The 60,948-nt window shown below is 42.3% G+C and overlaps 3 protein-coding genes across 5 annotated transcripts in view; 2 read left to right on the top strand and 1 right to left on the bottom strand.

Annotated features, from left to right (window-relative positions):
- Window positions 1-4,385: 4,385 nt before the first annotated feature.
- On the top strand, window positions 4,386-29,539 carry ubap1lb (ubiquitin associated protein 1-like b). Of its 2 annotated transcripts, XM_047362651.1 has the most exons (7): window positions 4,386-4,419; window positions 6,450-6,570; window positions 11,473-12,063; window positions 13,183-13,389; window positions 19,096-19,197; window positions 19,281-19,439; window positions 27,756-29,539. In XM_047362651.1, exons 1-6 carry the CDS (start codon window positions 4,412-4,414, stop codon window positions 19,413-19,415), a joined length of 1,164 nt encoding a protein of 387 aa, XP_047218607.1. In that variant the 5' UTR covers window positions 4,386-4,411; the 3' UTR covers window positions 19,416-19,439; window positions 27,756-29,539. The 2 variants fall into 2 exon arrangements, with proteins under 2 accessions (XP_047218607.1, XP_047218605.1); XM_047362649.1 differs by lacking the exon at window positions 27,756-29,539 and having other exon boundaries at window positions 19,281-19,753.
- Window positions 29,540-29,720: 181 nt separating this feature from the next.
- kbtbd13a (kelch repeat and BTB domain containing 13a) lies at window positions 29,721-31,581 on the bottom strand. Its single transcript, XM_047362648.1, has one exon. It carries the CDS (start codon window positions 31,524-31,526, stop codon window positions 30,060-30,062), a length of 1,467 nt encoding a protein of 488 aa, XP_047218604.1. The 5' UTR covers window positions 31,527-31,581; the 3' UTR covers window positions 29,721-30,059.
- Window positions 31,582-57,484: 25,903 nt separating this feature from the next.
- Window positions 57,485-60,948, top strand: part of rasl12 (RAS-like, family 12) — a 10,006-nt gene continuing 6,542 nt past the window's right edge. For both annotated transcript variants that reach the window (XM_047363718.1, XM_047363719.1), the window contains exons 1-2: window positions 57,485-57,747; window positions 58,554-58,610. In XM_047363718.1, coding sequence (XP_047219674.1) covers window positions 57,543-57,747; window positions 58,554-58,610 — 262 coding nt within the window. In that variant the 5' untranslated portion in view covers window positions 57,485-57,542. The remainder of the gene's footprint in view (window positions 57,748-58,553; window positions 58,611-60,948) is intronic.

Below are 60,948 nucleotides of genomic sequence, written 5' to 3'. Positions count from 1 at the left end.
ACTGATCAATCATTTCCTGGGGGATAAAATAAAAATTATATCTTGAAAATATTTGATAAATATTCAATCACTAAACTAAGATCCATGTATTTAACGTTCCCTATAGCGCCTAAAGCAAAAGAAACACACTTCAAAATTATGTCTGACATATACAGGTCCTTCTCAAAAAATTAGCATATTGTGATAAAGTTCATTATTTTCTATAATGTAATGATGAAAATTTAACATTCATATATTTTAGATTCATTGCACACTAACTGAAATATTTCAGGTCTTTTATTGTCTTAATACGGATGATTTTGGCATACAGCTCAAAACTCAAAATTCCTATCTCACAAAATTAGCATATTTCATCCGACCAATAAAAGAAAACTGTTTTTAATACAAAAAACGTCAACCTTCAAATAATCATGTACAGTTATGCACTCAATACTTGGTCGGGAATCCTTTTGCAGAAGTGACTGCTTCAATGCGGCGTGGCATGGAGGCAATCAGCCTGTGGCACTGCTGAGGTCTTATGGAGGCCCAGGATGCTTCGATAGCGGCCTTTAGCTCATCCAGAGTGTTGGGTCTTGAGTCTCTCAACGTTCTCTTCACAATATCCCACAGATTCTCTATGGGGTTCAGGTCAGGAGAGTTGGCAGGCCAATTGAGCACAGTGATACCATGGTCAGTAAACCATTTACCAGTGGTTTTAGCACTGTGAGCAGGTGCCAGGTCGTGCTGAAAAATGAAATCTTCATCTCCATAAAGCTTTTCAGCAGATGGAAGCATGAAGTGGTCCAAAATCTCCTGATAGCTAGCTGCATTGACCCTGCCCTTGATAAAACACAGTGGACCAACACCAGCAGCTGACACGGCACCCCAGACCATCACTGACTGTGGGTACTTGACACTGGACTTCTGGCATTTTGGCATTTCCTTCTCCCCAGTCTTCCTCCAGACTCTGGCACCTTGATTTCCGAATGACATGCAGAATTTGCTTTCATCTGAAAAAAGTACTTTGGACCACTGAGCAACAGTCCAGTGCTGCTTCTCTGTAGTCCAGGACCTGGGGAATGCGGCACCTTTAGCCCATTTCCTGCACACGCCTGTGCACGGTGGCTCTGGATGTTTCTACTCCAGACTCAGTCCACTGCTTCCGCAGGTCCCCCAAGGTCTGGAATCGGCCCTTCTCCACAATCTTCCTCAGGGTCCGGTCACCTCTTCTCGTTGTGCAGCGTTTTCTGCCACACTTTTTCCTTCCCACAGACTTCCCACTGAGGTGCCTTGATACAGCACTCTGGGAACAGCCTATTCGTTCAGAAATTTCTTTCTGTGTCTTACCCTCTTGCTTGAGGGTGTCAATAGTGGCCTTCTGGACAGCAGTCAGGTCGGCAGTCTTACCCATGATTGGGGTTTTGAGTGATGAACCAGGCTGGGAGTTTTAAAGGTCTCAGGAATCTTTTGCAAGTGTTTAGAGTTAACTCGTTGATTCAGATGATTAGGTTCATAGCTCGTTTAGAGACCCTTTTAATGATATGCTAATTTTGTGAGATAGGAATTTTGGGTTTTCATGAGCTGTATGACAAAATCATCCGTATGAAGACAATAAAAGACCTGAAATATTTCAGTTAGTGTGCAATGAATCTAAAATATATGAATGTTAAATTTTCATCATTACATTATAGAAAATAATGAACTTTATCACAATATGCTAATTTTTTGAGAAGGACCTGTATACATAATAGACGTTTTATTATAGATGACAACACTTGCACGTTTTGCGAAAATGATACTGAAACAACTGACAATCTATTCTTTTTTGTGCAATTTTTAAAAACATTTGGAGGGAATTACAGACATGGTCGATCAGTAAATTTCCAACATTACTAATTTCTTTTTCTAGGGATGACATAACCTTTGGACTGTTACTAAAAAACAAAGATGAAGAACTCTGTATTAATGTTGTCTTGTGTTTGTCTAAGTTTTTTATCCACAGGAACAAAATGCAGAAATGTCCCCCTAACGTCATTCATCTCAAAACACTTATTTCCCTTCTAAACAATGTTTTCCATGACTAATACTTGTAGTGCTTGCTCTCCTTGCAATGTTTTTGGGTTTCTATTCCTTTAGTTTATTGTTTATTTTCGTCCTGCTTGGCCTTAGGATGGCAGAACTAAAATTGTGTGATGAGACGTCTCTGTAGTTTCAATAAAAAAAACATGTTGAAACATGGAGAGTGAGCAGAACGCTGCTGGTAGGTTCACCATGGATAGATCTTTTGAGGTGGAGGATATTTTTTACACCCTCATCACAGGAGGTTAAGTGGGGCTTAACGGAGCCCAGTGGGCCTGAGTCTTATCAGTTCGAGCCGCTGCCACAAGGAGCTGACCGGGCAATGCCCCAAGTCAGCGCCGAGGCAGTGGAGCAATTCCAACTCAATTCAATTCAATTCAATTTTATTTATATAGCGCCAAATTCACAACACATGTCATCTCAAGGCCCTCAACAAAGTCAATCCAATCAAATCATACAGATTTCAAATCAGGTACATACATTCCAATTAATCCTAACTATCAAACAGTGCAGTCAGATTCAGTTTATTTTTCAAATTGGCTAATAAACCCAGCAGATTGCATTGAGTCAGTGACTTGCAGCAATCACTCCTCCTGGATGAGCATGTGGCGACAGTGGAGAGGACATGCTCGGGGGGTGGATGTCTGAGTGAGACGGTTTTATACCTGAACTTGGGGACTGTGATGTAAGCATGGACCAAGTTGTACCGTTTCAACCTATAGGAAAACAACTGTAGTAGCCACTGTTCAACCCAAAGAGGGCAGCACGAAGACAGTATGTTTATCTGCAAAACAAGTTAATTTGGGGATTAATTCCTATTTAAGTTCTTGCACTGGATATGTAAAAGAAATGATTGAGTAAATAAATTAAAAACCCAGGGAACACATGCCAGTGAATATTTATCTACTACAGCAACTTTCAGGGAAATAATCAATACCTACTGTAATAACTACTTCAGTGTTGGACATCGTTCCATTCTTATTAGATCTTATACTGTCAATACAGCCTGTATTACAGCTGCTGTGCTGTTGTTTTTAGTGGGGGGTCTCACATGAATGGTTTCCACCCATACCCCCACCCCAAATCCACCATGAGCAACTGCCTGTGCTGTTCACATCAAAAACAACCACTAGCTGCTTTGTGCTGGCAAAAATAGTGTCAGCGATCCTGTTTTCATGTGGTGGTCCCTTGGATGAGAAGCATCACCACACACGGATTGCATCAGGATAATTCTGTTGGCACCACACAGACATAGCTCTGACTTGTTTCTTCTGCAAATTCTCAAATAATCAGAATGAGGATTCACCAGAAAAAGTACCTTTGCCTTCCAGTCTTATGCTGTCTATCCACATACTTCATGCAGAATTTCAGTTCTTCAAGTTTTTCTTGGATAGAATTAGCTTCTTTGCTTCCTTTCTTGTCACAGGGTCTATTTCCAATAGCCTTCACCTCACTGTGGGTGCAGATGAATTTAACCCTAACTGTTGCCTTTTTAGCAAGCTTTACACTGGTGACAACCCCATTCTGCAGCATTCTGCTGAACATGTTTGGAAGTCCTGAGGCCTTCTTGACTGCAACTGAACCTCCTTGAAACCCTTGATGATCCAGAACACTATTCTCACAGCTGTAATGATTCAAACAGAAGTTTCTTGCGTTCAAGGCTATTCCATCACAACAGCCTCATATACAGGAACTGCAAGTTGGCATTTGTTTAGAATTCTCCATTTGTTGAGTTTTTTTTAACAGTTAAATGACTGATTTCATTTTTTTCAGACCTCTAAGTCTGTTAACAGAGTCATATGCTGTTACAATCTTCATTCTGAAGGCCTCAAACTGCTTTTTCAATCTACACCTACTTCAACAGTCAGGAGGTTTGCCGTTCAAATACGACAAACCTCTTTCCGAATGGTGAGAGATGGTGTTCTCATCATGTGCACCTAATGTGAGATGCCTTATGCCTAAGTGTAATTGAACCATTTTAAGATGGAATACATTTCTGGATGTGGAAAAGTATACATTGGACAAACAAAAAGAGCAGTATAATGTTACCATGAAGACCGACATAGCGTTCTCTGTTATTTTGCACATTGTTGGACTAAAGCAGGTAACCCTTTTATCCACAGTTCCTGTAGATAAAATGAATTGACCTCCTCGTTTCCTCAAGCTCTGACTTGACCAAAACATAAACAAAGCCTCACTCTGTTTACCCTGACTCTGTGTGTGGTTCCTTCATGTGCCAGCTAATGGGGTTAACTGAGGTTTATGGATTAGTGTTTCAGGTGGTTCTGTGACTACATCTGCTGAGGGAGACTTCAGTCACAGCTTCACACACCGTTTGACTGAGGCACAGGTAATGCACAGGTAGGTTCTCTTTTTCTAATTCCTTCATGCTGGTTTTAAATCATGTGTGACAGATACAAAACACAATATAATTATTTTTGAAGATCACTGATACCACGATTTGGTGTCTGCGCCTGCTTCATGGCAAGGAGCTTACAGGAACACAGGCAGTAGTTCTTCTATGTATGTAAGATGACATAAATGACAGCTGAATCTAGAAAACATTGTTGGGATTTTGCTGTTAGGTTTATATCTGAGCTAAAGTAAGCAGTCCCTCCACCAGTTCCTTCATCATTATTTATTTCCCTTTGGGATGAATTTATTTTTGAATTGAATTGAATCAAAGTCTGGTGTCTCTTGGAGCTCTCTGAGGAATTACATAGAAAAACACTGTGTTGCAAAAAGAAGTGTTGAGGGTTCATCAAGTCTGGCTCAATGTTTGTTGGGAGACCTAAAATTTTATTAGAACTTCAGCAGAATAAATAAATGTACACCAGTGAGTAACATCAAGATGGAAATATGTCTGCTGTTACTATACAGCGATATATAAAAGTGATTAGTATCCCTTTAAATGTACGTGGCTGTTAGTAAGATCTAGTTCTGGTTTAGCTTTACTGGAGCTTCTTTTTTAGCACCAGGATATGCAAAGACAGCTCAATAAGCTTAAGGAACATCTGTTTTCTCTGCTGCTGGAAGTCTTGCACCATCTGTCTGCTCTGGGTTTTATTCTCACAACAGCACATATCTGATTAACTTTCCGTGGACAGAAGGAGCAGAAGCTGAGCGTGCTGTTCTGACGTCACTGCACAAAATAACTTACGCTCTACATGTCTGACAAAGACCGTATGTCAAGGCTTCCTTTCTTTTCACTGATACAATGCCACAAACATTCACAGTGTCTAACATGAGAGCACATGGTATCATTGCTATGCCGCTCTGGTCCTTTTAGCTGCAGGTGATTATTATGTAACACTCAAAACTAATATAGAAAGGTTGGAGGAAAGTCAGGCAGGATTTCTGGGAAGGTAAACTGATTCAGACTTCAGCTTTTCTCAATATGTTGCAGCCAGTAAAGAGTACACTGCTTCTCTTAGCAATCTGTTATCATTGTCTCTGTGAACATCTCCGCTGGACTGAAGAACAACTTTTAAACACTTCTTTCAAGGACTTTAACACTTGTTTAAACTGTAAACATGTAGGTATTTCCTTAGTAGACAGACTTTAGAGAAGACATGTGTTCTTGGTCAGTAACAGATTGGACTTATCTGAATCCACTTTCTGTGTCCTGGCCTCCAGGATCTTGACAAAACAACAGAGTGCCATCTGCCTATTTAAAAAAACTATGGCCAAGCTACTTCAGTTTGTGATGTGAGAGCTTATGCAAATCCCACCCCCACCCTATAGAACCCCCCCACCCCACGGGAACTTTGGGGAAAATCTCTGTGGTCACTCATTTGTACAAGGAGCGCTCTGCTTTAACCTGAAGGTTAAAGTCTAAACAAGTTGTGTTCAGGATGTGTGGGGTCTGCAGGGATGTTAGCTGTGCCCATTTTCTGACCCTAGACCTGTATAAGGCCTGGATGGAGGGAAGGTCTGGCCAGATAAAGCTCTCTGCAGACCTAATTGTTTATTATAATTTGGACCTGTCCTGTTATGTGGATGAGCCAAACCACACAGTCATGGGCAAACACCAGACAAACTTACACAAAACTAATTTTAGTTTTGAGTATTGTGGTATTGTAGTATTTCAAAAAGTTAAACACTACATTACAAATGTTTTCAGACATTGTAGAAAACATAACTACCAGTAAATATGAAACAAGGGTGAAATACTGGAAGTTGTGCAAATGATGATCACAAGTGTGTATGGGGATTCAAGTATAAAACAATGTTGGTCATATCTATGTTGCAACTGGGATTACAAGTTGGGCATACTCTTTACAACACCTTGCTGGATGAAACCATATCAGTGGGTGCCCTCATGTACCATGCAGATTTTATGGAGGAGAGGATGCCAAAACTACAAAATTGTTATTCTGTTTGTGTCTCAGTGAACCGAGCAGGATGGAAGGTGTCCCACTGAAGATGCCCCAGGCTGTTACCTTACAAAAAGTCAAAGATGATGTCAAAGTGACTATACCTGATTACCTCACCATATTGCGGGAAACGGAGGTACGAATTCTTTCCTCACTCTGTGCATCTTTGTGTTTTAGTTGTGTGTTTGTTCAAAAATTACACTGACCTCAGACTTGCATGTATCAATGGCCAAGGTTAGTTTCAGAACCAAGAAAGTGCAGCAGTTGTAATATTTCCATTAATAAATGTAATTTTAACAGCGGAAACCTCAAAAGGGTCATCCTTCAATCAATCTTTCTTCATCCCTGACATTGACTTAATATCTTTGAATCACTTGTGGTACACTTTATTGCCGAAATGTCATTATGTTCGAAATAGCTCTGACCCACATACAGAGAACACTCAGGAGGAGGAAGTTAAATAAAGACTGCTTTATTGGTGATGTAATCAGGAACAAAACGGACAAAAATCTCACTGTAGGGAGAGAAGTGAAGAGAATGGATGAGTACAGGTAACGGAAGGTAAGACGAAACTAAGAACAAATAATTATCATGAATCTGAGATCAGCTTACTGGGTTATGGTGGTCAGGTCGCCAGGGGGAATGAAACTCAGGACCAGGTCTTAAGTAGGGATATCCGTAGAGAGTTCACTTGGTGCCGTTCTGTGTGAGCTCGGAACAAAGTAACAAGTTCGATGCGGTGGCTTACGTTGGAGGGTGGACAGGGTACGCCTGTGGCTTGGCTCAGGAGACAGAGAGGATAGGAAGCTGCCAGCTTAATATGAATCCAAACAAAGGCAGATGACAGGATAGGAATCCTCAGAACAAAGATAGGCTTGATCATCCAGAATAACTTCCAGAAACGAAGTTAGAAACTCAGTGATCCAAAGCATAGGCTTTCAAAATCTGCCGAAGAGCAAAAACAAAGTTAATCGAAGGTCGAAGAACGAAGCATAAACTTAGAGTGTGGCTCGGGTTTGTACCACTGGTGGCAAAACATTCTTGCATTGAAGTGCTGGCCGCCTCCTGCTTAAGTACTCCTCATGGTAATCAGTGGAACCAGTTGCACCTGTCACCCAGCGCACCTGAGAGCTCCAGCACAGTCTGAAACAAAACACATGTGGCAAGCACAACCCAGATACTGACATGAAAGTATTCCCTCTTCTGCCGTCTCATTTTTAAATTATAGGTTTTTTCACTGTCTTTAGGAGTTTATTTTAGGGAACTTTTGACCATTCTTCCAGAAGTGCATTTATGAGATCAGAAATTGATGTTGGATGGGAAGGTCTGGGTTGCAGTCTCCGCACTAATTAATCTCAAACATACTTTACCAAGTTGAGTTCAGGACTGTGCAGGTCAGAAATGTTCTTTCTTTGAGCCTAACACCTGACAAACAGCCCAACATAAAATTTCCCTCTGCACCAACTTTTACACTTGACACAATGAAGTCAACCAAGTGCTGTTCTCATGGCAACTGCCAAATCAAAACTCATTCCCTGGATTGCCAGACAACACGTATGATTCATCACTCCAGAGATTTTGCTTTTCACCACTACATCTGAAACTTTGCACTTGGTGATGTTTGGTTTGGATGCAGCTGCTCCGTCATGGAAACACATTCCATAAACCTTTCTATGCAGTGCTCTTTACTAATCTGAATACTAATTTGAGGTTTGCACACACTGCAGCAGGGATTTTGGACCACTCCTCCGTACAGATCTTCTTCAGATCCTTCAGGTTTCAGGGCTGTCGCTGGGCAACACGGACTTTCAGCTCCCCTCCAAAGATTTGATTGGGTTCAGGTCTGGAGACAGGCTAGGCCACTCCAGGACCTTGAGATGCTTTTTACAGAGCCACTCCTTAGTTGCCCTGTCTGCTTCGGGTCATTGCCATGCTGGAAGACCCAGCCACGACCCATCTTCAATGCCCTTATAGAGGGAAGGAGGTTGTTGGCTAAGATTTTCTGATACATGGCCCCATCTATCCTCCACTCAATATGGTGCAGTCCTCCAGCCCCCTTTGCAGAAAAGCATCTCCAAAGAATGATATTTCCACCTCCATGCTTCACGGTGGGGATGGTGTTCTTAGGGTTGAATCCTCCAAACACGGCGAGTGGAGTTTAAACCAAAAGCTCTATTTTTGTCTAATCAGACCACATAACCTTCTCCCATTCCTCCTCTGCATAATCCACCTTCTGAATCACACTTCAGACGGACCTGGACATGCACTTGTTTGAGCAGGGGGACCTTGCGTACGCTGCAAGATTTTAATCCATAGTGTGTTACTAATGGCCTTCTTTGAGACCGTGGTCCCAGCTCTCTTCAGGTCATTGACTAGGTCCTGTCGTGTAGTTCTGGCGTGATCCCCTACCTTCCTTATGATCACTGATGCCTCAAGAGGTGAGATCTTGCATGGAGCCCCAGACTAAGGGAAATTATCAGTCAACTTGAACTTCTTCCATTTTCTTATATTTGTGCCAACAGTTGTTGCCTTCTCACCAACCTGCTTGGTTATTTTCCTGTCTTTCTCCCATTACTTTTGCCATTTATTCTTTATTTTCTGTTTAATTAACATTTTTATTTTTGTTTTACTAAAATTAATACCTAAATCTACTAATACATTTCTAACAGTTTCCTTTGCTGCCCTATCTACTAATTCATTTTCTTTAACACCATAATGTGCTGGTATCCATAGAAAATGTATCATTAAACCCATCATATTTATTCTAAATAATTTCTGTTGAATTTCTATTAAAATATCTGGTCTGCTTTCTGAAGGATTATACTGTAAACTAACTAATGATGAACTAGAATCTGAACAAATTACTGATCTTCATGGTCTTATTTCTTCAACCCATTGAATGGCTAATAATATATAGCAATAATTTTTCCTGTATACACTGAAAGTCGATCATTTATTCTTTGCCTTAATTTAACAATGAACTCTGGTTCTATGAAAGCTACTCCAAGTACTCGTACTTGTCGTCTTCCGCTTTATCCGTGACCGGGTCGCGGGGTCAGCAGACTCAGCAGAGACACCCAGACGTCCCTCTCCCCAGACACCTCCTCCAGCTCCTCCGGGGGTACCCCATGCCTGGCTCCAGGGTGGGACCCCGGCTCCGCCGTACCGGGTGACGTCACGTGCCTCGATTTTTTAGTCGTCATGAGGGGTTCTTGACAGTGGAACTTCGAGCGCTCCACTGCACAATAATCAGTGTTTTCTCTCTTGATGTCCCTAACTTCCCATTTCCTCCCAGTCCTCTATTTATATGTTCCCATGAAATATCTTTCATACCAAAGAACTTCTCCTCTCCTTTTACTATTATTTTAATTTTCTCAGCTTTGTACTTAACTTGATCCACACAGTTAATCACATACACAAACAACATGATCTTCTCCACTGTGATTATAGGTTCAGTTCTGTCTTTTGACACTAATTGAGGTGTTGAGTTTTGTCGAACATTTATCTCCCTCCTTCCAGTCTATCCTTGCACCCTCTTCACAGCTTCAACATAGCTGATATTGTTGGTTGTCTTCATTTGTTCTACTTCAATGGCTTTCTTTCTGGCGTTCACATCCCCCACAAGTCACTCTATGTAGTCCCCCACAATTACAACATTTATCTTGAGCATTTTTATCACATTCCTCATATCTATGATCATCCCCACATTTTGGACACCTTTGTTTTCCTTTACACACTGCTGCAACGTGTCCATATCTTTGACACTTGTAACACCTGAGTGGGGGAGGGATATAGGGCCTAACTGGAAAGCTTATGAATCCTATCTTAACCCTCTCTGGCAGTACATTTTCTTGAAATTCTATCATTATTGATAGACTTTCAACTCTTTCCCCATTTATCGTTCTCAACAATCTTTTTATCTGATTCATCTCCACATCCTGAATGCTCTTTTTAAGTGTTTCTAGATCTTCATTCAAAGGTATTCCTGTTATCACTCCCCTCATCACTTTCTTTTCTCCTAAAATCCTGTTTTCTCTCAGATTTTCTACAAATACTTTCAATATTAAAGCTTTGTTTTTCTGTCCTTCTGTTTTACAAATGATTATTACACTCCCATCTCTACGTGTTTTTGCAAAACAAATATCTCCAATCTTCTTTTTAAGCTCTCTTGATAATGCAATCGGACCAATCTGAATGTTATCTTCTTCTTTAATTTTAAGAATTACTTTAAATTCCTCTAACAATCTTCTTTCGAATTACAGTGATTCCTTCATTTGAACTGTTTTCTTCCAAAGCTCTTTTACTAACTTGTGTCCCAAACAAACTTTCATTTCCTAATTCTCCCTCTTCCACTAACAACCTGAGACCAATCACTCAAATCCATCTCATCTTCATCGTCCTCTACCTAAGTCGCCATTCCAGTCCAAACCGCTCTTTCTTTTCGTCCAACACACTTTCCACAATGAAGCTCAGCTACTCATCAAGGCAATCAGTGAATCAAGGCGATCAACTGAATTTGACTGTATTCTATTTGGACTGGATGTAACTAGACTTGAGAGTGGAGTGGAATAAATTGGATTGATTTGAAGTTCGTTTGGACCAAACTGGGCATTTCTTTATATTTGGATATAGATCAGACCTGTTTGTCTTGAAAAAATTGTTTCTAAAGACCCATCCAATAAACATAGTTCTCTGTTAGTTTTAGACGTTTCCCTGCTTAAACACACAGAGGATATCTGTTCAATTGATCAGTACCCAAAGTTAGCTCTAAAATACAGAACAGGATTTTGTTTGGTCTTCATGGCCCATGTGATTAGGATGTCAACAAAGCATGAAGACATTATAGAGATAAATGGTTTATTAGTTAATAGGACACCTTTTCAGAATAAAAAGGTGTGGAATTTTGCAAAACAATAAAAATAAAGACATAAGCCAAAACCAGTCCCTTAATGGGATTACCAAAGAGTCTATCAATGTAAAAAGTTGTTACCTGCAGTAGAATAGGTTCTAACAGGTATACTGTTTCTTGATATTACAGCATGAGTTCAGCTTGGAGAACTGGGTGTTAACTGGGCTACAGAACGGCCCCACCAACCATCAGCGGCCACAGCCATTCACCTTTTCATCAGAACTTTTACCATCTTGTCCTCCATATTGGATGATCTTCAGCAGCCCACAGCAGAGTCGTCTGGCAAGCCGCCACAATTCCGATTTTTGGGAACCAAACCCTCGACAACGCTCCCACAGCCTCAACCCTGCTGTCCTTCGCACCCCTTTCACCATCTTAGACTCAGAGCAAGAAGGAGAGAATACTATGAAGGAAGCCAAGAAAAAGCAGACAGCAAAAGCTTTCTTTAAGGAAGCGTGTCCAAATGTTTTATGTCAGAGTGGTCAAAGAAAAGCACAGAGAGCCTTCACCCCAGACTTGCTGAATCCTCCATCCTGTCTTAGCAGCCTGCCACACAAACGCAGGAAGAACCTGCGGCAGTGTTCTGTCACGGTGATGGACACATCCAGAAAACAAGAATCCAACACAGACAGTCGGCCTTTGAGCACATCCTCAAACAAAGCTCCCAACACCAGGGCCAATATCGACAAAGCCACGGACAACCATAAAACAGCAGATATAGTAAGACAAATTGTTCATATTACATTTGGGCATAGTTAACATTTTGATATTTTGTGGAAAATAACCGTTTGTGGAAAATAACTGCCATTAGTCTTTTTTTCACACATATTCACTATGTGTGCCTGTGATATTTACTTAAGTCAAACAGAAATCTCTGTATATATTGAATTATCTCTAGTGCTGCAAATCATACAAATTCAAAGAGAGGAAAGGTTATTTGACTCTCCGTGCTTAAAATAGAAACTCATCTCAAGTCTTCCAAGCAGAAGGTACCCAGTTACAGCAAAACAAAATACTTTATTAATAAAACTAAACCAAAAGTGCCACAGAAGCTGCAGGAAAAGTACAAGGCAAAACCAATGCAAGGCAAGTTTGGGCTTTCAAAGTATATATCCACGGTAGGAAGATAGTCAACATGAACAACAAGTAATCTGGTTTTAAAAGAAAATCTGTCTTTTTTTCATGTTGAAAAGCTACTGGTTAATCTGGTGATCACTGAGATTATAATTTGTCTTGGACTTTGAACTAAGTTTAGCTCATGAACATGCTGTGAAAACGCAGCATAAACCTTTAGGAATAACTGAGCTGTTTCTATCAAACGAGCAGTTAATAGTCCTATCGTAACAGATCTGTGGGCTGTTTAGAAGAAATCTGGTCATATATGAGACAGATTCACTATGAATTCCGATAACATAACCATTTGAGTTTATTTAGACTTGGTTCTTTAAATTTAATTATAAAGGACTGTTTCATTTATAGCTTCAAATACTGGGAAAATATTGAATGAACGTCATCACTTATTATTTAATTATTTGGAAGATGAAGTGAGTTCTAGGTATCTATTTATCTTTTTCTAAACAACTTTAAAATGGTTCCATGGATCCAGCTCTTAAAATAGACATTGTAAAGCCAGTTCCCTGACAGCAGACAGGGTGCCAAAGGTTGATCAGGATTAGAAAGTGTTATTTGTCTCTGTCTTCCAAAACTGTGTATATGCCCTGCAATCCTCTGGCCTGTTGTCAGGATTCCAGTGAACATCAACTATTTAAAACACATAAAAGTTTAGAATAGTGATTTTCAATTATTTCATTCTGGACTGCTGTCTCCTGTGTCTTTCAGATGTCTCTCAGACCAAACTTATGTAGAACTTACCACAATGCCTCGCCATATGGGTGTTTTAACTCAGCTTTGGACTCATCTGTGGAACTCCTGTCAGCTCTGAGCTCAGAGGAGAGGGATCTGGTTGGGGTCATCACTGCCCAGGGCTACCCCCTTCGCACTGCTATTATTGCCCTGCAGAGGGCAGGACAACAGACCCCGGATCAGGTTAGTTTCACATTCACCAAAATTATGTTCCCAGGAAAGGCGTCAACCATTGAGGCTGATATATTATACAATGAATATGTTATCAACATGAGTTAGTACAGTGGACCTATCAACAATTCAATATGTTTGTTTAAATGTGTTTGTCATACAGAACTTTTTTAAAGTCTTGACTAAATATTTAGCATCAAATCAGCCAGACGTCTTGCAAACTTTTAAATTGGTCCTGATCAGTTGTTCAAGCTTACTGTAAGCCCTTTAAAATCTGAAAATAGAAAAAAGAACACCACAAAGCTTTAGTGGGCATGGGGTTATGGGAGGTGAAACAGAAATACTGTATACTAAGCTACTTTAAGCAGGTTTAAAAATAGAGCCAAGACTTTAACAGCTTGTTGTGTATTATGTGTTTTCCCATGACATGAAATGCCCTTTGTCTGAGAGAAGGGAAGCTCAAACTGCAGCATGTGGTGGGAAACAGAACAACAGGAGGAGTTATAGGAGACATGAAGACTTGTACCATAAAACTGTTTCATGACATGTAATTAAGAGCCATTAAAGTTAAGGAAACATTTTTCATTATTTTATTTACATTTCTTCACATCTTCACATTTCACATTTCTTCACGTCTTAGACAGTAGCTATTCTCCATGTGAAATGATGAAAAAAAACTTCAGTTTCCATTTTTTGTGTAGTTTTACTAACATATGCCCCTTTTTCAATGGCTCAATTTGATCCTACCCGACTCCAGTTGGTTCGCTTTGCGAGCGTTCCCATTATAGTTTTTTCATACCGGAACATAGATTTTTGGTCCCTGCTGCTGAGCAGGTACGACCGGGGCTGAGTAAGAACTACATGAGACGTGAACAGACTGCAATTCACTGATTGGCCATGGGACCAGGAGAAATGAGAAGGTTTTCGCTGAGATAGTGCAGAGATGAGTTAATAAAACTCAAGAGTGACTACAATGATATTAAGGACCACCATGACCGGAGCAGGTAATACCAAAATATAATTTTACTATTTACAAATCATAAACTATGCATGAAGAAGAAAGAAAAAGAAAAGGACACATCAGAGTTTTGAATTACATGTAGGTAGGGGGCCCTATATTTTATAACATCCTAAGCAAGCTGGTCACACATAAAATCTTAAGATCAGACGTACAAACATTTCCCCCAAAATTTCCAGCACAAACATCCAACCCTTAAACTAACTTCACCGCAGTCAAAAGTCCGCGGTATTGCGCTTTAAAGTCCTTGTCCTTGTTGTTGCTATGGCTGAGACAAAAACTTTCTCATAAAACACAAAACTGTAACTTCTTCAGGCAAACCTTGGAGCCTCACTAGTCCAGACAGCAGCATTTCTCCTATTTGCTTCTCCTGCCAAAAGATAAAGACATTCTTGCAAATACAATAATACAAATTTTATTAGTATTTACTTTATTAATGTTTTTGTTTATTTATGTTTTTTAAGCAGGTGGTCGAGAGATCCGGGTCACCTCAACACACAGCGTGGGCATTGAAATCCAGCTCTTTGAGAGAGTTTGGATTTTTTTACTCTGGAGTCGCTTGCGGGGAGAGGCGGCGAGCTGGGTTGGGTTTGTTTGTTGGCCCCTAGCTCAGCCGTCACGTGTTAGGGTTTACCCAGGAGGATGAGAGGCTCGCATCCCTGGGTCTTCGGGTCAGGAATAGGTCTCTGAGTGTCATTTCGGCCTACTGGCCGAGCAGTAGTGCGAAATACCCAGCCTTCTTGGTGTCCCTGGCGGGGATGCTGCATAGTGCCCCTCCCCGGGACTCCAATATGCTGCTGGGGGACTTCAAGGCCATGTGGGAAATGACAATAACACCTAGAGAGGCGTGACTGGGAGGAATGGCATCCCCAATCTGAATCCGAGTGGTGTTTCATTATTGGACTTCTGTGCTAGTCACGGATTGTCCATAATGAACACCATGTTCATCAGGTGTTCATCAGTGCACTTGGCACCAGGACACCTTAGGCAGGAGGTCGATGAGATACTTTGTTGTCGTGGCTTCAGACCTTTGGCCACATGTTTTGGACACTTGGGTGAAGAGAGGGGCTAAGCTGTCCACTGATCACCACTTGGTGGTGAGTTGGATCCTGCTGGAAGAGGGGAAAGCCGGACAGACTTGGCAGGCCCACTCCCAACTCCGGGAGAGCTTTGACCAGATTCCGGGGAAGGTTGGAGACATAGAGTCCAAGTGGACCATGTTCTCTGCATCTATTGTCGATGCTGCCGCCTGTAGCTGTGGCTGTAAGTTATGTGATGCCTGTCGCTGTGGCAGTCCCTGAACCCGGTGGTGGACACCGGCAGTAAGGGATGCTGTCAAGCTAAAGAAGGAGTCCTATCGGCAGTGATTGGCTTGTGGGACACCTGAGGTGGCTGATGGGTACCGTGAGGGCAAGCGTGCTGCAGTTGGGGACAGTGCCTCGGTCTGGTGTGCCAAGCGTGCCACGGTCTGGGTAGTGGCAGAGGCAAAAACTCAGGCCTGGGAGGAGTTCGGTGAGGCCATGGAGAAGGACTACCAGTTGGCCTCAAAGCGATTCTGGCAAACCATCCTGTGCCTCAGGAGGGGGAAGCAGTGCTTCACCAACACTGTTTACAGTGGGGGTGGGGAGCTGCTGACCTTGACTGGGGACATTATGGGGCGGTGGAAGGAGTACTTCGAGGATCTCCTTGTCCTGCCGTCACGCATTCCCTGATTGAAGCAGAGGCTGGGGACTCTTTTATCACCCAGGCCGAAGGCACCGAGGTGGTTAAAAAGCTCGACGGTGGCAGGGCTTCGGGAGTGGATGAGATCCGACTTGAGTACATCAAGTCTCTGGATGTTGTGGTTGTCATGGTTGACACGCCTCTTCAACATTGCGTGGCGATCGGGGACAGTGCCTCTGGACTGGCAGACTGGGATGGTGGTCTCCCTTCATAAGAAGGGTGACCGGAGGGTGTGTTCCAACTATAGGCGGATCACACTCCTCAGCCTCCCTGGTAAGGCCTATGCCAGGGTATTTGAGAGAAGACTCCGGCTGATAGTCGAACCTCGGCTTCAGGAGGAGCAGTGTGGTTTTCGTCCCAGCCTTGGAACACTGGACCAGCTCTACACCCTCTGCAGGGTTCTCCAGGGTTCATGGGAGTTTGCCCAACGGGTCCACATGTGTTTTGTGGATCTGGAGAAGGCATTTGACTGTGTCCCTTGTGGTGCCCTGTGGGGGGCACTCCAGGAGTATGGAGTCGAGGGCCCTTTATTAGGGGCCATCCGGTCTCTGTTCAAGCAGAGCAGGAGCTTGATCTACATTGTAAGTGGGACCTGTTCCCGGTGCATGTTGGACTCCAGCAGGGCCGTAGGGGGTTTGGTTCGGGGACCAGTGGATTTTGTCTCTTCTTTTTGCAGATAACATGGTCCTGCTGGACCCCTCTAGCCAAGACCTACAGCATGCATTGGGGCGATTCGCAGCTGGTAAGAAGATCATCTCCTCCAAGTCTGAGGCCATGGGTTTTGACCGGAAAAGGGAGGCTTGCCCTCTTCAGGTTGGAGGGGAATTCCTGCCTATAGTGGAGGAGTTCAAGTATCTTGGGGTCTTGTTCACAAGTGGGGGGAGAATGGAGTGGGAGATCGACAGACAGATCGGTGCAGCTGCTGCAGTAATGGAGGCACTGTGCCGGTCCGTTGTGGTGAAGAGAGAGCTGAGCCGAAAAGTGAAGCTCTCGATTAACCAGTCGATCTACATTCCTACCCTCACCTATGGCCATGAACTTTCGATCATGACCGAAAGAACGAGATCCCGGGTACAAGCGGCTGAAATGAGCTTCCTCCGTAGGGTGGCCGGGCACTCCCTTAGAGATAGGGTGAGGAGCATGGCCATCCAAAAGGTAGAGCCACTGCTCCTCCACATCGAGAGGAGCCAGCTGAGGCTTCCCGGAGGAGCTGGAGTAGCTGTCAGGGGAGAGGGAAGTCTGGGTGTCTCTACTGAATCTGCTGCCCCTGCGACCCGGTCCCGGATAAAGTGGAAGACGACGACATGCACTTTTTTTTACCTATGAAAATTTGGGTTTTGCTTAGGTTTTTTCAAACTACCTTTAAGGAATGACTGGTGAGGTAAGGTAAGGTAAGGTAAGGTTATTTATATAGCTCTTTTCAGTAACAAGACACTCAAAGCGCTGTACATATAATTACAATACAATCACAAAGAAAATAAACACAGATACAAACACAGAAAAACCAATCAAATGATACCACAATCCTTCTAAGAAATCTAAAAATCTATGAATCCTTCTGAGAAATTTAAAAATCTCTGGCCAACATTACAATGATACAGATAACATTAATAATCCTTTGGGCTTTACTGGTAAGAGCTGGTTCTAAACCAATCTTTCTAAAGAGGTAATTACATCATTAAGTCCTCTGTGTAGGGGAAAGCATCTTGTGCTAAGAAAGAATGATCCTTGGGTTTGCTGGTATAATGCAGTTGTAGTCCAGTAATAACAGTCATTTGCATCCATTGAAATTTAACTAAGCAATCACTGAGTTCTAACTAAGGAAGCTGAGTCACTGGTGTAAAAACAGCTTTTGTTAAAATTTTTAAGAAACTAGTATTATTTTCCTTTCACTGGTAAATCTAAAAATCTTTGAAAAGGAGAAGAAATGAAATCCACATTTAGGTAAAAAATCAGGAGCACGGGAAAGCAACACACATAAGCAAAGATTTTGCAGGGGCATGGTGGACTCATGAGGGTGACAATATTTAAGTGTGATCATGTGTGCAAAGAATGTTGACTGACGAAGGTGCCATTGTCCTTGAAAAAGAGATTGACGTTTTATCAAACGGCCATACAGTTCAGTGCACAGATGAGGGGGGTTGCTGAGGCAGAGCGTTGTGTTTACAGAACATCAAGGGGAAATGTTTAGATAAGAAGCCTGTGAAGGCCGTATCGGGGGGCCTGAATTAGACAAACAATAAATGTTTTGGTTCAGGCCGGCTGTGATTTTCCGCCTGCCTTCAAAGTCTTACTGGCATTCTCAGTTTCAAATCCAAATAGCCAAATTTCTGGTACTTTCAGTAGATCCTGAGCAAACAACTTTCTCCAAGATTAAATCATATCACCTTTGAGTCCGGGAAACGCAGCCAGCCTGTGATTCTGTTCAAGGATCGTGTCCAGCTTGCGATTCTGCTCTTTTAACATATCAGTCTCAGTGCTGAGAGCTCTAAAGATCCCTTCAAACATCCCAGGCAGCTTTGGAGTGCTTTGAAAGGCTGCCGATGTTTTACGAATCTTTTGATAAGCCAGTTAACCGCCAACTCCAAAAAGCAGAAATCCTGTTATCAGAAATCCAAATATGTACACATTTTCTACGTCCTCGACCGACATCGTAGTCAGGCACACAATTTTCCACTGCTGCCAAGAATCCATTGTGTATCCAGAGAAGAATGTCCCGTCTGGTCAAGAGGGTCTCCTTTATCCTGTCTTCCCGTTGAAATTTTTTTTTTAATCAATTACGTTGAGAGACCAGCTGACCAAATCCATAATGAACAAATTAGGAGGATATGCAAACAGAGGCTGTAAGAAAAACATAGACAAAAAGCTGAAGCAGGGCAAAAAATGGGTGAGGATCAAGGAGAGAGTGGAAAAGCATCTGACCCCACCGAGAACAGAAGAGAAACTGGTGACCATTTTCTATGTGTTTCTATTTGCAGGTCTTCAGTTACCTAGTAGCATGTGAGCACCTGTGTCAGCTGGGCTATGACATGGTTCAGGTGGAAGAAGCCCTGGAGATGTTTCAAAACTGTGAAACAAAGGTAAGCAACAATGTTTGACTCACGAAGATATGCCTCTTTTCAGTTGACAGGGTCAGTTTAACTTGGGACCTTTTCCTGTTTAGGCTGAGGAATTCCTACACCTTTTGAGTCAGTTCAATGAGATGGGCTTCCAACCAAACACCATAAAAGAAGTGCTGCTTGTCCATGAAAATCACAGAGAGCGGGCGCTTGAGGAGCTGATGATGCGTGTAGCCTGACAATGTAGCAGCACACACTATACTGTATGTGTTCTTTAATGTTGTATTCATGATTTTAATACAACTTTTGTACAAAAACACTCCACTTCTGCATATATATCCTAATAAGACTTAGGACATTTCTGCCTGTGAAAAAGTTGTCTCAGGATGTTTAAAAACCAAGCCATGAATGTCAAAAATACTTAAATTCCTTTGTTGCCAATTGTGTATCTGGAAGCAAGGATGGTCCAGATATATATATACAGTGCCTTGCGAAAGTACTCGGCTCCCTTGAACTGGTCAAACTCTTGACACATTTCAGGCTTCAAACATAAAGATATAAAATTCAAATTTTTTGTCAAGAATCAACAACAAGTGGGACACAATCGTGAAGTGGAATGAAATTTATTGGATGTGTCAAACCTTTCTAACAAATAAAAAACTGAAAAGTGGGGCGTGCAATATTATTCGGCCGTTCGCGTTAATACTTTGTAGCTCCACCCTTTGCTGCAATTACAGCTGCAAGTCGCTTGGGGTATGTCTCTATCAGTTTTGCACATCGAGAAACTGAAATTCTTGCCCATTCTTCCTTGCAAAACAGCTCGAGCTCAGTGAGGTTGGATGGAGAGCGTTTGTGAACAGCAGTCTTCAGCTCTTTCCACAGATTCTCATTTGGATTCAGGTCTGGACTTTGACTTGGCCATTCCAACACCTGGATACATTTATTTGTGAACCATTCCATTGTAGATTTGGCTTTATGTTTTGGATCATTGTCTTGTTGGAAGATAAATCTCCGTCCCAGTCTCAGGTTTCTTGCAGACTCCAACAGGTTTTCTTCCAGAAAGGTCCTGAATTTGGCCCCATCCATTGATAGGTATTATTTAATCAACTCAGAGGTAAGGAAAGACACCGAGTCAGTTTCACTTGCAAGGGTAGCTGTGCACTACAGACTACGAAGTATTAGCCCCCTCTCTCTTTATTTATACATGCTTGGTCACACACAGTTCAAACATCATTCAGGGTGGGCGTGTATATGTGTGTGTGTGTGGGGTCAGAAAGGTTAGGGTTCATCTGACTTGATTATAAACAAACAGAGGAGGTGGGAAGTGGGCACCTGGTGTATAGCCCCCAGATGCTGCTAGTAATAAAAGCATAACTCATTCTTGTGACCATCTCCCCTCCTGCAACATGTAAGGAGGGAAAAGCACTTAGATGAGTGATAAACAATACAAAAAGTCATAAAACCCTAACAGTTCCCCCCTGTTTTATCACGAATAAGTCATGAGTAAATACATGTAAAATGAAACACTCTGTGTAAGCACAAACCCACAGGACGGAAAACAGATTATTTTGTGGGAAACACTTACACGGTCCCTCAGCTAGGCGACCACCAATAATGGCAGAGTGAAACAATAATAAAGCAAAGAAACAAAATGTAAGAATAAAAAATAAAAGAATTAAAACAAGCCTTGTTCATATCATCATTGCACTTTTTCTCACTTCACTTAAACAGCAACGTTTTTCAATTTTCTGCTATAAGGTCATTTTATGAAGTACAATTATGAATACACTCAGGCATGGAAGATATATTCATTTACATGTCATCATAATCATCTGCTTTTGGGTTTAGTGTGGTGTCAACATTTACACACAGTATTTAAAGAGTATATAGGTGTTATCACCACTTAAAAGAGTTTGTGCTTTATGACCCTAGACCGTTCTCGGGTTCAGAGGTGAGAAGGTTACCTAGGAACAACATCTGCTCTTCCAAAGACATCACCCTAACAAATGGCCTTAACCATTAAACTTCTGATAATGGCTTTTACAGCTTCCACCACTAAAAGATGTTCAGGGGAGTGAGGTAACCCAAAGGTCATACACTTTGGAACACTTAATAAAACAATTTCCATTACAACTCCTTCCTTCTGATACTGAAAGCAAACAGTTTTTTCCTCAAAGAAAACAAATTATAACAACGGCAGAAATGAACACATTTCGAATTTGTGCCATAATGATAGATATCAAACAATAAATATGAAAGTTAGATAAAAGCATCCAAGATTTCCTCCTCAGAGTCAGTTTCGCTGTCAAAGTGGGAGAAAAGAATTTGGCTGACCCTCACTGTTCAGGCAAAGGAGCGCCTAGTAGCCACCAAATATTAAGAAATTAAGGAAAATAAGCATCATGGTGCATGTTTGACTGTCTCTCTGTTGCAGACGTCGCCAGTCCATCATCCAGAGAAAGTTTATGTGCAATGTGTAGAGGTCTTCCCTGTATGTTTCCTATGTGTCTCTCACTGTGGTGTGTGTGCAGTGAAGCAAATGACCTTATGATTTGTAACTTTCAAGCAATGCGATGGCCTTAAGTAGATTCTGAAATAACGTTGCACTGCCCAAGGGATTATTGTGCCCTTGTAAGAACAGTGTTCTTCAACCACCACTTCAATCACTCGCCAGTGATCAGCTTACAGTTCTTTGTCTTGTGGTGGTCCGCTGTCCTCACACCTTTCAGGCCGTGCATGATCCAGTTAGAAGATGACTTGTGTCCTGGAAGCCAGATGAAGCTGGAGGAGCTAGAGCTTTCCTGCAGCTTTCCTGGGTGTCTAGTAGGATCTGATATGGGCCATTCCAGCCCTGGACTTCCAGTGTTTTCTCCTAAATTCTCTGAGCAGAATCCAGTCGCCAGGAATAAAGGACTGGAGGGTGGAAGTGGCTGTTTCTGGTAATGCAGCCTTCACCATCTGTGAAACTTGAGAAAACACAGTGGACAGGTTTTGACAGTAAAACAACATCCTACCTTCACACAAAGATGTGGGAAAAAAATTGATCTTGGAAATATCTCCATGTTACTTTATTCTGACATTCCCCCCTGGTGGCGCAGGGTCCAACCCCTGCGCCAATCCAGCAAAAGGTTTAAACAAGAATGTTCTAGTAATCAAGATCACATTAGACAGAACCAAAGAAATTAATTCTGACATAACTACGTGTCACTATGAATTTAACAAAAGCAGCATAAAGAAAATCCAGATGTTTTTAACTAATTCAGTTCCATTAACAACAAAACACAAACTTTAGTCGTCGTACAGTTCATCAATATTTCACTTAGAAATTAGTCACATATCATCCTGATTTGTCTTGTAAGAAGATGAGTATTAGATTAATGAACATCTAATGTAATTCAGATGCATAAACCCTACAAATTCGAATCTAATAAATAATTCCAACCACGTATGAAATCATAACTCTGATTCTTTATCAGAAATATATTCCTTACTTTTGGCATATCTTGAACTGTCAGCTAGCTTAATGGCACGAGGGAAAACTTTCAATCTAATAAATCACCAATGATTCTGCATGCAAAACTAATTCTTCAACTAGTTTAAACTATTTCATTAACCTTTTAATAGTAAAACACATAAAACTAAATGTCATCCTACATCCAAAAAAACATGTTATTAAGGCAACAATCACTACAAGCATTTTGATTCTATTGTCTCTTAAACAGTGTTAAAACTCAGGAAGGGAGGTGCTGAGCGTTACCATGGGAGCAAAGGTGTGAACCAACCTGGTAGGTGGGCGGAGTCAGGCAGAACTAACCTTTGATTGGCAGCCTATGGGCGGACCCACAGTTTCTTCATCCCATCCCATTTTAGTGAACCTTAAACTGCAAAACTGTTAACATGCACCTACCTCAGAAACAAGCTGCTTCTTAACTCTCCTGAAAACTCAAAGTTTTAATCAATCCGGGATTTAGAAACATTATTCTAAACATGTATTATTGTTTTATGCAACAAATAAACAAACATTCATTCCAACAAACAAAGACAAAACATCAAAGACAGACAAATGGCCAAATTTGAAGTTTCAAGAATTCAAAGAAACTTTTAACAATCTCTTTTCAGAATATGTTTTCTCAACCATATCTTTTAATGCTATAATTGATCAATGTTGTTATGACAATCTTCAAGATCCTTTTTTTTAAAGTGAGTTTACATAGTCCAAAAATATTTCAAAGTATTTGGAAGCACAGCAACAGTTTTCTCTTAAATGAATCCAAATTTACTGATGCTGAAACCTTTTGAAAATTCTTTGTACTGTAACTCTATAATAATAACTACAACCCTGAGAGTTATTGTTATAATTCTCTTTTTGTTTGACTCAATTTGATCGCAGCTGTATTACAGAATTTCAGGTTAAATGCAAAGAAGTATTTTAATTCAATTCAATTCAAATTCAAAGATACTTTATTGATCCCCGAGGGGAAATTAGAAAAGTCGGCATTGACATTTTTATGGTATACCCAAACTAAACAAAACTGCAGTGTTTGACTTAATCAGAAATTAAGATAAGAAGCTTGTCTCCAAACTGGAATTTTTCCCACATAGTGTTTCAAAAAGAACAACCATCATTTTCTTTAATTTGGCCTATTTAAATTTTGAGAGTTGGGGAGAAACATTAGAAAAATTACTAGAACCCCTCTTTAATAATCCAAATGCTGATAAATGTTCCAATATTTTATCTCTTAGTAATCTGAAATCACCTTGTGTACCTTTGTACTCCTATGTATTCCTTTAATCTTTAAACCCTAAGAAATCAAACAAGGAGACTGGAGTTTGAGCCGACCATCCTCTTACTGTTAAGAGAGCCTTTATTTCTTTTCTTTTCCTAAAATGAAGGATTTTACTTGTCTGGATTCTGTTATAAAAATCCTAACCTTGGTTCCAAAACTAAACTCTTCAACCCCAATCTGTGTTCCCCAGAGTAGAAATTTTGAGTATTATTGCATTTCAAAGCCACCAAAATGACTGGAACTCATCATTGGCTTAGATCTATTTTAATAGGTAATCGGTCTACCTTTAATTAAATATTATAATTTTATGGACCCAAAATCTATGGCTTACGGGCTTCAGGAGTCCAGGAACCACAAGTTGAGTACTACTGCATTGAACAATGGTGTTAACTTTCTGCAGAGATTGAAGGATTGGCTAAATATATTATTTCTGCTTGGACAATAATCAGATTTAAAATTATTAGTTCACAGCTCCTAATTTACCTCAAATCATATTTGCTCCTAACACAGTTCATAAGAAGTTTCAGACAAACATTATGCTTAAAAGCCAAAAACACAACAAAACAAAAACCAGATCTGTTTTAAAATAAAGAAAAAGCATGCTTAAAAAACTTGTTACTGTGGTGGAAAATAACTCCACGGTTCTGAAGGCCTTTTCATGCAGAGTCTTTTAGGAAACATGAGATTAGTTTAATTTTTGTGTGGTACCACTGTCCAATCAGATTCTTTCTAAATAACCCAATTTTTCATTCTCATTTTAAAGGTTTGTTTTACCAAGGAAAATGTGTTTAACAAAACCAATTACTCTCAAAAGTTTTAAAAGTTTTTAGCTGGTGATATCTTAGAAAACAACAAGTGTTTTAATATTTCTGTGCAGCACAGAACTGATTAGGTTTCCTTTCCTTCCCCAAAAGGAGAAAAAAGAAACTGCAGAACCAAACCTTTCATAGTTTTTGTCAGGACCTGATATAAGGTACAGTGTAAATCAACACGCTGCATGAATCAGAAGAGGGAAGAAAAACCTAATATAACCTCATCCCAGAAGCTGCTGTGAAAAACAATGAATTTGTACTTTCCATAAGCGTCAGTTAACACTTGCGGACAAAAACTGCACCAAACTGTAAATACTGTGTCAGAAACTGTATGAAGACCATCTGTAGTAAAACTAAGCCTGTTTTAATGAGGTCTCTACCCATTAGATTTATGGGATACAAACTCTGACAACAGAAAATAATATCTGAAGGAGAAACCCATCAGGTTTTACGCATGCGCTGGGTTTTAAAAATGCTCCTTCATGAGATCTGTCCTGAGAATAACATAGAAACACATGGTTACTGCTGAGTTTTGGAGATGTTGTAACTTCCTCTGCTTTTTAATAACTTTTAATAACTAGAATAATTGACCCTGAATATTCCACAACGAAAGAGAACTTGCTTCTCTAAAAGAATTAACTGGAAAGTATCAAATGAGTTAAGTTATCACCCTTTTAAAGATACTTTTCTAACCCTAAAATAATAATTTAACCCGCTATATCTGTCAACGTCAAGCAAGCGTCACATGAGCAGCGGTTAATAAGCGTTCTTCGTTGCAGAAAATAGGAAAAGATTTATGCAAATGTGTGTGTGTTTGTACGTTACCCCCATCAGTTTCTAAATCGCTCCACAGTCAGACTGTCACACAGTCCTCTATCAGTCCAAAAAACAACCCAGGCCCTTCCCAGGTCTGTTGGTGAGACATTGAATCATTCTTTGTCCACTTTAACTTCTCCAGGAGGGAGAAAGAAGAAACTTTGCTCCGGTTTCTCTTCTGCCCGCATAAGATGCTTTCAATATAAATCCAGTGTATCGCTCTTCTGGCTCTGCAGCAGCATGGATCGTTGTCCATCTCAGTGGGTTCGGCCCAGACTTCTTCTGAGTTTCGTTTTTTGTGGAAACTCACACTGCGATTTTCAACAAGCAGGCAGACAGGAAGGCAGATCTCTCTCTTTCAGGCCGTGCTGGAGAAACGTCTCTGGCGGAGTAGCCATGGAGAAGGGCAGGTTTCTAAAATCCAGACTCAAAAACGCAGATGTTGAACTCAAATCCCATATATGTGTGTATTTGTGTGTGAGAGAGGCAGAAGAAAAAGTTTAGTATAGGTTCAGATTTTGCACAAAGAAATATTATCAGTCAGTCAGTCAGTCAGTCGTTCCCCATAACATGAACTATACTCCTTTCTAAAACAACTTTCGTTTTGACTCTCTAATGTCACTTTTCACTTTTTACCTTCTTTTCCGACTGATCGCAATATTTAAGACAAACAAAACTTCCTTCAGGAAAATTTTAACTTTTTTTTTTTTACTCATTTACACTTAAACTTCCACACTGTGAAAAACCAATGTTATCTTCCAAATTAAAGCACATTTAACACAATCATCCCCACTTTGATGTTTAGGAGATGATGGTTAATGTGTAATAAAAATAGGAAGAACAATAATATAGCACTCACACAGTTAGTATTTTAACATATTTATGTCCCTTCAGCAATATGTATGGTCGACCTAGCTCAGTTTATGAGATCTCTTTATTATTTAACACTTAATTTCATTCCCTTCCGGCGGAATGTTACCAACCAAATTATCCAGTTCACTTTACGGCGCCTAGTCGTCTCTGATCTCCTTGCGTCGAGATCCTACCTAAATTTATCACCATTTCTTTGCGGCGAAATAACACCTTTCCAATGCAGTGTCCTTACGGCGACACACTACCAAACGACTTTTAAGTACTTTTCTTCTTTCATTTCTATAGCGCTCACGCTTATCTCATGTACTGTATTTTAAAACTGTCTCACCTCTGAGTTGACTTTCAGGTGACTCTGTCGGATCTCCCGGACCCGCCCGGCATCGAGCAAGACAATAATCCACCGGCCAGGTGCGAACGTCACACACCGGGACTTTCAGCCACCAGGCCTAGATGCGGCTGCATCTCTGATCAGTCTTCTCTTTGTTCAAGATGAAAGTTTAGAGGGACGGCCAGGTCTTGGTAGATTTGCAGTGGTCTGATACTCCTTCCATTTCAATATGATTGCTTGCACAGTGCTCCTTGGAATGTTTAAAGCTTGGGAAATCTTTTTGTATCCAAATCCGTCTTTAAACTTCTCCACAACAGTATCTCAGACCTGCCTGGTGTGTTCCTTGGTCTTCATGATGCTCTCTGCGCTTTGAACAGAACCCTGAGACTATCACAGAGCAGGTGCATTTATACGGAGACTTGATTACACACAGGTGGATTCTATTTATCATCATCAGTCATTTGGGACAACATTGGATCATTCAGAGATCCTCACTGAACTTCTGGAGTGAGTTTGCTGCACTGAAAGTAAAGAGGCCGAATAATATTGCACGCCCCAGTTTTCAGTTTTTTATTTGTAAAAAAGTTTGACACATCCAATAAATTTTATTCCACTTCACGATTGTGTCCCACTTGTTGTTGATTTTTCACAAAAAATTAGAATTTTATATCTTTATGTTTGAAGCCTGAAATGTGGCAAGAGGTTGACCGGTTCAAGGAGGCCGAATACCTTCGCAAGGCACTGTATATATTTTTTCCATAGTTTGTTCTCCCTGTTTGTATTTGACAAGATGTTTACATCTAAGGTATTGTTTAAAATAGGTTTTCATCTGTCGATCTTACCACTGCAGAGGGAAGGATTTTGGGTATTAAAATAAAGTATTTGGATATGCTACAAAAACATGGTAGGTGCATTCGGAATCCTTAATGATTTTAACAATGTGAATTCTCTTTTACTTTTCAGCTCAATGCTAAGGTACAAGTTCAGCTTGGTAATTAAACCGACCACCAGAGACACCCACACACCAGTTGTGGTTAAGAATGACTGTCATGAATGGTCATGATAAAAAGAAAATATAAACACCATCAGTTGAAAGGTTATAGCATAACATAACCTAATAAATCTAGTTTATGCCAGCTACTAAAATTATTATTTTAGATTATTTATTATTATTATTATGACCATGGTATAGTGACATTTTGAGAGATTTTCTTCTTCAAGACCCTATTAAAGGTGTACAAAGAGAAAGCACTGCTTGAGTATGCTATATTTGTTCAGTCTTTTTCAAATTTTTTTTGTCATAATCTGTATTATTTACCATACTGTATGAGGCATGAAGTCTAAGAGCTCTTGGTTTTTGTGCAGTTTCTCTGACAGTTGAACGATTGCTGATGTTTTTTCTGCTTGGCATAGCAAGAACACACCTGTATGCTAAAACAGCAAACTTCCACAAATTCTGCTTTTATAGAGGTGGCTACACACAGGTGGCAGCTATCATCCCTCTTACAACCCAAAATCTCCAAGATTTTTCCACATAAAACCTTTTCATTTTTGCTTCTTTTTTTTAATGAATGACAGCATAGAATCTGTTTTACGTTTTTGTACACTTGAGATTAGATCCGAATAATTTAAACCTCATTGATACCAGATTACTTGTCATATGATCTCAAATGTAAAATCATAAAATTGAAAAAAGGTGTACTTTATTTTCATCAAGACTATCTGTGTTTGAAGAGGGTGTGCTCACAGTGACACTTCTGTATGTATAAATTTTCATTGCTCCAAATGCTTTCTGGTTTTAAATCTTTCACTTTATTTTAGTCCAGTATCACAGCAAAAATATGTTCCGTTATAAAAAAAACTCAATATACCGATTGAATTCAAAGATGTCTTCCTTTTTTCCTTCATGCTTTTATACTAAATAAATACATAGAGAAATAAAGTTGTGACAGTACATTTGTTTAACAGACAAGAAATGCCTCATTTGGTCAGACAATTGGCTGGATGCAGCAACACAAGAATGTCTATGGGTCATCGCTTATGAATGTAAAATGCAAATGCAAAAAACCTAATGGGATCAGTATAACCAGCAAGATTATAATATTGTGATGTGAAAACTAAAACTATCAAAGGGGTTGTCAATATTACTTGTACTTGTACTCGTCTCCTTCTGCTTATCCGGGACTGGGTTGCAGGGGCAGCAGTCTCAGCAGTCTCGGCAGAGATGCCCAGACTTCCCTCTCCCCAGACACCTTTTCCAGCTCCTCTGAAGGAAGCCCCGGGTGTTCCCAGGCCAACCGAGAGACTTAGTCCCTCCAGCTTGTCCTGGGCCGTTCCCTGGACCTCCTCCCTGTGTGATATGGCTAGAACACCTCCTGAGGAAGGCATCCAGGGAGCATCTGGAACACATCCATCTCACCTGACTCCTCTCACTGTGGAGGAGCAGCTCTTCTCCAAGCTTCTCCTAGATAGCCGAGCTCCTCACCCTATCTCTAAGAAAGTGCTCCGCGGAGGAAGCTCATTTCAGCTGCTTGTATCTGAGATCTTGTTCTTTTGGTCATGACCCAAAGTTCATGCCCATAGGTGAGGGTAGGAATTTAGACAGGCTGGTAATTGGGAGCTTCACGTTTTGGCTCAACTCTCTCTTTACCCCTAAAAAAATGCTCCAGGCTCTGTATCCCTGGAACGCTCCCCCACAGGGCACCATGAGGGACACAGTTGAATGCCTTCTCCAGGTCCACAAAGCATTTGTGAACTGGTTGGGCAAACTCACATGAACCCTCAAGGACCCTGTAGAAAGTGTAGAGCTGGTCCAGTGTTCCACGACCAGGACGAAAACCACACTGCTCCTCCTGAAGCCCTGGTTTGACTGAAGTGCACTGAATATTATTTGATTGTTTTTTTAAACCCTAAAATTTCCTTCACCGAGTTTCTTTGGCTGCTACTCCACATAAAAGCATTCCTTATTGCAATAGATGTTTTACTTAGAAAGACCCCCGCTAAAACGGTGGACTTCTACACTCTTCATCGTAAATATCTGTAGGCTTCCATGTGTAATAAACATGTTATGCAAATGTCACAGGGATTTATTTTTTCATCATAGGAGAAATCCCTTTTGAAACAGACCCTGGTCTGACAAGGCAGTAGCTTGATCATCCATAAAAACTAACCTATTTTTATCCAAACAGAAATCAATCCAAGAATTAACTCTGGGTGATATTCTGACTGCTTAATAGCTCTCCACAAAAGCCAACTTTAGAAATCCCTTTAAATGTTATGAAAGCACTGTAAAGGCAAGTTGGGAAGAATACTAATGTCTTTAAAGTTGTTATCTGAAGTTTTATCCAAACAATTATCCATGAGAGAGAGGATGGATTTAGGAAGCCTCATCTGAAATGTGTGTATGGATCCAATCCTGCCAAAACCTTCCATCTCACATTTTTGTCTCCATTGAGTCTCCTCCACCGTGTACTCTGTAGTTACATGTCTACCAAGGGTGAACACGGAATCTGCTTTGACCATGGCAGTGAACACAGAACCATTGCTGTTCCCATACTGACCAGACATGGCCGTCCACTGACCTGTCGTGAGGTTGTAGCAGTCCATCACACAGTGTAAGAAGTCATTAAATGGCCCATTCCGCATCACATACAGATTATCCCTATGAGCCACCATATAAAGTCCATAACTCTGCTGGCGGTTGAGCGTTGTAACTAAAAGCCATCGGTCATATTCAGGGACATACTCGTGTATATCTGTGGCCCCCTTTCCTTTCCAGAGACAGATAAAGATCCTGTTCAAAGCTACAGCAGACACCACAGAAGCTGCCTGGCAGGGGAGGGCTGAGACAAAACCCCAGCTTCCCTCACACACCCTGAATCTCTCCACTGAAGAGAGGTCCTTCATGTTGAACTTCCCTCCTAATGCATAAAGGCAGCCTTCATTACCTATCAGTGTGAAGCTGTAGCGCAGCTGCTGGGGACCACAGATTGTGGACCATGTGTTATCTGCTGGGTTATAACAGAATCCAGCCTCTACAACCCTCTTACTAACATCATGCACTCCTCCAATGATGTACAGTTTGTTGTCAAGGACAGCCACCCCTGCCATGGTGGTACTGGTGCTGAGAGGTAGCTGTGTGAGGGCCCTCCACTTTTTGTGTTCCTCGTCCAGGTAGAAGACTGTCCTCTGGACATCCTGCAGTAGTTCTGAGGATGGAGAGTGGCTGCACACTGCCATGTAGCTACTTGGGGGAAGAGACTCGATATATTCTACCATCTTGCTGGGTAAGGTGCGCACATCCTCCTTCAGGTCAGCGTACATATCTCTGATGAACAAGGCAGAGTGGTGGGACAGTTCCCACACTCCATAGGTTGCAGCTGTGTGATACATGAGCAAACAGTTTTCAGAATTGATGATGTTAATCATGTGCTTGGTGAGAGCCGGTACCTGGAGAAAAGCAGTGCATTCAATAGCTTCAACAATCTGATCACTGTTGAGCATGGGATGCTCCCCTTCCAGCACCCGCAGCAAGAGTAGAAAACCCTCAACCCCAACGCTTCGCAGCTGCACCTGCTCCTGCTGGCATTCTCTCATTCCAGACTGGAACAAGGCTCTGAAGTACTCACAGTTCTCAGCCATGATGGTTTTGTCCACGTTGAAAATACTCCCATTGATGTTGACCTTCATCTTATTTTCTATCTCACGGTGTCTTGGACAAGTGGTAGACTCCATAATTTTTCTGCTTCAGGCTTTCTTTACATCTGCTACCAAACTGCCCATTCATTTAAGAGAGGTTCAATTCGTTTTACAATTGAACCACAAGCACTGCATGTTGAAGTACCAAAGAGAGAATAATCCTCTCTCTATTTGTTGGCACAGCTCTGAGAACACACTCTATACATAGCAGCAGCAGATGCAGAGGTGGGACAGAGTCCGGGATGACATGTAACCTGAGCAGAAAGATGAGCTGGATAATGGCATGGTGGCTGTAAAAGAAAAATAACTCCCTCTTTGTTTGTGGCTGACAAAATGTGGAACAGCTGAAGATCTGGGCCAGTATTCACAAAGATTCCTAAGACTGCTCCTAGTGACGTCATTGTAAGAAAAATCTTAGAATTTCTTGAATTTTAGGATTTTTCTTAGAATTTTCCCTAGGTAAGATAAAAGTTACTCACGACGCACCTTAGGCCTGAAGAGAGCTTCTAATGTGAGGAAATGTTAAGAGTAGCGAGGAGGACCTTAAGTGAGCTTAAGAGTGTCTTAAGCATAGAAGATGGTGGAAAGACCAAGAGAAAGGAGAAATATTCTCCGAACAATGAATAACAGCTCGACTGCGCAGGGATCCACCCACTTAATAGTCGAGTAGATAAGCACATAAACTTCTATAACAGGGGTCCCAAAACCCCAGACTCCGGTCCAAACCAGACCCACAGGGCTTTTTATCGGGACCACAAAGCATTTTCTCATTTACTATGGAGATACAGGCATTTTATTCCTGTCATGGCTGAATTTTGAACAGGCATGACAGGCAGAGACACTCCAAGCCAGCTGGTGGCGGTATTGCACTATATAGTTGTATGCCAACCGCCAGAAAACGACAGAGAAGAAGAAGCTAGTCAGGGTTATTGGGGTCCTTGAACATGTGTTAGGAATAACCTTTATTAATATTACTCTTTTCCCATTTATACCATAGTGATAGAAAGCATAAGTTCTAATGTTTCCCTTTTGTTAGAATAGGATAAGAATGCTTATCGACACACATTGTAAGGATAAATGGCCCAAGGTTTGTCATGAACGACCTGAGGCTGGGGCACTGGGTTTGATAGTAGAACAGCTGGTAACTGGTTTAATTAGAATGCCACGGAACACTTAGATCAAGGATGGACACCTGCTACCACACAACCTAATCACTGAGGGAGGGCACATCCATTGCATTGGAGTACCAGATATAAAACTACAGGGGTTGGATAATGAAACTGAAACACCTGGTTTTAGACCACAATAATTTATTTGTATGGTGTAGGGCCTCCTTTTGCAGCCAATACAGCGTCAATTCGTCTTGGGAATGACATATACAAGTCCTGCACAGTGGTCAGAGGGATTTTAAGCCATTCTTCTTGCAGGATAGTGGTCAGGTCACTACGTGATTCTGGTGGAGGAAAACGTTTACTGACTCGCTCCTCCAAAACACCCCAAAGTGGCTCAATAATATTTAGATCTGGTGACTGTGCAGGCCATGGGAGATGTTCAACTTCACTTTCATGTTCATCAAACCAATCTTTCACCAGTCTTGCTGTGTGTATTGGTGCATTGTCATCCTGATACACGGCACCGCCTTCAGGATACAATGTTTGAACCATTGGATGCACATGGTCCTCAAGAATGGTTCGGTAGTCCTTGGCCCATCTAGCACAAGTATTGGGCCAAGGGAATGCCATGATATGGCAGCCCAAACCATCACTGATCCACCTCCATGCTTCACTCTGGGCATGCAACAGTCTGGGTGGTACGCTTCTTTGGGGCTTCTCCACACCGTAACTCTCCCGGATGTGGGGAAAACAGTAAAGGTGGACTCATCAGAGAACAATACATGTTTCACATTGTCCACACCCCAAGATTTGCGCTCCTTGCACCGTTGAAACCGACGTTTGGCATTGGCATGAGTGGCCAAAGGTTTGGCTATAGCAGCCCAGCCGTGTATATTGACCCTGTGGAGCTCCCGACGGACAGTTCTGGTGGAGACAGGAGAGTTGAGGTGCACATTTAATTCTGCCGTGATTTGGACAGCTGTGGTTTTATGTTTTTTTGGATACAATCCGGGTTAGCACCCGAACATCCCTTTCAGACAGCTTCCTCTTGCGTCCACAGTTAATGCTGTTGGATGTGGTTCGTCCTTCTTGGTGGTATGCTGACATTACCCTGGATATTGTGGCTCTTGATACATCACAAAGAGTTGCTGTCTTGGTCACAGATGCGCCAGCAAGACGTGCACCAACAATTTGTCCTCTTTTGAACTCTGGTATGTCACCCATAATGTTGTGTGCATTTCAATATTTTGAGCAAAACTGTGCTCTTACCCTGTTAACTGAACCTTCACACTCTGCTCTTACTGGTGCAATGTGCAATCAATGAAGACTGGCTACCAGGCTGGTCCAATTTAGCCATGAAACCTCCCACACTAAAATGACAGGTGTTTCAGTTTCATTGTCCAACCCCTGTACATGCGACCTTTCACAGACGGCGATGGTCCAAGACAGGAGCCTCAGCGCTGATCTCTGTAATCATTCCTTTGCCTAATTTAGATTAAATGTGCTTAAAGTTAGAAACTGTTTGAAAGTCGTTCCTTTAAGAGTCAGTGTTAGATAGAGTGCGTGATCGCTTCTGGGGTCCAAGGACCCGAGGAACTTCGAGACGTCTGATCGCCAACAGGGTGCGGTAGCTCAGACACATGGGTTGCTAATGCCCCTTTACCACTGGCTCGTTTTAGGCGGAGCAGCTCCGCTCCAATCAGTTTCGCTCTACTTGGTACAATACCAGTTGTGTTTACACTGACCTACTGACAGTTGAAGCAATGGCAGCTGAAGCCCTGCCTCCAGACGTTAGTGTGGTGCGCTGGGCTGCTTTTAATGGCCCTGTCCCAATACCTACACTAGACCCTACGCCCCTCTATGAAGTGTGTACTTTATAAACGCGCACGTATGGGTTAAAGTGCGTAGGTTACAAGTGTGCAAAATTGGAGAATTGGGACAGTAGGGGGATAGGTCATCGACTGGGGCATCACAAATGGCTGGACCCATCACTGTTTTTGTGGTCTTTCTGCCAAAGAATATTTTAAATCTGCAATAAGCAATTGTTTGAGGAGTCAAAGCGCAGGAATCGAAGGAGGCTTATACACCAGACTCTTGCTGCGGCAGACGTGTTTGTGCGTAACGTAATTAAAATGTTATGGGCTATTGACTGCCCAGAATTACCCTGAAACCAGTGGCGTCTCACAATGTTGAGTCTGGAAAACCAGTAAAAAAATTATTTGGGACTTGCTGTCTATAGTTTATGCAATTCTTATTATTCAGATTCGATGGTTGATTACATGGATGGTTGTGATTGGTTTTTGCTCAAAACTTCCCACAACGTCATATATTACCCACAATGAATTGTGGGCGGATCGGTAGACCACTCTGGAGAACTGGGAATCACTATGCACTTGAACCCATCAACGGGAACATGTAATTGAGGGACACAAGGGTGGAAGTGCGAGTATTGGGACAGGGCTAACGTTAATGTTAATAGCTGCTAAGATACTAGCTTGCGAGCTTAAGCTTGCTGACAGTACTATGACTTGGCGAGTAAAGGAAGATGGCTTTGTCAAAAATACGTAAAGTAGAGACAGTAGGGGACATCATTAGCGAGCTACACGGCTGATAACACAGTTACTTATGGCACGACAGCGAGCATACGAGTGTTCACTGCGAGTACAGTAGATTTCAGGAAAACAAAGAAAAGCCTTTCACTGACTAGGAAATGATGAAAGAGTGCATGGTTGCTGTGACAGAAAAATTTTTAGATGGAAAAGGACAACAACTTAAGGAAAGGTTTAAGCACCTGGCACAAGGATAAGGAGAGCAGAACTGTATACCAGATGTAGCCTATAGACCCAGCTAGATTGTGTCATTCAAAGTGAGTTAGATATTGATACTTAAATTGGATTGCACTTCTTCTGTTCATCTGAGGATTTCATGGGCATATGAATAATTGATCAGTAGTTAAAAAACAAAAACGTTAGTGTTAATTAAATGTTAAATAAAAATGAAAGAAAATATATTAGTCAGTTAATTTGGATTTGAGCTATTTTAGCTGACCCCTGTTCTATAACAATCATACAATTATTAATATAGATATAAACCTTATCATCCCCTGGTGTAAATTAAATAGTTTCAGCAGCAGGACAGATTAAAGGTGCACTTCTAGTAAGGTAATATTAGGAAGGATAAATAAATAATAGAAACAATAATGAATAACCATAAATAAAAAGTGAACAAAAATACAAACAATATAAATATTTAAAGACTGTAAAATGCTTTCAAAAATAAAAAGAATTGGCAATAATTGGAAAAACTCTATAAATACATAAATACAAACTCTAATCTAAGCTCTACATAGAATGAAGATGCAATGAGAGGAATAAGTATTTGCTGTATTGTTCATGATGACATCAGTAGACTAAGCCTAAATGATCATCTACAAGGTTCCCCATCGTTTGTGGAGAAGTTCTCTGGAGTGCTACAATCTCCTCTCTAGCTTCTGATTGCAGCTGGTACCAGAGCTGCTCACCTTCTAGGCTGGTGCTGAAGGGAGAGGGAACGACGCATTGATCTGTTGGTGATGCCTGTTTGTTCCCACCATGATCCCAGCAGGCTCGTCTCCTCTGTCCAGTTCAGTTTTCTCCCCCTTTTGTTCTCATTCAAAGAGTTTTCTTTATTTTCATGACTATGAATATTGTAGCTTCTCACACTGAAGGCATCAAAACTATGAATTAACACATGTGGAATTATATACTGAACAAAAAAGTGTGAAACAACTGGAAATATGTCTTATATTCTAGGTTCTTCAAAGTAGCCACCTTTTGCTTTGATTACTGCTCCGCACACTCTTGGCATTCTGTTGCTGAGCTTCAAGAGGTAGTCACCTGAAATGGTTTTCCAACAGTCTTGAAGGAGTTCCCAGAGATGCTTAGCACTTGTTGGCCCTTTTGCCTTCACTCTGCGGTCCAGCTCACCCCAAACCATCTCGATTGGGTTCAGGTCCGGTGACTGTGGAGGCCTGGTCATCTGGCGCAGCACCCCATCACTCTCCTTCTTGGTCAAATAGCCCTTACACAGCCTGGAAGTGTGTTTGGAGTCATTGTCCTGTTGAAAAATAAATGATGATTCAACTAAGCGCAAACTGGATGGAATAGCATGCTGCTGCAAGATGCTGTGGTAGCCATGCTGGTTCAGTATGTCTTCAATTTTGAATAAATCCCCAACAGTGTCACCAGCAAGGCACCCACACACCATCACACCTCCTCCTCCATGCTTCACAGTGGGAACCAGGCATGTAGAGTCCATCCCTTCACCTCTTCTGCGCCGCACAAAGACACGGTGGTTGGAACCAAAGATCTCAAACTAGCAAACTAGCTCTCAAGCAGCTATTTTACCATGAAGGCCTGATTCACACAGTCTCCTCTTAACAGTTGTTCTAGAGATGTGTCTGCTGCTAGAACTCTGTGTGGCATTGACCTGTTCTCTAATCTGAGCTGCTGTTAACCTGCGATTTCTGAGGCTGGTGACTCGGATGAACTTCTTGTCCGCACCAGAGGCGACTCTTGGTCTTCCTTTCCTGGGGCGGTCCTCATGTGAGCCAGTTTCTTTGTAGCGCTTGATGGTTTTTGCGACTGCACTTGGGGACATTTTCAAAGTTTTCCCAATAGTTCGGACTGACTGACCTTCATTTCTTAAAGTAATGATGGCCACTTGTTTTTCTTTACTTAGCTACTTTTTTCTTGCCATAATACAAATTCTAACAGTCTATTCAGTAGGACTATCAGCTGTGTACTGTATCCACCTCCTGCACAACACAACTGATGGTCCCAATCCCATTTATAAGGCTTGAAATCCCCCTTATTAAACCTGACAGGGCACACCTGTGAAGTGAAAACCATTTCAGGTGACTAACTCTTGAAGCTCATCAACAGAATTGCAAGAGTGTGCAGAGCAGTAATCAAAGCAAAAGGTGGCTACTTTGAAGAACCTAGAATATAAGACATATTTTCAGTTGTTTCACACTTTTTTGTTCAGTATATAATTCCACAACTCTTTGAATGAGAAGGTGTGTCCAAACCCTTGGTATGTACTGTATATATATATATATATATAATATATATATATATATATATATATATATATATATATATATATATATATTTAAAGTCGGATTTGGATGCAAAAAGATTTCCTAAGCTTTAAACATCCCAATGAGCACTGTGCAAGCAATCGTATTGAAATGGAAAGAGTATCAGACCACTGCAAATCTTCCAAGACCCGGCCGTCCCTCTAAACTCTCATCTCGAACAAGGAGAAGACTGATCAGAGATGCAACCAAGAGGCCCATGATCACTCTGGATGAACTGCAGAGATCTACAGCTGAGGTGGGAGTGTCTGTCCATAGGACAACAATCAGTCGTACACTGCACAAATCTGGCCTTTATGGAAGAGTGGCAAGAAGAAAGCCATTTCTCAAAGATATCCATAAAAAGTCTCGTATAAGGTTTGCCACAAGCCACCTGGGAGACACAACAAACATGTGGAAGAAGGTGCTCTGGTCAGATGAAACCAAAATCGAACTGTTTAGCCACAATGCAAAATGATATGTTTGGTGTAAAAGCAACACAGCTCATCACCCTGAACACATCATCTACACTGTCAAACATGGTGGTGGCAGCATCATGGTTTGGGCCTGCTTTTTGTCAGGAGGGACAGGGAAGATTGTCAAAATTGATGGGAAAATGGATGGGGTCAAATACAGGACCATTCTGGAAGAAAACCTGTTGGAGTCTGCAAGAGACCTGAGACTGAGACGGAGATTTATCTTCCAACAAGACAATGATCCAAAACATAAAGCCAAATCTACAATGGAATGGTTCACAAATAAACGTATCCAGGTGTTGGAATGGCCAAGTCAAAGTCCAGACCTGAATCCAATCGAGAATCTGTGGAAAGAGCTGAAGACTGCTGTTCACGAACGCTCTTCATCAAACCTCACTGAGCTCCAGCTGTTTTGCAAGGAAGAATGGGCAAGAATTTCAGTCTCTCGATGTGCAAAACTGATAGAGACATACCCCAAGCGACTTGCAGCTGTAATTGCAGCTGTTGAAGCAACCCCCCGAGAGGTCTTTGGCGTGTTCGTTTATTCACCGTAAGCTGAAATAATTCACACCCATTGAAATCACACACTCAGACACCGTTGTATTGAATTCAAAAGTACCCGGACCAGGGAAGCTCTCATGTGATATGACCACACACCGAGATGACTTCGGAGCTTCTCACTGGGCTCATTGCTTTTATTAAAACACACATGAAAATGGGCAGCGCCCTGTTTACAGTTTTGTTCTCACATATAGTCACGTACAAACTTTTCCTGCCTACCATATTAGGACATGTTCCTGTCTCCCAGCACCTGCACTCGTATCTATTGATATAAGAAGGGAGTGCTTGGCCCGTTAATCTCTTCACATCCTTCTCCCACCCCTACAGTTCTTCACTATTTTTCTGCTTCACCACACTCAAGGCCAAGTTTGTGCAATACATTTCTGCATGCCACTAACACAGGTTATACATTTTATTTCCCACACTGGTTATGAACATAATAATAATAATGCACACACATAATATATCTCCACAATGTCCCCCTTTTGAAGTCACCTATGTGACTTCACCTCTACTTGGGGATGCGAAATAAAAGATTTTAACAATCATTACAACCTGTGGAGCAGAAGGAAATGTTTGTCATCATGCTTTTTGACCCTGCCTCCAATGCCATGCCATGTGCCCAGGGACTATTGCCTGTCGGGCCTTTGTAGTCCCAAGGATGCTTACAACCTTCTAAATCTTGACAGGGAGTCGTGACCCCTCTAACTGGAGGGTGTTGATCCGTGCTTTATTCCATAGTCTGTCAAATTTTGCCAATATAATATTCTACCATCCTTCTGTTCCCTCGACAGTAAAGAATTAGTTCCCTAAAAAGTTTTCACACCCTACAAAAAGTATTTGCACCCTAGACAGTAATACATGTCAGACAAGTTTTAGCACCCAAACAAGTTTTAGCACTCAAAAAGTATTAGCACTCAAAAAAGTATTAGCACTCAAAAATGTATTAGCACTCAAAAAAGTATTAGCCCTGTGACTTACTCTTACGGGTTAATCTTCGTCCTCCTCCTCGTTAGCATCAACCGCAAGCAAAGGCATCATGTGGGAAGGAGGAGGAGGTGCGGTTTTCCCTTTAATGGTTGTAGTAATAAAGCGAACAATCAAATATCTTATACATGGTACACAGCAACATCCACAGGTAACCATAATAGCTACGAAAACAGCAATGGATATGAACAATGACATAATCAACCATTTCCAGTGTCCAAACATGCCCGTCATCCAGTTTTCTAACGGATTGTCTATACCTGAGTGCTCATGTATCGTGGCCGAAAGTGTTTTTAACCCTTCTAAAGCTTTTGAGACGGAACCATCAGGTGCAGTGTTGTTGGGAATAAAAGTGCAACACATATCCCCAAACATTGAACAGATGCCCCCTTTTTCTGCTAACAACATATCTAATGCCATTCGGTTTTGCACAGCCATGAGGGAGGTTGGTGCCAATTGTTCGGACAGGCCTTCTACTGCATCCCTTGTTAAGTTAGCTAGACGTAAAACATTGTAATGGATGTAGTTGATGCGGTCTACGTTTTTATTTGGGGTCACCGGAAAAAAGGCTGCAATTATTGGGATATTTTCAAAACCTGCTGAGATTTGATCCGCGATTTTATATTCATTTGGCACTCCCCGAGGTACTCCTATGGCATCAATGTAAGTGGGGGAGCCTTGACTTAGGTCAAAGGTTCCTGCGCTCCTTTTCATGACGTGCCTTCTTCTTCTACGTGTTAACGCCCTGGTCTTATCATGAGTGGTAGTGGCAGATGTTATATTAGGTCCTATCAGGACCAGTGGTGCCTGTAGCCTAACCATGGCACACAATCCTACAGTCTCTTGTGGGATATTAGTGAGCAGTCTATGGTCTCCGCAATAATAGTAGAGTCCTGATCTTGCCCAACGTCCAATGCCCGCGCCTGAAGTGGTCCTATTACACCAATCTAAGGGGATGTGTCCCACATTGATTTTAGGGTTCAGAGCAGTAAAATTAAAATAAGTATAAGTACCATTCCCTTTTTGAGGGGTAAATGGTCCTGCTTTGGTGTTATTGGGAATGGGAGGAAAAATGCTGGCTAGTGTGGCGCAGTTAGCTGGTGTGGCCTCCTTAGTTAGTTGTATCATACAATTGTAACCCCACGTGTCCTCTGGATACAGAGGGGTGGGATCTGTGGTAAGATGTGGTCGGGCCGAGGCACAGGCCACACACTCAGCTCTACTTTGTTCTTTTGCTGTTTGTGTTATCCACTGAAGCCAAAGGTAATCTTCGGTATATCCTGTGGCCATTTGGATTACCTCTATAGGTTTCAATTTGGAGTAATCAAGTTCTATCACCTGGGGTTTATTGTTTGGCCTGACTGTCGGTGGGACGGTAATTGTGTTATCCTGGTGCACAGACGGTGTTCGAAAATTAATTTTTATTGGTCCCCATGTGTCTGTTCCTGACTGCCATACTCCAAGAGTAAAATACTCTACAGAGGGTCGAGTGCAGTTAACATTCATGGAGAGCATAAGGGGGTTACGTCCGTTGGTAATGGCTCCACCTGGCGTGCCGCGCTGGATCCTGATAATTGTCAAATTACCGGGTACTGCCTTTTTATCAGGAGTCCATCCCGAGCCCGTCCAACTAGTCACCCCGCTCCAAGAGCCACATGGTAGGGGTATGGGCCAGGAGTCCCCCCATTGTTTACAGTGCTTAGACCATCTTTCGTCCATGCATAAATAAATGGCATAACCTTTCCACCCGGTTCCGCTATTCCCGCAATTCACTACCAGACAGAGGTCAAAAGAAAAGGTGGTGGTGGCCCCACAAACATAATTGAGCTCTATCCTCTCGTATTTAGCAAGGCACCGGTCCGCTTTTCCCTTATTGGTTGCGCGTTTGAACATTTGCTCAGTTTGGCGGCTGTCAGAGCATGTCTGGAATGGAAGTTCGCAGAACAATCCGAAAATCAATGTAACAATGAAGAATGCTAAAACACCTATACCTACCATGACCCAACCCTTAAGGGGCCTGGGTACTAGATTTTCACCTCCCATCCTTTTCGAAGGTACCTGCAAAGGAAGATGAGGATTAACAATATGGTGAAACACAAAAGACCTTTTTATTATTATTATTATTATTTTTTTGAAAAGTTCAGAGCGTTCAGTTCAGTTCTCGTGGGAGAGCAGCTACGACCACCAGTGAAAGAGAGGAAAGCTCAATCACACCTGCCAATTCTGTGTGATGTCCTGGTCTTCACTCACAGGTGTAGACTGACCTGGAGCTAAGTGGTCTCACCAGGGGATTATTCTGCCCCTATTGGTGGGACCACTGATCTGACGGTGCACCTAAGGTGTAGACTAACCTTTAGGTGTAAATGAACGCTTTCTCACCCTAGGGGATTATTCTGCCCCTTGAATTGGGTGAGAAGGGTCTTCTGGTGTGCTGGTGTTGTCCCTCAGGTTCTGCTGGACCTCTGGCAGCGATCTCTGTGGTGCCTCTGCTGCTGCACACTGTCTCCAATGATACCACGTGTCTCCTTTGCCCTTGACCCTCACGTGTGAGGTTCTCTCTGTGACCTGGAATGGACCCGTCCACCTGGGCTCAGACTACTTCCGTTTGAGGACTTTCAGAAGGATCCACTCTGCGTCTGAGGTGTTGGCTCGAGCCTCGGATGGTTGGGCGGCCACCTGTTTTGAGAATGCTGCAACCAAGCTGTGGAGAGATCTATAGTAATCACGGTGAGACATAGATTGTTCACATTCAGTCAAAAAAGGTAACTTGGTTTTTGGGCCTGGAAAAGGTATACCAGTCTGTAGTTCATGGGACGTCAACCCATGTCTCTGTGCACAGATTTTAGCCAAGTTTTGATTGTCTGGTTCATCCTTCCCACCTTCCCTTGAGATTGGGGGTGGTACACTGTTCCAAAGGAATGTCTCAGTCCCAGGAACTTTTCAACCTCTCTAAGTTCTTCATTTTTGAAATGTGTGCCGTTATCTGACCTGATTTTCGCTGGAAAACCATGCCTGGAGATGTAGTGATTAATCAGACACTTCACCACTGTTTTGCTGTCTTCCTTTTTTGCTGGCCAGGCTTCGGGCCAACCAGTGAACGCATCCACACACACCAAAAGATATCTGAACCCATTCACTCTCTCAGTCATGTCTGTGTAGTCTATGATGATTTCCTTACCTGCTACCGGGTCCACAGGGAACTTACCTGGTGCAGGCTTCAGAGTGGGTCTCACATTGAATTGTTGGCAGGTGCTACACGAGCTTATCCAATGACCTACCATCTGTTTCAGGTATGGATGCCACCAGTGCTCAAGACTCTTCATCATTTGTGCAGTTCCTGCATGTCCCGGTCCATGTGCTTCTTTCAGCGCTGTTGTGGTCAACCCTGGGGGTAGGATGGGACGTCCGTGTGGACTTCTCCATAGTTCATCCTGGTCTTTTCTTCCCCCTCTTGCCTTCCAGACTGATTTCTCTTCCGGTGAGGCCCCCTTTTGCAGTCTACTCACCTCCTCCAGAGTCGGTTCTGGTGTCCATTCAACTTCAGAGTTCATCAAGATGTGTATGGGCAGATATCCAGCTTTGGTTTTGGCTGCTTGGTCTGCAGCTTGATTTCCTTGAGCCACCCTAGTGTAGCTGTTATCATGTCCTTTGCATTTTATGACCGCTACTTCTTGGCCTCAGCTAATCTTCTCATTTCTGGCTCATGTTTAATGGGTTTCTGTCCTGCTGTTCTAAACCCTGTTCTCATCCACTGCTTCAGTTCCACGTGCGTTGCTCCCATGACATAAGCTGAGTCTGTGTAGATGTTCACTTTTTGTCCTTCCCCTAGTTCTAGGGCTGCTATTACTGCTAGCACCTCTGCTCTCTGTGCTGATTGGGTGTCTGTCAGCCCTTCTGCCTTAAGAGTCACAAAGTTCGTTCCTGTGTCTTCCACCACCGCATAGGCTGCTTTCAGACCCTCTGTGTCATGTCTAAAACAACAGCCATCTGCTGTTTCTTGCTTCTGTCAGTGGTTCTCCTTGTAGGTCTGGTCTGATTTTCTCACTTACCTCAACTTTTTCGGCACATACATGGGGCTCTCCTTCTGTCATTCTGTCTGCCATGTTGATCCCTTCATGGCTGTAGATGATATTTGGCGCCTCCAGCACCTTACTCAATCTCTGTTGTCTCAATGGTGAGAGTGTGAAAGTTTTGGAATTGACAAATGCCACTACCCCATGTGATGTTAGAATGTGTAGTGGATGTCCCATCACTATGTGGGCTGTTTTTTGGATGATTTTTGCCAACCCTGCTGCATGTCTGGTACATTCATGGTGTCTTTGTTCCATGTTGTCAAGCATCACGCTAATATACATTAGCACTGTTCTTACTCCCCCTTTTTTCTGGAACAGCACCCCGTTCGAAGTATGTGCTGTTACAGAAACATCCAATTGAAAGGGCACTGTGTAGTCTGGATGTGCCAAGTGAGCAGCTTGGGAAAGGCTGGTTTTAAGAGCAATAAGGGCTTCCTCTGCTTCTGTTGTCCATTCTAGAGGCGCCGTCAAATTGCACATGCCCTGTTTCTTCACTAAGTCGCGGAGTGGACCAGTTAGGTCAGTGTATCCTGGAATAAATGACCTGCTGTATCCGGTGAGTCCCAAGAAGGAAAGCATGTCCTTCACCCGCACCGGTTTTGGATGAGAAAGGACAGCAGATTGATGTGAAGGGGACATTTCTGTCCCAGGCTGGGAGATCACCCTGCCTAAGAAATCCACCTGTTTCCTGCAAATTTGCAATTTGGCTTTGCTGACCTTGTACCCAGCTTTTGCCAGGTGTGAGAGTACCACAGCTGTGGCCTCCAAGCATTCAGAAACAGTTGGTGTCGCCAAAAGAATGTCATCCACATATTGAATCAATGTGGTGTTCGGTGGGAGGGGACAGTCTTGGAGGGATTCCTTAAGGACCTGATTAAATATTCCTGGTGACAGAGCAAAACCCTGTGGCAAACAAGTGTAGTGGTACCTGTATGACTTATATGTGAATGCAAAAATATCTCTGCACTCCTCAGCTAGAGGCAGGCAGAAGAAAGCATTGGCCAGATCAATGCAGGTGAACCATGCATGTTCGGGGTTTAGATTAGTGAGAGCAACGTATGGATTAGGCACTGGTACTGTGGGAGTGGACAGTGCTGCATTTACAGCTCTCAAGTCGTGGGCCATTCTCCATTTCCCAGTGCCCTTCATTTCTACTGGTAGGATGGGTGTGTTCCAAGAAGAGCAGTCAGCTGGTTCCAGCACCCCAGCGTTCCACAGCCCCTCTATGGTGTCAGAAATTCCAGTTTCGGCTGCTGGTTTGTGAGGGTACTGGGATTTCCAAATGGGTCAGTCAGTGTTAAGCTGGAAAGTGATGGGAGAGCACTGAATGACTCCCACATCCATGGGGCCCTCAGCCCAAAGTGAAGATGGCATGCTCTGAACTACAGCTGCAGCCATTGGATGATCTGTTTTTTCTCTCCCATGATGTCTTTCAAGTTGCACATGTTCCAAGGTGCCAACGTCTGTAGACATGTTGGTAATGCGGTAGGTGTTACCTGGGTGAATAAGATAGATTGGGTGTGGATGAAGAATGCCAGTCAGTGAGAGCTAGGGAGCGTTTTAACACTCCTCCCAGCTCGCGAGCTTCGTGGGCCGGGTGGAGGGCTAGTGAAACATGGGGTACACCATCCGACCACATTTTGAACCAGTCCTTCTGCTCTGTAGACAGCTGCACAGAGGCTACGACACCTTCAGGGGCTACATAAATGTCTGCGGTGGCGATTTTCCAGGAAGTCCCCTAGTAGAGGGTGTCATGTGGCGGGTCAGGGGGAGAGACGTAGGGCGCCAGGGTCGTGATCCAGGATTTCCATCAAAGGAAAGACGAGAGAATGCCTCCGCCCGCTATGGTTTCTGGATGCAGAAGGACCCAATATATGTCAACCATAGGGTCAGCCAGGGGTTGTATGAGATACTGTCCATGAGAGAGGTGGGAATTGTTGCCACAGGCTAGTTGAGTTCCATTGGGCAGATGCACAGACAGTCCATCAGGTCCACATAAAATGGTGGCACCCATTTTAATCAAAATGTCTCTGCCCATTAAGTTGACAGGGGTGTCCGCTGACACCAAATAGCTGTAGTTCAAAGTCTGTCCCCCTGTCTCGGTTTTTAGGGGTGTGGTGTAAGGTAGGACCTGTTTAGCCCCAGAAAACCCCATGACAATAGTAGTCCTTGTGGAGAGGGTGGCAGGAGGGGCTCGTTTAATAGTTGAGCATGTGGCCCCAGTGTCCACCTAAAAAAGGAAGGTTTTGTCCAAACACCGTCATGGACAGTAAGAGGTCCTCAGTCCCTCTGTCCGAGGGGTTCTGTGGGGGCCCTCAGAAGTGGTCCGGGCCAAGGCTGGGTTCATCCCAGGCTGGCAGCTGAAGTGAAGGTTGCTGCTGTTGACCTTCACGCGGTGGACCACCCCGTCCTCAATACGGGCGTCGCCCTGGGCCTCCTCGGGGTCCATACCCACGACCATATGCCTCAAGGTTGTATGGACATTCTCGGCTCCAGTGACCCTGCTCCTCACAGTAGTGGCAAACGTCAGCACCCCCCCCCCCATCGCCTTGGCGGTCCGCCACGGAATCCACGGCCCTTTGGCCCGCCCCTGCCCCTGAACCGGCCTGGTTGGGCATGATAGGGACCTTAGGTTGCAGACCTCGGTGCAATCGTGTCCTGATGGCCAGGAAAGGGAGGAGGCTGGGGACCCTGAGAAACCGCACCTTCATACATTATTTTGGGGGTTTTGTTGTCTTTCTTCTTGTCTCCTGCTTTTTGCTTGGCTTCAGCTAACTGCATTTTTAACAATTGGATCTGCAGAGTTTTAAGTTCCTCCTCATCTTTCTTATGTTCCTCTCTTATTTTGGACAGGTGGTGAATCAGATGGCGATCCCAAGTTCCAGTGTCCGCTCCAGCCATGTCAGGATTGTCGTCCATACTGGTTTTTACCTGTTGGGGCAGTCCCTTAAGGACAGCATCTCTGAACCAGTCTCGTTGTGTCCCCTCATTAGCTGGGTTAGTTCCTGTCTGAGTTTGCCACATGGATTTGCACTGGTCCAGGTATTCCCTGGGGTTCATTTTAGGGTCCCATTCAAACTTAGGAATGGTGCGCCCCCTGGTTACAGGGTATGCTTGTCTCAATGCATCACCTAGCCAGTGGACATGCTGGGTGAAGAGGTCAGAATCCAGGGCTCTTGAGGTCAAAGCAGCTGTCTCAATCTCTCTACGTGTGTGGTGTGGCATGCAACGTCCTGCCACTGCTCTATAATCCCCCAATGCTAAGGTGGTGCCAGCGGTTAGGGTGTCTAAAGTCTGGAGCCACACTGCTGCTCCTTCAGAGATGGGGGGCAACTTGTCACAGAGAGCAGTAATGTCGCCCAGAGAGAAAGGTTTATACCTACCGGGGGCTCCAGAACCTTGTTGCTGTAAAAGGGGATAATTGACTTTTGGGGCATAACTAAAGCCTTTTGGTTTAGCTGCAACTGTGCGGGGTAAATGTTCCCTTAACTGTCCAACTGTGTGACTGCGTATTGGGGATCCGTCCTCAGGATGGTTTTGCTGCGGACCTGCTCTGTCTTCTTGTTAGCGTTTTTATGACTTTTGTATTGTTTATCACTCATCTAAGTGCTTTTCCCTCCTTACATGTTACAGGAAGGGAGATGGTCACAAGAATGAGTTATGCTTTTATTCTTTTATTATTTTATTATTTTACTAGCAGCATCTGGGGGCTATTCACCAGGTCCCCACTTCCCACTTCCTCTATTTGTTTATAATCAAGACAAATGAACCCTAACCTTTCTGACCCCACACACACACACACACACACACACACACACCCACCCTGAATGATGTTTGAACTGTGTGTAACCAAGCATGTATAAATAAAGAGAGAGGGGGCTAATACTTCGTAGTCTGTAGTGCACAGCTACCCTTGCCGCAAGTATAACTGACTCGGTGTCTTTCCTTACCTCTGAGTTGACTAAATAATACCTATCATTAATTTGGTCCTTCGAGCCGGAGATTATAAGAACTAAACTGATTTTATTTTTCTTTGCAGTGACTGGCGGATCTCCGGGAACAGCCTGACGTCGAGTTAAGCGCTGCCGCACAGCCGCACCTAGGCCTGGTGGCTGAAAGTCCCGGTGTGTGACATTCGCATCTGGCCGGTGGATTATTGTCTTGCTCGATGCCAGGTGACTCTGGAGGTCCGACAGAGTCACCTAGAAGTCAACTCCGAGGTGAGACAGTTTTAAAATACACTACATGAGATAAGAGTAAACGCTATATAAATGAAAGAAGAAAAGTACTTAAAAGTCGTTCGGTAGTGTGTCACCGTAAGGACACTGCATTGGAAAGGTTTTATTTTTATTTCATCCATCTGAAATAAATTTAGAGGGAGATATGAGGCATTAACAAGCTCTGACTGGAAAGTAGATCCTAACACAGGAATCTGGAAACTCACTCTAGGGTGGATAGTCAAAGTTCATCCAAAGACACATTTGGATGAGGCAAAATGACAAATACAGGGCCTAGCTGAAAGCAAAGAGAGCAACAGGCACCCTGCCTTAGCTGCTGTCCCACCTGAACTGTGGTCCCAATCATCGACTGATGTAGGACTTATAAAGGGGTTTCCACCATATAAGGTTAAATTAGTATCTGAAGAACGGCCAGTAGTTCGCCAGTATCCCTTGAAGCCAGAAGCTGAAGAGGGTATAAAGCCAGTAATACAGGATATGTTGAAATCAGGAATATTAAGGGAAGCACCTGACGCTACATGCAACACACCTACCTTTCCAGTGCAGAAAGCCAGCACAGGAAAGTGGAGGATGGTTCAGGATCTTAGACCGATAAATAAAATAATGTGACATGTGATTCCGGACGTCCCGAATCCACATACATTACTGCATTCATTAACTCCAGATAAAAAATATTTCTCAGTGGTAGATCTTAGCAATGCTTTCTTTACAGTACCACTGCATGAAGAGTCACAGCATTTATTTGGCTTTCAGTTTAAAGGGAAAAAATACACTTACACCAGACTACCACAAGGCTTCAGTGAAAGCCCACATGTATATACACAAGCCTTAAGATACTCTATGAGCACCTGTGAGGTGCCTGAACATAGTCAAGTCCTGTTGTATGTAGATGATATTCTTATGGCTTCAGACACTCAACAACACTGTGAGGAAGCTACCATAACAGTTTTGAAACATCTCCACCAGACAGGGCACAAAGCCTCTAGGGATAAACTGCAGTTTTGCAAGGAGAAAGTGATTTATTTGGGACATATGTTATCACAGCATGGTCGTTCCCTCCTAAGTAGTAGAAAAACAGCCATACAAGAAGCCCCAAAACCACGAAGTAAACAACAAATGATGTCCTTTCTGGGACTGTGTAACTTTTGCAGAGAATGGCTACCAGACTATGCAGCCATTGTACAACCCTTGCCATCTATGATCTATGGCAAAGACATGACTTTAAAAGACAAAATCATATGGACTAAGGAAGGAGAAGTAGCATTCACAAAGCTAAAAAATCTGCTTCAAACAACAGTCATCTTAGCTCTGCCGTATTATAGCCAGCCTTTCACACTTTGTGTAGATGCATGTAAGGGTTATATGAAAGCTGTATTAACCCAACCATTTGGATCCAAAAACAGACCTTTAGCATTTTATTCTAAAAAATTGGACTCTGTGGCATCTGGATTTCCAACATCTCAAACCGGCGAAGAAAACAACTGACCTGTGCCCAATTTAGCATGGCTTTTTGTAACGTGTGGACAGGACTGATAAGCCTGAGCTTAAACCTGGTAGCAGGGCTCTTTCTCTGTTTAAGACAGGATCCACAGGATGCAACATCACACGAGAAGAGATGGACAAGATGGACACTGGACCCAAAAAGCAGATGATTATGATGACATGTTGTAAATGAATATATCTTCCATGCCTGAGTGTATTCATACTTGTACTTCATAAAATGACCTTATAGCAGAAAATCGAAAGAGGTTGCTGTTTAAGTGAAATGAGAAAAAGTGCAATGATGATATGAACAAGGCTTGTTTTAATTCTTTTATTTTTTATTATTACATTTTGTTTCTTTGTTTTATTATATTATTTAACTCTGCCATGATTGGTGGTTGCCTAGGGGTGGAGGAACCGTGTAAGTGTTTCCCACAAAATGTTTTCCGTCCTGTGGGTTTGTGCTTACACAGAGTGTTTCATTTTACATGTATTTACTCATGACTTATTCGTGATAAAACAGGGGGGAACTGTTAGGGTTTTTATTACTTTTCTTATTGTTTATCACTCATCTAAGTGCTTTTCCCTCCTTACATGTTACAGGAGGGGAGATGGTCACAAGAATGAGTTATGCTTTTATTATTTTATTATTTTATTATTTTACCAGCAGCATCTGGGGGCTATTCACCAGGTCCCCACTTCCCACTTCCTCTATTTGTTTATAATCAAGACAAATGAACCCTAACCTTTCTAACCCCCCCCCCCCCACACACACACACACACACACACACACACACACACACCCTGAACTGAATGATGTTTGAACTGTGTGTGACCAATAACTGACTCTGTGTCGTTCCTTACCTCTGAGTTGACTAAATAATACCTATCACTTCTCCACTTTCCTGTGGCATGCTGTGCCTGCTTACCTGCACCTCTACAGCTGGGGTAGAGGTGTAACAAGGTGTGGGTGTGAGAAAAGGATTAGGACACAAAACCCTATCTGGCCTCCAGGATCCACTTAGCATTAAAGCCACTGAACCTTCCGAATCAGTCCCTGCTCCTTGTAAGCCAGAGCATGGCCCCCATGCCCCAGCCTCTGAAATTAGACATGATTCTTGTGGGGGTGAGCGAAAGGGATTTGTTTTGCTCAGGCTTCTTTGATGTTGTTCTTTTCTTTCTCTTACCTCTCTGTCTTGAAAGGCTGCTTTTTCTGCATCCTGAAATGACCCATCAGATGCTGGCATAGATAATCCAGAAGTTCCACTGACAGATTCGTTCACCTCTTTTGGAATCTCTAATCCATGCACCACCAGTGTTCCTTTCTGTACTTCCAATATGGGGTACAATCCACCAGGGGGCGGTGTGGGTGCACCAGTGAGGGAGCTGTACTTGGAGGAGGGTGCATACGGAGGAGGCGTGTCTGGGCCCATCTCCCGAGCTGATTTTGACCCCTCCTTCTTGTCTCCTTCTCTGGGTTTTTTCAGCTGCATCGTGTGAATTCCTCCTTGATAAATCAAAAGTATGTCTGCCCAGAATCGTTCTTCTTTTTCAAATTTATTTATGTTTGTCTTGTACTTACCTTTGGACCAAACAGTAGCTTCATTCAACTTACTTTGTGCTTCCTGTGTGTTTTTCTTCGCTGTGTTCAGTTTCTTTCTAATCCAATCACCTAAATCGCACTTGTCCGTCAAATTAATTCCATCCGCCTTCATTGTTTGTCATACCTTTTTTTCGATCTTATTTTTAATCTTCTCAGCGTCGTCTGTACCCCTGGTTTGGAGAACCAGTGTTTGTATGTTATTTAATTGTGTTTCTAAATCCACCCATGCTGTTGTGTCCGGAAATTTACCTGCCATGTTGTTTAAAATCCTGTGGAATAAATGTTCAATCAACTCTTCACAATATGCGCACAAAATCCGCTTATCACTGTATTGTCTTTGTTAACAACACAGTGTTTTTATTCAATCCGCAATGGTGGGCCTGGCTGCCACCCAGACATACACACACACAGACAGTCAGGGCTTGTGACAGTCAGTCTTGTGTAATATCAGCAAAAACAGTTAACATTCACATTTCTTCTACAATCCGCACCACAGATAGTTATATCTAGGACTCGACAGCTATTTTAACCCAAATGATCATCTCGCTCAGTCACACACACACATTCCAGCTCGTTCTTCCGCAATTCAACACAACAGTCTGTGACAGACACTCGCACACAGGAAATATGCACAAATATGCAAAAACAATCCAATACAAGCCATTTCACCCTATATTCAATAAATGCATTTCATTTTCGCTCAAATAATTAAAAATCCAACCGCATTTTTAAGTCAGAATGTGTGTTCAAAGATTTAAATTCGACTGCACTCCCAGTCAGTTGTGTAATTCCTCCGTGTGACCACTAGATGGGACTCTAACCCTTCATAAATTTCTGACTGCATTGCCAGTCACTTGTGTAATTCCTCCTTGTGACCACTAGATGGGACTCTAACCCTTTATAAATTTCTGAATGAATCAGTCACCTATTTAAAAAATTCAGATGAAGTTCTGACAGGACTTTAACCTGTCAATACTTTGTGTTTTGCAAAAAACACGGGACTTAAACCCAGCTTTATGTTATTGATTCGTCAATCAATAATTTGGGACGCCACACCCAGCAATATCACCTTTTTTCAGCTTGAAATGAGGACTCTAACTTTCAAAAGCTTAATTCTTATCTGACTCCATTTGAACACGTCCAGTTAATGCACAGTCTTTTACAGTTTTGCAGAGTAATAACATTCAGAACCACTGACATCCTAGAGATAATTTGGCCTATACATAAATTCAATCGGCAGAATTTAATACAGTAGGCTCTGCACAATACCTTTTTTTTGATGTGGGGGCCCTGGATGTCAGGAGGTTCGTCTGTCACGCTCTCTCTTTGTCCGAATTCCCTGAGTCAGCCGTGAATCACGTCGGAGGTCACCAATTGTTGAAGCACCCCCTCCAAGAGGTCTTCGGCATGTTCGTTTATTCACCATAATCACGGGGGTGAATACACCACATCATCCCCCTTTTAGATGGAAATAAAATTTTTATCTACATTAACTAAAATAAACTAAGTTAATTTATTTCAGCTTAAGTGCATTTTCATATAGAACCAAACAATGACCCAAATATGTATTTGCTTGATAATCAAGACATTTTTTTCTTTCTGTTTACCTCTGCATCTAAACTCAGATGTAACCCTTAATGCAACAAGAATAATAACAGAACACAACATGCATAACTGTTATGCCTAGATAAACACAAGGCCATTCCAGATTTCGTTTTGGCGTCTTCCGTGGTCGTGTAGAATGCCTCACAACCATTGAATGATCTGGGGAAACAGGGGATGCACCCCAGAGTCCAGAGCACTTTGTTCAGGTTTAATGTTCACATCACTTGCTCTTGTGTTGGTGGTCCTTGATCTCTGGTTCAGCTACAGTTTGGGTACGAAGCTGATCCCCATGTCGTCTGTGCACAGTGTTCGAGTACCACTCTTTTACTTCATAAGAGACTGGACCAGTTTGTCTTACCACCTGTTCAGGTATCCACTTGTGAACTCCTCCCCCTGTGTTGCGAAGATACACCGCATCAGCAACAGAAAAGGAACGGTCCACAGCAGTGAAGTCATGTTGAGCTTTTTGTCGATACTGCTTCCTGCGAACAGTCTCCTTGATGTTAGGTTTGATGAAATCCAGCCTGGTGCAGATGTGTCTGTGCAAAAACAATTCTGCTGGAGACTGACCTGTAGTGCAGTTCGGCGTAACACGATACTGCAGCAAAAACAATGAAAGTTTGTCCTCAAGGCTGGCTAGCTTTTTCATGCCCACTTTAAATGTCTACACATATCTTTCAGCCAAACCGTTTGTGGCAGGGTGTCCCAGTGTGCTTGTTGTGTGCAAAATGCCATTTTGAGTCACAAACGTTTGGAACTCTGCAGATGTGAAAGTGGTGGCATTGTCTGTGACTATTTGTTCAGGGAGTCCATATGAAGCAAACAGACTCTTCAGCTTTGTAATCGTGGCTTGTGATGTGATGTGTGGCATACGAAATACCTACAACCACTTTGAATATGAATCAACCACAATCATGAACATGCAGTGGAACATGCTGTGGCATCTTCTGTTCCAACTGACATGTTTCACATGTTTTACAAACCTGTTCCAGGTCCTGATCCAGATTTGGCCACCAGACATATTTGTGAGCTAAGGACTTGGATTTTACGATTACTTGGTGACCAGAGTGAATCTCATTTAACACAGCCTTTCTCATTTTAGAGGGTATAATCATTCTGGTTCCCACAAAACACAACCCATCTCAGTTGAAAGCTCATTCCTCTTGTTGTGATAAGCTTTCAAACTCTCATCTGTAACAGTAGGCCAACCTTCCATGACACACTGGTAAACCCTTGACAAGTCCATGTCTGTGCGTGTGGCCTGAGCGACCTGGGTCGCATTTAGTGGAGCTCTTTTCATATGCTCAGTTAACAGTGAGTGTACTGCTGCTGAACTCAATGCCATTCCAGTGTCACTTGTTTCTGGCAGCAAGAGAGCCCATCTGCATTGCTGTGTTCTGCTGATTTTTTTGAAAACAATGTTGTAATCATATGCTGACAATATGATAGCCCACCTTTGAATGCATACTGCAGCTAGGGTAGGTAGGTTCTTGTACTCACCAAAAAGTGTCAGCAGAGGGCAATGGTCTGTTGCTAAGGTGAAATGCCTGCCCCATAGGTACTGGTGAAACTTTTTTACTCCATAAATCAGTCCCAGAGCCTCTTTTTCTATTTAAGAGTACTTTTTTTCTGCTGGGGACAGCGTTCAGGAAGCGTATGCTCTTGGTTGCTCCTCCCCACTTGGCATTGTGTGCTGTATAACCGCACCGATGCCATATGCAGAAGCATCACCCACTAAGGTGAGAGGCAGGTTGGAGTCATAGAGCGTTAGCACCCGATCACTTGTCAGCAGACCTTTGCACCTATCAAATGCTGCCTGCTCTGGTTCAGTCCATCTCCAAGTCACATTGTCTTTTGGTAACTTGTAAAGTGGAGCTAGGGCCGTGCTTTGCATTGGCACAAATCTCCCTTAATAGTTAACAAGTCCCAGGAACGCTTCAAGTTCTTTCACATTAGTAGGAGCAGGAGTGTCCTGTATTGCCCTCACCTTTTCTTCTGAAGGGTGGACTCCATTTTCATCCAGGACGTGTCCCAGATATTCAATTTGTGACTTGTTAAACTCACACTTGGAACGTTTAACTCACTACCATTTCCCTGAAGACGTTGCAGGACCTTCTCCAGGTTGCTCAGATGTTCTGCTTTTGAGTGTCCAGTGATGAGCAAGTCATCCAGGTAGACCACCACCGGTAATCCTTTCATTATGTTTTCCATAATGCGCTGAAAAATCGATGGAGCTGTGCTGATTCCAAAAGGAAGCCTGTTATAAACAGTCCTTTATGAGTATTGATAGTCGTGTACTTCTTGGAATCCTCATTCAATAATACTTGTTGATAGGCTGCTGCCAGATCTATCTTTGAGAAGTACTTTCCCCCCTGAGTGTTACCAGAAGTTCCTCCAAACGTGGTAGAGGGTACGTATCTGCTTCAAGGCTTGGTTCACTGACACTTTGTAAACCCCACACAAACTAATAGAAGCGTCGCTCTTTAGCACCGGCACTATCGGTGCTGCCCACTCGTTGTGTCTCACAGGTGTAATAATGTTACACTTTTCCAATCTTTCAAGTTCTTTCTCCTCCCTTTCCTTCATTGCGAATGGAAGAGGCCTGTGTTTACAAAATTTGCGCAGCATTTCAGGTTTGACCTCGATGGTAGCTTTAATGTCTTTCAATGTGCCCAACTCCTCCTTGAATACATCACTGTAAGTAACCAAAAGCTCATTGAGTGATAAGTGTTTTGGCTCACCCACGTAGTTAATCTGCACAGCTTGGTCTTCATACCCCATGTTTGCTACAAGCTGTCCCAAAACACAAATACGTCCTCCATTGTATGCTTTGAGCTTCACTTTAGCCGGCTGCAAAGGCAGGTGTGAGAACTTTTTCAAATATGTAGGATGTGAAATGACATTTTTTGCTGCTCCTGTGTCAATTTCCATTTCCAATTCAGTCCATAGCAATCCATTGTCCATAGCAAATGTTGCTTTATATCGTTCATCATCCTCAGCACTAACAGTCAAAATGTCTAACTCTGTAGGATCTCAGCTCCTCTCCTCCTGGTTGGTTCTGGCAGCTCGTTATCAGCAGCTGCAGCTCTCCTGATGAGCTCACTGGGCTTCTTAAGGCAGCTGCTGGAACAGGTCTTCGCTGGAACATAACCTCAGTTATGTGGACTGCCTGTCTGCCTACCTGCCCAGCAACCTACCTACCTACCTGCCTGTCTACCTGTCGACCTGCCTATCTGCCTGCCTGCACCTTTTAAATACTCACCTAAGGACTGCACTGTAAATATACTCACCATCAGCACTCTCACCTTGGATTCCTGGATTCCGTCCTCTTCCCCTGGCTACACTAGGAATAAACTTCACTTACCGTCTACATCCTGTGTTCTGAGTCTGTTTTCATCCTCTGGTTTGTTCTACTTCGACTACCTTAGTGATTCATGATAAACTTCCTCAGCTGTCACATACTTTGTCTCTCTGCTTGGCACACTCTTTTCATGACCCTTTTTCACTTTAGCTCAACATGCTTTCCTAATGTGTCCAATCTTCCCACAATTATGGCATTTAGTCTCTTTGAAATTACATTTATTTGCGTTGTGATTTTTTCCTTTACATCTGTAGCACATATTTGTTTTTACTGGCCTCACCTTGTGAATGTTTACCTCACTAGCCCATTCACCCTCCGCACCTCTAAGCTGTCAAGTGTCTCTGTCTGTAGTCTCCATATTGAGAGCAATTTCAAAAGCTTTGGCGAAGGTCAGCCTGTCCTCTGAAAGTAACCTCCTCTGGCACGCTTCGTTTTTAATTCCACTTACGAACCGGTCCCTCAGTGCAGAATCCAGCGACGCACCAAAATCACAGTTATCTGCTTGTTGTTTTAGCTCTGCAACATAATGGGCAACAGTCTGACTCGTCTTTTGGTTGCATTTATTAAAACAGAAACATTCAGCAACTAATATAGGCTTGGGTTCATAGTGTTCTTTAAAAAGGTCCACAATCTCACCAAATGTCTTGTCTTTTGGTTTTTCAGGCTGTACTAAGTTTCGTAGAAGTCTGTATGCTTTAGCACCCATTGCACTTAGCAACACCGCCACGTGCTTTTCTTTGTCAATGTCGTTAGCTTCCAGGTACTGCTCCAGACGCTCAATATAAGCTGTCCATGGCTCAACCTAAACTCTGAAGTCATCTATTTTGCCAACCTGAGCCATGGTACTCACTAGTACTGATACTTGACGTCTTCTCTCCTCCGAAAAATATCCTTGTCGCCAGTTGTAATGTCTTAATAAAGAGAGGAGGCTCTGGCTGTGTTCGTACCTCTTTATTGTTGTGCTATATTTCCAAGAACAGAGAGAGAGAACTTGCACGTCTCAGAATACAAGGACTGAACTATCTCAGAATAATCACGGGGGTGAATACACCACAATGAGCTACACCAACATTTAATTTCCCTTTGGGATACATAAAGTACTTTTGAATTTTTGAATTGAATTGAAGTATATGACCTGCCTGGCCTAGCATTAGCCATTAGCGGTTTTAGCCAACAAACAAAAGCTTATAGCTTGTTTACCACTTCCAACGCTTTTTAGAGTCTAACCACAGAGCGTTGACTTGGGAAGTATTTCCGTTGAGTTCAGCTTTTACTGTTTGTGTTTGAAGGCTTTTTACCTAAAATGGCAAGCTGAGAGAGTTGACTGCACACGACACTGTTCCTTCTGTAATGGGAGCAGCAGATTGACATTGACCACAGATGTGGGGTACCATCATCAGGCCTCCCTTCTCAATGTCATTTTTGGACTTCTGCCTAAATGAGATCAAATCTTTTCCTGTCCGAGCTTTTCTGTATTGACATCTGTAGGCTTGGCTATCACCAGCAGAGAAACAAAGATAGCAGTCAGACACAGGAGTCTCCAGCCAGCAGTCTGAAGCTGACCATGTCAGTGTTTGGGAAGGCAAAAACATATGCTGAGTGTAACCTGGTTCTGCTTGGAGTGATGGGCTGTGGAAAATCAGGTCTGAAACTTATATTATTTGTAAGCAAAAAAAAAAAAAAGTCTATCTATCTATCTATCTATCTATCTATCTATCTATCTATCTATCTATCTATCTATCTATCTATCTATCTATCTATCTATCTATCTATCTATCTATCTATCTATCTATCTATCTATCTATCTATCTATCTATCTATCTATCTATCTATCTATCTATCTATCTATCTATCTATCTATCTATCTATCTATCTATCTATCTATCTATCTATCTATCTATCTATCTATCTATCTATCTATCTATCTATCTATCTATCTATCTATCTATCTATCTATCTATCTATCTATCTATCTATCTATCTATCTATCTATCTATCTATCTATCTATCTATCTATCTATCTATCTATCTATCTATCTATCTATCTATCTATCTATCTATCTATCTATCTATCTATCTATCTATCTATCTATCTATCTATCTATCTATCTATCTATCTATCTATCTATCTATCTATCTATCTATCTATCTATCTATCTATCTATCTATCTATCTATCTATCTATCTATCTGTTGTAATCAGTATTTGAAGTTCTTTTTCTAGTTCTGAGAGAATCTTGCTGACTTAATTTCAACATTTTATTTAAGCAACAAAGGTATAAAAGAGAATTATATTTCTTCCTTTGCTGGTGGTCGAAGTTGTATAAGTTCTGCTGGTAATTGTGACTGTTTATGTAGTTGTAATTTTCCCAGGACTCTGCCTGACCCTGGTCCCCTGGGGCTCCACCATCACTTACACAAGCTGTTTTTTTCCTCCTCTCATTTCACAGCCCTCACTGTCAGGTTTCTCACAAAACGCTTCATCAGTGAATATGATCCTTATCTTGGTGAGTATTTTCTTCTATAATAATAATAGTAATTATAATATAATATAGTACATTTACCTTTGTACTGATGATTGCACTGCACACAAGCATGCTTATGTAGTACTACGATGTGAAACTAATAAGTGGGTGAGAGATCACAATAAACTTTGAAAGACAATACAAATGTTTATGTCTGTTATTGTTCTGAACGATATTGGGAGCAGGTTTAAGGAGGTAAAAACAGGGAGTTCTCTCTTAACGTATGAGATTAGAAAACCCTTCAAATGGTCTGTATGATTTTTACAGAAACAAAACTATTGTACTTCAGATTCAGCGTTCTTCTTAGTTGATAAACACACAACTGCACATTGATTTTGTGACGTGCTCTAACAGGTTTGGTAACATTGAACCAAATCAAAGGTGGTTACAAGGAAAAATGGCGTGTCATTTGAAAAGAAGCATCTTTGCAGTACATAATAAGCAGACGTTTAAAATGGAAAAAAAGTCCCAAAAACCAGCCCCTTGGAGACACTGTACTTTATTTTGTTAACAGTTGCTTGAACAGTTTTCATGATGTGATGCTTTTTAATATAACCTGATGTCTCTCTCTCTCTTTGAGGGAATGAATAAACCAGGACTGTACTCCAAAGCATACAACAGGGCATTCTCAGTTTAAAAAAAGTCAATAGTCTTTAAAAGGGTTCATATAAGAGTTATATCAGCTCTCTAATGTTTTCCAAAACTAGAAGCACACTTCTTAGAAATACTTGTGTTTTATCATGATTGATTACATAAACTCCTATTGTTCTTGGTGGTTGGTGTGTATTTAAGTGGAGAAACTGGTTACAATATCAGAAGTTCTTTTTATATGATTTCCTATAGCTTTTCATAAAAGCAAAATGTTTCTACGGTTGCATGTTTTTAAACATATAACAAATGAAATTTGCTGGACTAAAGTATTTTTCATACATGATTTCATGTGACAGAACGTATTGGTCTTTGCAAATTTACAACGGTGAACCTGCTTTAGTCTGTAGTGCACCAAACTTTCTGTGTATTAGTCCACACACAGTTTACTAAACGGTTGTATACTTCCTGAAAAAGTAGTCAGTAGTCAAGCCAAGTAGTGACAAAGACATGGACTACTATTTCAAAGAGATGTCGTGGAACAATTGGCCTTATCTTAGCCAGCGCCTTAAATGAAAGAAACTGGACTTCACCACTGCCTTTATCTGGCTATCAAATGTAAGATGACTGTCAATTTTAACTTTTAAATTTCAAATTTCTGGCTTTACAAAGCGGGCAGGGGAGCAGAGGTCTAAGGATGCAGAGGTGGGAGGGTTGTCGAAAACTATTACCTGTATTCTTTTCAGTCAGTCGGTCAGTCATTTTCTACCGCTTATTCCATTGTGGGTCACGGGGAAGCTGGTGCCTACCTCCAGCAGTCTATGGGCGAGAGGCGGGGTACACCCTGGACAGGAGTATTCTTTTCATTAAAGCTTAAAAAGTTTAAGCACATCCAAGCCAGGACCTCATCAAGGCAGTCAAGTAAGCGTTGAACTGAGGGGGTTTCCTTCCTGCTGAGAGGCATGTAAATTTGTGTTTCATCTGCGTAACAGTGGATAAGTATATCATGCTTCCTCAGAATAGAGCCGAACGGGAAGCAGGTAGAGAGAAAATAAAAGGGGACTTAGAATTGAGCCTTGAGGAACTCCATTCACAAGGGGGACAGATGAGGATGACTTACAGAGGCTGACACAGAATGTACGCCTTGACAAATTGGACCTTTTGTTGTCCGACAAGCTAACCCCTCCTTCCTACTTCCCTATTTCTGAGGGATTGCTCAATCCAGCTCTCCATCCAACGGGTCTAGACTTCTCTAAACTTGGAAGGTCCTACTAAGCAGGTTTACTGAAAGATCTGTTTAAGCTGGTGTCGGGAAATGACCCGCCTAACTTCTAACAGCCTGCATCCAAAAGTCTCGCCCTTCTTCAACTGGTGGTCTGGACGACCGAGTAGCCCACAGCAGTCATCCACTCCTCGACAGTCACTTCTGTTAATGGCTGCTCATTCCCTAATTTTACAACTTGCACTTGGAATATGGGTTATGTTAATTTTAGTGACTCGGCATGAGCCCCATGGTCTTTGTTTTAACAAGTTTGGCTAAAGGCAACCTATAAAAATCTCCAAAAATCATTTGGAACCAGACAAAAAGACTTTTTACCACCAACAAAAACCAAAAATAAGGTGACTCAAATAGTTGACTGTCCACAATTTATCTAGACTTTTATATGCTTTCTTTAATCAGTAACGCTCTTGCAGGGGTCAGTAACATCTTAAATTCAGCAACACATAATAA

Source organism: Girardinichthys multiradiatus, chromosome 4 (genome assembly GCF_021462225.1).
Source record: "Girardinichthys multiradiatus isolate DD_20200921_A chromosome 4, DD_fGirMul_XY1, whole genome shotgun sequence".
Lineage (NCBI taxonomy): Eukaryota > Metazoa > Chordata > Actinopteri > Cyprinodontiformes > Goodeidae > Girardinichthys > Girardinichthys multiradiatus.
The sequence above is the reverse complement of the archived record's forward strand: the minus strand, read 5'-3'. Positions and strand labels throughout refer to the sequence as shown.

Excerpts from the sequence above, each read along its gene's own strand:
- ubap1lb (XM_047362651.1), top strand. Across the intron at positions 12,064-13,182 it reads ACCATAAAACAGCAGATATA|ATGTCTCTCAGACCAAACTT; the intron begins GTAAGACAAATT and ends TGTGTCTTTCAG. Across the intron at positions 13,390-19,095 it reads GACAACAGACCCCGGATCAG|GTCTTCAGTTACCTAGTAGC; the intron begins GTTAGTTTCACA and ends TTCTATTTGCAG.
- kbtbd13a (XM_047362648.1), bottom strand. The coding sequence starts at position 31,526 with ATGGAGTCTACCACTTGTCCAAGACACCGTGAGATAGAAAATAAGATG.